We start from the raw sequence: 69,728 nt of genomic DNA, 5'->3' as shown, positions 1-69,728 counted from the left end.
GATCTTGTTGTTGAAAGTATTGTTATTTTGTTATGGAAAACTAGTGGTTTTCATTTCATTGACGTATGTTATGTATTGAAGTACTATTATTAAAGTATACATAAGTATATTGTTTATGACCATAAGATTGTAAGACATTTAGATTAGCAAATTTGAAATCCTTCACTGGCACATACTGACATAAAAGTAGTAATAGAGTCTGTAGTCGAGTCAAATTATGGTCAAAATAATAAATAAAATGAAAATGAAAATAAAATCAGGATATTAATAACGTTTTTTTCTGGACTTTAATGAACGAAGCTTTCCAATATTTGTTCTCTCTTTTCTCTCTCCTCTCAGTTTTTCCATTTCCTTGTTCCTCAAACCAGAGGTCAACACTCGACTCTTGGCCCAAACAGAAGAACTTTTGAAGCGATGAAAACAGGAAAAAATGTGAAGTATGTGAGCAGGACAGTGCACATCGACGCTGCATGCATATGTGTGATTTTTCAGTTGGAGGTCAAGACGTCTGCACCTTCTAAAATCCTCAGACCAAACACGAGTTCAGATGCCCATCCTCCACACACACACACACACACACACACACACACACACACACACAGACGGAGCATGTGAGCTGGGATGGAAGCATGTGGAGGAGGTCAGGGTCAGTTCAGCAGCAGGAGGGTCTGCAGGGAACACTGAGCAGCCTGAAAGGAGCCCAAGCACCAACAGGGGGAAAACCCAGAGGCTTACTTACACATTACACCAAGCTGTTATTGACCTGTAATTTACAGTCAGTAGGTTACATTTTTGATAATACGTGTACAAAAATGTCACTTTTAAAGGTCCAGTGTGTAGGATTCAGGAGGATCCATTATCTATACCGCCTATCCCTTTCGGGGTTGCGGGGGGCTGGAGCCTATCCCAGCTACAATGGGCGGGAGGCGGGGTACACCCTGAACCGGTCGCCAGCCGATTGCAGGGCCACATGTAAGGACAATGTGGCCCTGTGACAAACAACCATTGTCACAGGACAATGTGACAAACAACCATTCACGCTCACACCTACACACACTCACACTCAACCTACGGACAATTTAGAGTCACCAATTAACCTAATGAGCATGTTTTTGGTCTGTGGGAGGAAGCCGGAGTACCCGGAGAGAACCCACACATGCACGGGAAGAACATGCAAACTTCACACAGAAAGGCCCCGCCGGGATCGAACCGGCAACCTTCTTGCTGTGAGGCACGCGCACTACCTGCTGCGCCACCGTGCAGCCCTATTCGCAGAACTCAAACATATTATTCATAGCTGTGTTTTCATTCATGCATAATCACCTAAAAGTAAGAATCATTGTGTTTTCATTATGTTAGAATGAGCTCATTGTATCTCTTTACAAATGATGTTAAACATGAAGTTTACCTTGTTATTTAAGTCCACAATCAAAATAAAACAGCATTAACTCATTAGCCCATTAGCATTCTACATGACCAGCTTTTGCTGTACAGTGCACACTGTGTCACACAGCTGCATACTTGCACTGAACAGCTAGGCAGCAAATTAAAAAAAAAAAAAAAAAGCAAAGAGGGTTCAAGGAAACAAATGAATTGTGTGCACACAATTTAAATTATAGTTTCAGACCAAAAAGACTTAGAAACATTCAATGGTCATTCTGCATGATCAGACCCATAGGGGGAAAAGGTGTATTCCAGGCAGACTGGTGAAAAGTCAAATGCACTTTACTGCACCTATTGCTTATTTTTCTTTTTAGGTGTCATATTAAGCTCCCACGTGACGATGAGCAGTTTTTAACATCAACAATTACATGTTATGAAAAAGACATGTTTTGCACTGTAAAGTTGAATAGTGAAGTGAATAGTTACTGTGACATTCCTAGTTTTAGGATGGAATGTTAATACACCTCTGTTTCACATTCTTTTCACAAAATTCCTGAATTCATGCTGAGGCACATACACAATAACAGGGTTGTGTAATTACATATATACAGTACATCATGTATACAGATTGCTTAACATTACTGTCTTGAGGGTTCTAGTTCAGAAGATTTTGGTTTTAATATTTATACTAGAAGCCCTGTTGTTGGTCTGCTTTCAGTGCACTGCTTGGAAGCAGACTGAGATCCAGCTTTTTCAGCTTGTACAGTTGTTTGGTCTGCACCAGGAGACTGGCAAACTGGCAACTGCATTAAAGGTAGTTTAAACCAAGGCAGGTTAGGTACGAAAGCATCCCTACACCTGACCATGTCGTGAAAGTTTTAGGTAATTACACTGAAGCCAAAAGTAGAACTCATATGTGGAGATGTGAAAGTTCAACCAAAAACAATTTACTGTAAGATTAGTTAGTGGTGGAAAATAAGGAGTGACGGAGCAGGGCTGGCTGGATTGTGTGTTGTGAATCAGAGGCAAACATGTGAGCAGGTCAGGCAGTGGCTGGAATCCTCAGGAAGAACACTGGAGACTGGTGAGGATCAGGGTGTAGCAGGTAAGTCAACAAGGCAGGAGACATTGGACCTGAAGCACAGGTAAAATAGGATTAGCCAGGTTTAAAGACAAGGCAAGAGGACGCTGCAGAGACATGGGAGAGTCTGCAGAAAGAGGCACCACCATGACACACAGAATGATCTGGCGAGGAACAAAGTGAAGGACCAGGGTCTATATACCAGGAGCTACAGGTGTAGATGATGAGTGGATTGACACCAGGTGAGTAGGTGGGAGGAGGAAACTAGGTCGCCATGCCCTGACTGAAACAGACACACCCATGTGTGCAAACGGTGAGAGGCAAACAGGACACACTGGGGAGGGGAAGACAGCAGAAACACTCGGGATGAGAGAGAAATCCTGCAAGACCTAAGAGTCAGTGTCTGCACAGGATGTGCTCAACCACAGCACGGCTGTGGGTTCAGTTTTTACGATGCTCACAGCCAAATATTCACTGTAGTTACATGTTGAAGTCAGAGGAAAATAGCTCTTGAGGTGTAAAAAAACAATTGAGTTGAACAATGGACAACATGTGAAATGGCACACATTTTAAAAAAAGAAGAAAGAAACAGCTCTAATCAGCCACTCTGCTAAGATGTGAAGAGATGGAAGTGTTTTCTCCACACAGAAACAACCAGGCTGTGGCTTGTTGCTCTCTCTGTGGCGGTGGGGAGGCAGCGCTGATTAGCTCTGACTCTGTTTGGGTTCAGAGGAGTGGAGCACAAATTGGAGCAGACCTCTAAAAATAGGACGTATTATTTACCCCTCCCAAATCCAGGTCTTTGTGTATGTGTGCACAGGCATGCTCTGCCAGCATCTCACAACAAGTCATTCATGCACATAATAACAACAACGTATGCACACACACACACACACACACACACACACACACACACAGTCACATACAGAGATGAAGAGAGGATCCATTTCCTGAGAGAAGAGGCCTCAGGGTTCACTTTTGCTCTCTTTCTGAATAAATCTTTAATTTTTCATGCAGAGGCATTAGAGATGGCATTAGTGTTGCTTTTACCTATGTGTACATTTGTGTCTGGATGTGCATGTGTGTGTGTATGTGTGTGTGTGTGTGTGTGTGTGTGTGTGTGTGTGTGTGTGTGTGTGTGTGTGTGTGTGCATTGCCATGTATACAGCTACATGTTAGAGTGAGTATTTAGTATTTAGTGTACTGGGGCACATCATGCTAATGCTTCCTCACTAATGCTTTCACCATCCACAAGCTGAATCTTGTGCACCCTGATCATCATATCTATCCAGTCACTTGCCTTGCCATGCATACAGCAGACGGGATGACCTTTGACCTCTGATTGATGCTTTGACTTCTGGTGGATGGCCTGCGTTTGGTGGTGAAAAGGGCATCTGTCATGCTCTCCTCAGCCACCGTCTGTCTCTTTCAACGCAGCCCACACGGTCTAATGTTGCATATTGACACCGCCCCTCTGACCTCCGACCTCTCACACACAGCCCAGTGCATGTGGGATGTTAGCTGGAGGCTGTGACCTCTTGTTGGGCAGAATGCTAAACAGAGCGCCGAGTGGTGGCCTGAGAGGTTTTTTGCTTTTATATAAGAATAAGAGAAAGAGACACTGATTAAATCACCTGAACAAAATGTTTGTTTAGGAATACCAACTTAATATTTTTATTTAAAATTCTGTTCAAGCAGTGATGTAATTTAATAGAAAAAATGAGTTGCTTTGCTACTTTGAATCTATGCTTGATGACAGAAAGTTGATTCAAACTCTTGGAAAAATTGTGATGGCTGTTGTTGATGAAATTCTTGTGGTGCCCAGAGAGGAGTGACTGAAAAAAATGTCTGGGGGTGGTGTGGCAATTAGTGTTGCTTTTACCTATATGTACATTTATGTCTGGATGTATGAGATGATGACTTGAACTTTTTTGATGATGCTTTTAACCTGTGGGGGATACATGCATGTATCCAATTAGTTGTATTGTAGAAGAATGAACTTTGCTTAACATAAATTGTACCTGACTGTAATTTTGTTGATTGTAGTACTTTTAAAATGCTGTATTTTGCATTTTATGCATGCTATGTAATCTATTTTTAGCGCCATTTTATTATTTTATTGTGTGGTTTTATGCAGTCTTTATTTTTATTTTCATCCTTGTCAACATTATCATGTGGTTTTTATTCTCCATCTCATTTTACATTCAATTTTTGACCGTTTTTATGTCCATTCTGTCTTTTCTATGTGAAACACTCACTTGGTGCAGGTGATTGTAAAGAGATTTGAGCTGTAATTCCTGTTTGAAAAGTGCTATAAAAATAAAATTTATTATCATCATCATTATTATTATGGCTACAACTCTGAATCCCTTCCAAAACATCAGGGAATTAATGCTAACTGCTTCATGTCTGACTTTTTCAGACTGTGGAAGGACATCCATGACAGCACTATTGGAGTCGGTGAGCCAGTGCCCTCGCAAGTGGAAGAAGAGAGGACACCTCCTCCTGGCCATCTGAATGTCAAATGTGTGCTGTCAATGTGGGAAATCAAAGGGACAGGGCATGTGTTTTTACATCAATATAAGCTGGTGCAGGGATGCAGTAAAAACATAGCAACAGCTCAAGTATCCTGGAAATAGTTTCTTGTCTGTCATTTTTGCAGATGTTTACATATCCCTGCAAGCCCCTGGCCAGGAAGCACAACACTTACTAGCCTAGCAAATTTCCTCTGTGGAAAACTCTTGCCAAAACTCAATAAGTCTTGTCATGGGATATTTCAACTTGTGTTGTCTCTCACATGAACTGCCGAGCTAGAAACAGCTGGTGACATGTGCCACATGCAAAGGTAACACACTGGACCACTTTTACTCTAACATAAAACATGCATCCTGCCTCATCCCCCACCCACCCCTTAAACACCCAGATCACTGCGTAATACTGATGGTTCCAACATTCAGACAGTAACTGAAGAGTGCTAAACCATTGCTAAACCAATTAGCAGGCTTCAGGACTACTTGGAGTGCACTGGGACTGGGACTGGGACTGGGAGTCTCTGAGAAGCCCTAGTAAAACATTGGAGATGGTCATGGACTTCCAGAAACACCCACCTTCACCACCCACTACTCATCAACAATGCAGCTGTACAGGTAGTGGAGTCTGTGAAGTTTCTGGGTACCATAATCACCGCCAACTTGAAATAGGAGACACACTCATGTCATGTCAACAAGCAAGCTCACCACAGGATGTTCTTCCTCAGACAGCTCCGCTGATGAACATCTCCCTGAAAGTTTGAGCCACCATTGAGAGTGTCCTCACCTCTTCCATTGTGGTACATCACATGCTCGGCCCACACCAAACACAGACTGGAGGCCATCATGGGGACAGCCAAGCAGCTCACAGCCCTGGGTGTTTGACATGAGGATGGTGGCACCTGGCTTGCTGCCTCTCCACAAAGCTTCCACCTGACCACACCAACACCAGGACGACCACACACCTGAATAGTTTTATTTTTTCCCCAAAGGCCACTTCTCTCCTCAACAACCCATCCTATCTCCCTCCCTCATCCTCTGACCGTCTGCGACCCATTGTAGCCAATGATCCCACACACATGCATGCACACACATGCCCTTAAATACACACGCACAACAGTTTGTGACAGTGCAACCCTCTTTTACTGATCGACTACAATTTACCAGGACTGTGCAATATGTGCAAATGTCGCATATCGCAGCATACTTACTGTTATTCCTAACTTGAATACAAATGCCAAACAGAATATTTAGCAAAATGTACAATAACCCATTATTCTCAACTGTAATACATCTATATAACTTTAACTTTTGAACTTAACCGTTGATTTTTACATTCCTCTTTCACTGCCTGTAAGTCAGATTCCTAACTGAAGCTTCACTGCAAGATTTACCACTGAAATAGTTTGTGTTAAAATTAACCCTGTCTCCTAAGACTTGATGCCTAATATGCTCTCTTTTTGTTATGTTGGTCTCCACCACAAATCTGGTTGTTTAGTTAACCAACTTGTCTTTAACTGTGTAGTCTGCTGTTTGGTTGTGAGCAGATAGTGTACAATGACTTCATCACCAACAAAATCAGCTGGAAGAGACTCAAATGATCCAAAGAGTTGATGGGAACTGCAGATTTCTACTATCAGCACATCAATGTAGTTTGAATATGACTTAAATAAACACTTAAACATTTAACATTTATTTATCCAGAGTAAAGAGTAAGCTAAGCACACCCTGTACCTTTAAATGGTCTTATAATTCTGATGCTTCCTTATTTATCGCCTGCTGTAGTCTGACCGTATCCATTTTCATTGTCTCTATTTCCAGCCAGTATTGCCTGGAAAGCCAACATGTCCACACTTAGTATGTAGTATATGACCCAGGAACATTTTTGGAACATGTAAATAAAGCTGCTAGTAAAGTTACAAGTAATTTGATCCAAAATAGATCCTTAGAGGATTCATGCTTTCAAGAGGGACAAGGGACACATTCCCTCTTCCGCTTTCCTCCCAACATCCCAGGCAAGAATAGCAACTGGAATGAACATGCAGGCTGGGGAGTCAACCCATGAATCAGTGCTACCCACAACAGTGAATACACACACACACACACACACACACACACACACACACACACACACACACATAACCAGTGTTTTCTTTAGGTAACAAACTGGCTTTTAAAATGTCTGTCCTGATATATTAAGGGAGTAATAGCACAAACAAAAAATAACAACAGTCATGAAATCAGTCAGTCATACAATGGTTGTTGCTATGAGTTTGTTGACAAGTATTTATCATACAACTTAAATCAGCTTTTAGTGCTGTACAAATGAATAAAATTAGTGCTGAAAAACAGATAAAATCCAAAATAAAATACATTTATTAAGGTCAAAACTATAAAACAGGCAATAAAATTTACCCACAAAACATTACTAATTAATATCTTTATATTTTTGATGGAGCAAATGACTATGTGTATTGTGAAAATTCAAAAATCAAAGTTTTAAATCATGCGTCATTTAAGTGCTGTGCAGATGAATAAAACATCCAGTAAAGTCCAATAAAGTGTCCAAGACCAGAGGACATAGCTAGTAAAATACACAGATTAAGATCAAAACTAACCAGATGACCGTTAAAAGTCAATCATAACAATAACCCGTAAAAACTGCACTAATCATTGCATCTTATATTATCAATCAATCAATCAATCAATCAATCAATCAATCAATCAATCAATCAATCAATCAATCAATCAATCACATGACTACAGTATTTGTAATGGGAAGCATGCCTCATACTGACAAACTAAGAGTTATCGCCAACTCTGACGTTTCCATCAGGATTTGATCATCTTTCAGCTCGTTGTTTTGGTGCTGCAATTTTACTGTTTTGATTTACTTCACTACTCTCATAAATCTGGATCCCTGCAGCAGCAGGCAGCTCTTTTCTCAGGGGGTGGTGGAGGCTAAACTAAAGCTAAAAGAAGAGAGAATATCAGGCTTATATTCAGCATGTGGACACAAACATGACCCATGTCTGCCGGACATGCAAATAGGTAACTGTTTTGCTGATATGTGAACAAACATGTCACATGAATGTCAAAAGATGATAATGTGTCAGTGTTGTGTTTACAGCTTTTTGTGCTGCCCCCAGGGAAACAAAAGACTGCTTTCAAGCTCAGTCCACAAAAACAAGTCTATAAAGATGAGATTTAGGATTCATCATACAGTTTGGCCAGTTGAAAAATTCCTATAAATTGCTTGCAGTGAAGCACTAAAGGTCTTTGGCCCTGTGTCAGTTGCTTTGCCTGTCATCGTGGTTGTAAGTGTGCATTTGGTATATAAAGTAGATAAAGGAATTGCTCTTCGCAAAGGGGACAATAGGAAACTGCTTCTCAGTTTTGGCAGCAGATGACATGCATTTAAATTAAAACATCATTGGGAATGAGAGTGTTTTAACACTCTAGTGGGGGGGAGGGAGGAAAAATACAGACTGGAAAGTGCATTAGCACTGGCAAAAATCTCAGCAGCTGGCCAAGTAATTGTCAAGTCACTGGCACTTATCAAGAACCAAATCAACCCCCTGCAGATGTATTAGGTTTAAATATTACTGATTTCTCACTGAAAAAAATAAAAAAACAAACATATTTTCCCCTTCGCTCCAGACAGTAAGGGATCAGCAGGAGTAAGATGAGCTGTCTTAAGGGATCCACAGTCAACACATGCAGGATTTTCTTTCCCCTTGCTCTCTGTATCGAGAAGTGCCAGTGGGAGACAGTGCCATGTTTGTGTGCTTGAAGACGCATTGCCAGTGTGAGTCTCAGACTGAGTCTCCAGGGCTGAGTGCTGGCTGTGGCTCTCCAGAATGGCATGTTCCTTACATCACTCAAAACCAATATTTGACTAGCTGCAGTCCCCAAACTCTGTGGCACTCTGGTGTTTTTTTGAAAACAGAGAGAGGCTGCAATTTGAGAGCGTCAGAGGAGCCAGAGCCGTTCCCACTGCAGCTTCCTTCTTTCTCCTTCTTTTCCTCTTTTCTTCCTCTATACTGCTTTTTCTCCTTTTGTTTTTGTGCGCGTTTTTATGCATAGTGCACGCAGATCCCCTGGGCTTAACGTGGTTTTGTTCTGAATGTGGCATGAAAAGCATGAACTTTATAAACCTTTTTCTTTCTCCTCTTTCTTTCTGTGTGTCTGAGTGTGTGTATGTGTTTAATGTGAGGTCTTGATCCAAGTCTGTGGCTGGGAACGCTCTCCAGGATGAAAAAAGCAAGGAAGTGTGGGGAGAGGTAAAACGAAAGATGGAGAGATAGAGGGAGACAGAAAGAGAATGAAAGAGAAAGAGGGAAATCTGAGACCAATCAAACCATGGCTGCTCTCCCCGAATGATTCCAAACACATGCCCTGTGCCTGTCGGCTCTTTTCTTTAAGCCTGTGTTTCCTGTCTGAAGTCAGCTCTGAGCACAGTTTGACTGCATGTGCAAAGACTGCCTTACATACAGTGTCTCCTGCACTGTCTGTTTGTTTTTTGTTTGTTTGTTTGTTTGTTTGTTTGTTTGTTTGTTTGTTTGTTTGTTTGTTTGTTTGTTTGTTTGTTTGTTAAGCTTCCACTTGCAGCTTTAAAGCTCTGGTCATCAATGATATCAGAACATGTGCTCAAGTAATGTACATTTGAGGTTCAGTCTTGAAGTAACTGTTTCTGTATTTCATGCTGCTTCAAACTTCAGAAAGAAATATTGTGCATGCAAAATGCAAATTACAGTGCATTGCTATAGATTTAATTACGCAACAGTTTATATAGTACTTTAGATATGCTCTATCTTGTATAACTACAACTGAACCACTGGTCTAAACCAACTAAGTGTATATAAAGGAGGTAAGTGCATAAACAGGCTCCAGCTCAACAGCTGCAAGAGTAAAATGCTGCTTACACACCGATGCATAAATATGACACTCATACTGACTGGGAGCTTTTTACTCCAGAATGACTACTGTCGCATTGAATATGTTAAGTACACTGTGCTGATCGTACTTAATACTGGCCTTTTACTTAAGTCAGATTCTGAATTTTATTTATAATAGCGAATGTTTACATTATTGAATTTGTGCTGTTACTTGAAGAAAGGATCTAGATGCAGTTTGAATGCAAACCAGACCAACCTCAGTACTGTGTGATTTGCTCATAAGTGAGTCAACAAGCAATCACAGAAATGACATATTATTGTAGAAGTCCTCTTGCTTTGTCCTGTTATGGTATGTGTTTATGGCATATTATGTCAGAGTTTCTCCGATGTCTCAACAAATAATGCTGATAAATACTTATTTCCCCTTGGTGGTGAGCATGAGAAGAGGTAAATAAAGCTAAAATATACATTAAAGGGCTTCACTCCTGATTTCATATTTACAGCTCTTGGTTCATTTATAACAAATCATTGTGAACATAAAACAGACCTGAAGTAAAAAACATCAGTCTATCATTTTCTTTGGTCTGGATCAAGTGAACCAAACAACAGGTGTGACAGTGAGGAATCAGTAAGAATGATCAATGGGATATATAACACTGACAGGGGGGTTTGACCAATATTGTTGCAATGTTATTTGCAAATATGTGAGGGGAACTGTGACACATGGATTGTATCCCAGTCCATAAGTGTGTATAAGAATCTCTCATGAGCACTCAAATTTAAATCTCGCTCATCTCACTCAGGCCATTTTCATTCAGTTTCTGACTACATGTAGTCAGATTCCTTTAGGCATGGACAAATCTTATTCACATTAAGCAATTCTTGCACACATTCATAAACTGTACGGATTGTACAGTTACAGTTTCACAACTCTTCACATATCTGCAATACAGTCCGCATGAGGAACTGATTCTGCCTCATAATGAGTACTTTTCCTTTTGATATTTAAGTAGATTTTGATTGTCATTCTTGATTTTTTTAACATTTAGTTTAAATTCCTGAGAAATAAAATGAACAGTTTATATTGCCATATTTCTACTTTTTACACTGAGTAAAGGATCTCAATATGTGGCAGACAACCAGACGTGTTCAAAGGGGTAACGGTGTGTTTTACTACCCACAAATTCAGCTTTTCATTTTGTAAAAAGAAGTTTGTGTTATTTCTTCTTTCAAAAATGATATCATTTCAACAAAGTAGCAAATAATTAGTAACATGTGAGTTCCTCAACGCAGCATCCTGCCTTGGCCTGTCTTTACACTTGGAGCTACACTGAGAAATGTGCTATTTAAAGAAAGCGGCTCTGCCTTGGCTTTTGAGATGCCTGCTGGTGTGTGTGTGTGTGTGTGTGTGTGTGTGATTCACCATCTTAACATAGTTTAAATATATAACTTGTCTGTTGACATATTAAAGTCTGTTTTCTTTGATAGGCACCATTAAAGACACAGTACATGTGCTTGTGTGTTTATGTGAATGTGTAATCATAGAAGAAGTCTATGGTTTTTTTAAAGGCAGGGGGGCTTTTTCACTGTTTAGGCAGTGGGCTGAAGGAGGAGTGGAGGTATGGACTTGCGAAGGGGGGCGGTCGCCTGTCTGGAGAGACAGATAGGGAGCAAGAGTATAAAGGATCTCATTGTTTTGAATTCCCTCAAAGGGAGAAGAGAGGGGTGGGGGTAGGATGGAGGAGGTATTATGTTTCAAGTGATGTAGAGTGGTCCATTTTGGTTATGGGACACCAGGAGGGTGGAGGTGGGGGGTGGACGGGATGAAAAAGAAAATGAGAGGGAGAAGGAGAGAGAGAGAAACCACGGTTTCCAACCTTCAGTTTCCAAAATAAATATTTCCAATCAAAACTCCTCCTTCTTCTCCCTCCCTCACATGCACATGCACATATACAACCACACACACACACACACACACACACACACACACACACACACACACACAGAGCTCAGAAGGCTATACACAGGAATGCTTATTTATCATGCTTAAATCATCTTTCATTTTCCTTTGTTTCTTTCTGTTCGGCTTGGTTGTCCTGTGAGAAAAGGTCTGCTTGCAGACACACAGGCTCCGTGTCAACAAACAACGGTATATATGTTAAAAACACAAAAGAAAATGCAGTAGAAAGTGTTGTTAACTCAAGTTCCTACACCCAACTTATGATTTATGAGGGCAAACTGAAGTGGAGGGGGTGCACAGGTGAACACTCATGCATGAGAACAGTGTATAGTCAGTGGGAATTGGTGTTGCTGATGCCAGAAGTAGTAAAGTAATGCCAAACGTTTCAATTATATTTTAATAACTTCACTTTAAACACTGTTTATTGTGTGTTTCGGAGGCTATAGTATGTATGGAATGATCAGTAGCGTATATGGTGTGAGTTTTGGTGTGTTCTTATAAACTCTTGATCAGATTCTTCAACAGCAGCTTCACTAACTGCTTTTCCGTCTGGTTTAGCCCATCATCTCAGCTCTCAACAAGAAATAAACTGGCGTGTGTGGACAAACCAATCTTTAACACTACATGAATCATCATTGTCACTGACTGACGGCAGCTTTTAGCATTTGCCCAGTAGTGAATGAAAGCACCACTCTCAACTCAGACTGGATATACAGTATGTTGAAGTGGGCTGTGATTAGTTTCAAAGCTCTGTCAAAGGTTATCTGATGTATCTACTCTAACTTATTAGCTTGTAAGCTATAGTCACCTGTTCAAATTCAAGTGAGGTTTTGACCGACAACTGACATGGAGCAGTTTTTTATGAGTGGGTTCCCATTTTATTTGCCTGGTGTATGCATGCATGAGCACATGTGCATGTGGGTGACCCAACACATAGTCCAGTGGTTTCACACTATTCCACTGATCAGGGGTAGTGCAAACCTTGTCTTGTCTTGATATGCTCTACAAAAATACATTTAAGATAAAGAAAGAAAAAAAAGGTGAATAAAGCAGCTTTGGACTGTTGATGTGTGAATATTTCTCCTTTTTAACAGAATAGGCTTTTTCTCTGCTCAACACTCCTGGATCTATGCTGAACACACAGAGATGGAAATAATGGTTATTTTATAGTCAGGACCCCATTTACATCTAGTATTAAAATGGAATCTTTATTTGGACACATTATCCAGAGATGGAAAAATATATGTTAATGCAAGGTGGAAATGCATCATGATCAGAAAGTGATTGGATCTCCCTGACCACATCTGGAGGTAGTCTGGCTTGCATTATGCTCAGATCTTAAGTGCTGTAAACGCAATCTCTACAGCGGGCTGGCATCTACACACAACATAACACAGAAACAGATATCCCTGTTTAGCTAACATAAAATATAGGTTGTCGTTCATATTTAGAGAGCAAGCAAGAAGGCTGACAGAAACACGGCTCTTATGACTTTATTAGAGATTATATGTCTATTCTGTGGCATGAAAATATCAAAAGATGCACAATTCAACAGAACTGCACGAAAAATTTAAGCAATAAGGGTGGAAAATGAATGATATACAGCAAGAAGTAATTGTGTGTGCGAGGGTATGCATTTCACTCATCTGAGCAACTCAGAGCTCCTCTCTCCTCCTCTCCCTCTCCATTTCCACACATTCATATCCCATTAACGCATGTTCCTAACTTGGCTTCCTCCCCAGAGTCTTTGTGCTGTCTCGTCTCGCAGGTTCCCATGGATCATGACTGCGCCTGGATTGTGAATAATCGTTGTACCTAATGTTGTGGTATTGTGGCCATGCTTGATGCCCACTGCAACTGTTATTATTATTATTAGTTGTATTCTTATTACATACTATATATACTTACACCGTCATATACTCTTTTATTATTAGTCATATAGCTCTCTCTCTCTCTCTCTCTCTCTCTCTCTCTCTCTCTCTCTCTCTCTCTCTCTCTCTCTCTCTCTCTCTCTGTCTTGCTAACCCAACTGGTCGAGGCAGCTGCCCACTCAGTGCCTTGTTCTACTTGAGGTGTCTGCCTGTAAAAAGGAAGTTTCTCCTCTCCACCGTCCACTGTTTAATATCTGGAAAACATATGTGGACATAGATCCTATTTTAATACCATGTGTAAATGGGATGTAGAACTCTAGACATTTCCCAAATGTGTTCAAGTGTAGTCAAGTGAATTTCCCAAAATATTTATTCTTTTGAGTCCCTTTCAGCCATGTTAACTGCGATGATCTGATGTAATGATCTAATGTAAGCCTACAGTATTAACATTTTTAGGCAACATCGGCTCACAGAATTGTTGCCACAATCCATCCACTTAGCAGGGTATCAAGGTGTCCTTATTATCCCCAATGAGGCAATCTGTTCTGCAGCCAGCAGAGAAAACACATTCATACATACATAGACTTAAATATGACATGAAAACTCACCAGACAGTGGACATTAGAATTGTATTGTGAGCGATAGTGCACCTCCCTCCTTAGGCCACATGACAAATACCCACTGTTGCGTGCTCGGACGATACGCACAGCGCAGCAAGACCGACATGGCTAGCAAGTGCAACACTGGCCTTGCTTTCCATGGAGAGAGAACTTGTCAGGAACATGCCTGATTTCAATGAGAGGGTAACTGATCACTTTGCCTGCTTAAAAGAGAGGCGAGCAAAATTTCAGTACAAGTGATGCGTGAATGTGTTATTAAATGGTGAGTTGTGTTATGTTCAGTGTTGGGGCTAGTTACTCAAAAAAGTAATATATTACATATTACATATTACTCTCAAAAAAGTAATGCCTTACTTTACTTTATTACTCTCTGGAGAAAGTAACTAGTTATATTACTAGTTATATTACTAGTTCCATTTTTTTTCTTAATTACTCTATAATTGCCTGAGATGCATCAGATGGAGGGAGAACAGACAAAGGAGGAGTGTTCTTTAGGGTCTTTATTACACCAACAACAGCCTGGCGACAGGCAGACGAGGCAACAAGCTTATTTATCTCGGATTTTGATGTTGGTAGTACTTTATGTTCAAATGAAAGTTTTTGCTGCTTGCGGGGCTGCTCGTTCATGTCACTCCATCGCTTCACAACGAGCTCGATGTGTCTGTGCTGTCGCTCCAGGTGCTTCTTCAAGTTGGAGGTAGAGTTACAAGCGGTGGAGAGCAGTTTTCTCCCCAGCCAGAGTGTGCACTTCACCATCAAGTTATTTTCCTTGTGACTGAATGACTGAATCTCCTCCCGTCGAAACTAGCTTTCTGCTGCTGGGAACCTTCCTCTGAAAAAGAGCTTGCCGTTGTTGACGCTTCCATTTTTTCTCATCTGTCTTTGCGGGTGCCGCTCTGCTGCTGGCTGCTGGGTGTCGACCAATCGGTGATGGTAAATGATACCTCGTGCCAAACCCAAACCAATCACTGTTCCATTCACGCCCCCCTCCCCTTCACTTCTGTTCTCTGTGTTGTGTGCGTTGATGAAGTTCCTACTGGCAAATGTAACACAAGTAACTAGCTCGGGAAAACTGTAATAATATTACCATTTTCAGATGAGTAATGCCTTACTGAAAAAAGTAATGTTATTACAGTAACATGTTACAAAGTAACTGGTTATGTTGTACTCTCCAAATGTTGAATTGTAAATAGTTGTATTGATTGCATATTGCCAGCCAAATACTGTATATACTGAATATGTTGTGGAAAGATTTGATTAATTACAGTTTTGATGATAGTATAATTTGATTTGATTTGATTATTGCTATGGCATCCGTGGTACCTATAATTGTTGACTGTGTTAACAGTGATTTCATGGGCAAACTAGTAGATGACAATGTATCTGTTGATGGCCACAGTGGAAGCGTTTTATTGTGGAACCTAATTTATTGTATTTGAAACATTTAACTTGAAAAAATACTGTACAGTATGTGCAATTCATGTCTGGTGTTGCCATCTAGTGGTTGAACAGGAAAACCAAATTAAACAATACAATGTAACACTGTAAAGTTAGCTATCTGACTTTTATTTATTATTATTTAACTAAAAATATTCTGTCAAACGCAAATAAGATTTACCTGACGTAACCGCGCTGTAAACCACGTGACTAGCGTGCAGCCAATCAGTTGCGAAGCAGATGCCCTCATAGGTAGATGAATGGGGGCTGATGCACAGAGCGGAGCGGCTGCGGGTCAGTAAGGAGTTTTTTTGTTGGTGTGCAATCAATTTAATGTTCAGTGTGAAGGTTAACAGTCACTTTGTTAGTTTAAAAAAAAGCATTATACAATAAAAACAACATAAACAATAAATAGAACTAGTTGAAAACACTCATGTGATAGTGTTTAAAAAGCTAGCAACCACATGGCACCTGGAATGGTCCCTAAACATTGACCATTAATGAAAAACTCTGTGTGTGTGTGTGTGTGTGTGTGTGTGTGTGTGTGTGTGTGTGTGTGTGTGTGTGTGTGTGTGTGTTTGTCCACTGCAGCATTTATTCCACTCCATTTGGCCTCCTCCTCAGCCACATCCCCCAAACTGTCTTTTCAGATTCTGTCACTCGTTTTCTTCTCTTTCCCACTTCCTTAATTTCTTTCTTTCAGTGGCGGACCCCGCCCCTCCCACCAATGGGCTGTCGGCTTGGCAAGAAGCTTCGTGCAGTTGTGGTGTGTGTCTGTGTGGGGTGAGGATTTCAAAGCAAGGCCACCAATACAGAGGCATTCACATTAGACACATGCTAACTAAATGCCCATATGCATGTACACGCAGGCCAACAACTCTCTCTCTCTCTCTCTCACACACACACACACACACACACACACACACACACACACACACACACACACACACACACACACACACACACACACACAGCCACACATAGGCACACAATGACTCAGGGCATACAAACTAGAGCTCCTTGCTTATGGACACACACACACACACACACACACACACACACACACACACACACACACACACACACACACACACACACAACATACACACAAACATAGGAATGTATGCAGATGAAAATGTACCACATCTCAGTCATAACACCATACCACATCAAACGCACACACAAGCGCGTGCACACAGGCACACAGGGACAGCACCCTCCTCTTCTTCTTGAGAAAATCAGTCTCATCTGGAGCCACACAGCTCTGTCTCTCTCTCATTCTCTTTCTCATGTTCTGTTCGCCTGCTTCGTCTTTCTTTTCTCTCTGTCTCTTTCTTCTCTCACACAAAATGCCTCCAACTGCATCTAAACCAGCGAGGAGTCCCAACCAAAACATTTGAGTAGAGGAACTGAATGCCTACATAGATTGTGGTTAATGTTAATAAATATATAAATTCAATCTCACTCACCACCATTACAGACAACACACTAAAAACATTGTGGATTATTGATTTTTTTAGTTTGTAAAATGGAATTTATTACAAATGGCGTGTCGCATTGACAAACCGAGATCATTTCAAGATGGGATCACACCAGCCGCAACGCCTGCCAACATGTTGATGTTCTGACCCATAAGTGCTCAGAAGTCATTAACATGAGCTTTATTTATCCAACCCCAGGGAAATTCACCTGTTACAGCAGCAGACTAAAAAGTACAACAAAGTAGGTGATAGAAAAGATAACTATACATCAACTACAGAAGGAGCTATCACCTGTTTTGATTTCCTCATACACAAACGCACCTCTCTCCTGTCATTCATCTGTTTGCTGCTCTTAAAGGAGATGAGAGGATTGGTCATTACTGAAGCAAGGCCCAACTCCACCTGCTCATTTTGTATTCCTCCCTCTAAATACAATGCCATTTATTCAGCCTCTCTTCCATGTTGCTCCAAATGGTGCCACCACCAGTCTCCAAAATTGCAAAAAGTAGTTTGTGACATCCACATCCTGCTCTTGTGTCCAGTTTCAAGAAAGTGGGTCCCTTAGTGTCCTCCACTGAGGTAGACATGGTGTGACTTAGCCTGTACTATCAGGAAGTTCCATTTAGTACCTCTGAAATGTTTATTTGATAAAGATATTCAAGACTACAAGAAGGCATGTTCAGCTCTATCATGACGTATTGTCACATGTATTTCTATTGCGTCCCTGTGTGGCATACTAAACCCTCAGTTCATAAGAATACCAACTGCATACACAATAGATGACATTAGAGCCATGCATGTGGTAAAACAAAATCTGTATTCGTATGACTGGACTTTATGACTTAACCTGATTAGTATGTGCTAAATTTCTAATAACATAGAAAATTGGCAATGCATTAAATAAGTTTTAATGATTTTACTATTAGATTTTCCTGATGCTTCTTTGAGCTAGGAGGAGAAGGTAAAAAGGAGGTCAGTACTGTTGTTTTTTTGTTTTTTTTCCTGGTTTGATGTAGAGAAAGTAGGGTGATTTCCAAATAGGCTCCACATCAATATTCATCCTGATAAGTCGCCCACTTTCATCTTTTTTACATTTTCGATTCTCTCTCATTTCCACCACTGCCAACCCCCCTCAATACTTTTTGGGCGTTCTGTATAATGTCTTAAAATCCAGGCGATGAGGTGGGCCACAGTGGAATACAAACTACTTGAGTTCCCTGCATATCCTCAAACTTTGAGGTAAAGTTACTTTGCTTCTCAGAAAAGAAAGAATAATACCACCTCATCGTTCGCTTAGAAACTTTAAACTATCCTCTCCTGAGCCTCCCCTTGATAATGCAGAGGTAAGGAAAATGTTGTGGGTTCGGCTATTGACAAAGGTAATGTGTGATCTCCCAGAGGAAACTATTTCAGTGTGATCTCCCCTAGGAAGCTGTTAAAATGTTAATGCTAACGGAGAAATGCAATAATACTGAATTGTGTGTGTGTTATAGGCAGCCTGAATCAGAGAGAGATGGATACGGGCTCATTTGAGACGAAGTTAGGTGAGACATATTCTGCTCCGTAAGCTTTAATGGTTCTAGCAATGTATCTCTCTTTTCTTTCTCCATCTATTATCAATCTATCCCCTGTGTTGCTTCTCTTTCTGTTACTCTTAATTAAGGGAGGATGCTCTCTTAATCTCAGTGCACTGCGTGCTAATGACCTGCAGGAGGCTTACCTCCCACAAAGAGCTCTGAAAGAGAAAGACAGACAGAAGGAGAGGATCAAATCAGAGTCAGCATACAAGTGTCTTTGTCTGGAAGTGTGTCTGCGGGTGGGTGATGCTGCGCACAACTTATGAGAATGTGTGTTTAACTATGTTAAAACCCTGACTCTGGTCCAGTGGAGGAAGGGTGAGGGGTCAGGGGTCACCTGTGGCCTGACAAAAGGGGCCTGAGCCCTCCACAAAAAGTCATGGGTTTGGGAGTGGGGGCTGGGAGGAGAAGACTTATTACCATCAGCTCTTGCCTGGCCTCTAACAATGACGGATCAGCATCTGTACATCCTGACACACTGACACTTATCCCTCAGCGGGGAAGAGACCACGAGGGAACGCACCAGAGAGAGAAGGGGGTTGGTGGGTGGACATCTGTAGATATGTAGCAGCATGTCACGGCACTGAGCAGCGTCTGCTGTCAAGTATCAGCAGATCGGCTGATTTAGTCTGCCATCCATCTGCATCTCATTGCAGCTATTCATTGACTCAAATTGGAAAAAATAACCTTGGAGTGAAGGGCGGGCGCTACACATAGCACCAGATGAACAGGTGCAGAGTGCAGAGCTCAGCCTTTGTCAGACTGGACCTGCGCTTTTGCCTGGTCAACACAATGCCTCTACACACAGTTTGATGTACTGAATCCAAAAAGTTGAATAGTCGCATGTATAATAGTGATTTAACATTGCTTTTTGGGGATTAAAAAATTGTGTAGTTGAATTAGTGGAGTTTTAAGGGTAATTTCATTTTCTTTTGTCTTTCTTGACCATGGAAATAAATAATCTTCTCTCAAGGTTTTCAACTACATCTCATGGTCTTTATCAACAGAGTTTGGCCGAGGTTTTCTTACTTAGTTTCAAGGGATTTTAAGAAAAGACCATGAGATGTGGTTGAAAGCTCTTGAAAAATGAAGTTGAGTATAAATGACTCTAGTCAGACTATGATCTTATTTTAGCAGTTTTACCTTGATTTCTTTCAGTTATGATACCATTGCACACAGTGAAGTAATGGCTGAGATCTGGAAACTCTGGGGAGATCAATTCTTCTTGTTTTTCTTGCTTGTCAACTTAAGTTGAGCAGTTTTATGAGTGACCCCAACGTTATTGTTTCTGATAGAATTAATGGCAAAACTATGGAAAAAAGATCTAACTGGAGGGTTAAAAGCCATCCAGCAATACTGACCAAGTGCATTGCCATGTCCATGGATAAGTTAGCTTGAGACAGATGTCATTTCAAAAAGGCTGTATAACAGAGGACTGACAGTTCTCTCCTTCACTCAGACATCCGCACGAACTCCATTTATGAATCTTCATGTCTGACTTGATGAATGCAGGGCTCTATGGGCGATCATTTGTGTTTACTTCTTATTTTCATAGTGAAAACAAACAAAAAGTCTACACTGTCAAATTTATCCCAAAATATTCAAGGTTCAATCCTTGAAACTGAATGAAGTAAAGGCAAGGTGAGAGACGACTACATGTGTCCCCCTTGTTTTCCCTCACTTAAATTCACAGCACTGTGAACTTTAGAAATCACACATGAAAGCTCTTATGTTTTCTGATGTCCACAGCACCTGGTCCCCTCAGCATTTTATATTATAATTTACATCCTCAAAATGAACTTTGCTTGCAAGTCCCAAAGTATAGGTCAGTTCAAACTTGCAATTATCCAAACGAGGTTTGGGTTGGCATCAAAGACCTAAAACAATGTCCCACTGCTCAATATGTTTGACACGGGCACCGGGGGACTTCATCCCCACAGCCTCCATGAAGCTGTGCATAATGAATGTGGTGGTCCAAGTGAAGTGCAGCTACTCCCTTTATTACACTTCTCCCCATTTCTCACTCTGAAAACACTATGGCTTATTATACTAGGAGGAAAAAGCAATGGAATGAGAAGGAGTAGATTAGAGATGAAAGCACTAGACGACTGGGGGGCGGTGTCCTTTAGGCAAGACTGATAAAAAAGGTGTCGTGACTGATGACTGGGGCTTTCTCATGGAAATCAGTGCTGGCAAAGTAATTAGGAATCTCTTTCAATGGCTTAAACACAGCTAGGCAAAGAGATTCTTCTGGTGCATCTCTCTCTCTTTCACCAGCCTGCCCCACCAGAGAATCCCTCCTGGGAGTATTGGATTTGTTTGAGCCTTAAGTTTTCATTAACAAACCCGCTGGGATGAATGAGGAGGAGTGGCAGGGAGAACTGAGGGGAAAGAGAATGCACCAAATCAGATCATTAAGGTGTTTTCTCAGTTATTTTTATCCTGTACAAGGCTCTGATTCAAATTAACAGTCAATTAGCTTGACTATTAACATGCATGCTGGAACTCACTCCTGTATGCAGAAAAAGAAGCTCAGAGGAAAAATGTTCCTCAGTCGTCTGACATTTCAGCTTTTCCTAATGCAAATCATCTTCCTCTCCTTCCACACCCCCACTTTTCTGTCTTTTTCTGAATGTATGTGTTGAGTTGCTAATGAATGATTTAGAAAGGAGCATGCCGCTAAGTGTTTGCAGCTCTAGCGAATTGGTGGCTGCTTTTAATGTGTCCGTCCTCATCAACACACAGGTACTGGCCCTCGTACTGGCTCTGGCCCACATTTCAGCTATGTGATTTCACACAAAATCTGGAAAAAAAACACACCGACACACACACACACACACACACACACACACACACACACACACACACACACACACACACTGCAGGCCCCTGTCGCTGTGCCCTGCAGCTGCCTCTACACTTCCCTCAGCAGCTGGGAGTGGGTCTGTCTGGAGAACATGAGCTCGGTAGATGCCAGGAGACTCTTTAGCTGTCAGAAAATCTTGTTTACTTTTCATTTTTACACTGTGCCACAGCCCTACTCTGGGGCTTTCTCATCCGTGCTACACTTCCAAAAACTTGTACCGCCTGCACTTTTGCTTTTCCCCTGTCTATTTCTCTTAGCGACTCAAACCAACTGGTGGATTCGAGAGCCGACTCAAACAAATATACATTTACAGTTGTTTCTACAAGCCCAGCTCTGTCACGTTTTAGGGAAGAAATGGTTTTTGCTTGTGTTTGGCTGAGCATGCACCACATGAGACTCACAGTTGGTGTTTGAACTGAGATTCTCTTAGATTATGTGGTTTAGACCTGAATTTCCTTCAAACCCTTGCCTCTACTGGAGGTCAAACAAAGCTGAGGATCATGCCAAGGTCATTAGCTAATTGAAAGCTGAAGTCCTTACGATTCACGATATGAGGGCCTTGCAGTTTCCTCCCCAGGCCCAATCTGGAATGTGTTTAGATAAAGCACACGGGTCTGAGAACCATTAGGACTGGTCTGGTTATGGGCCATGTAATAAGTACACCCTTTAGTACCCCCTTACCCCTGGGCCACCATGATAAACACAACTGCTGTTTTCACTGTCTGGACCTTTTAATTAAGGTCGTAAAACAAGATCCTGCAGTGATAACTAATAGCATTGGATTGCCTGCAATGGCTAGTTACTGTGAAACCCTACAGAGAATGTTGGTGTCTGTGTGGGGCACTGTGGCAGGCAATTATTAATAAAGGTCTGTGGTGCACCCAATTACTCACTTTGTTTGCTTGTAAAGTTTGTAAGGTAATATCTAATAATGTAAAACAAATCTAATGACTAGTGCCCACTTTACAGTTGGTCTTACGATACAACACTTAAAAAAATAATTGAAATAGAAATTTTGATTATTGTATCAGCTTATTAGTTCTGTTGTAATGAATAAGATACTTGCTAATTACATTTGTGTTATAAGTAAACCATTTTTTCAGTTTAATAATTAGTTTTCTGGCACTGCAAGGGCAAGGCCAGGCTGATGAAGTATAAACAATGATGGGGAATTGCATACAAAAGGGTGACTAAGTGAAGGAATTTTAGACAAGAGATTAAACAGGAGGAGAGCATTTCTTAAGCCCTGCTGTGGACAACTCCAAAATCCAAATCACAACAGAGGGAGAACCTCTAGCCTGCTGCGAAAGCTGATCCAGGGATCTAGAGGAGTTTCCACGCAAATGGCCCCAAAATTAAGAACACGTGGCACTTTGGTCAGAAAGATTCTACCCCCACTCCAAAAACAAAAAGAAAAAGAGAGAAAGAAAGGCCAGCGCCTGCCTCACATCTGCCAAGACAAACAGAAAGGAAGAAGTGGGGGCTGGTGGGCGGCTGGGGGTAGTAAATCTTCAGTCTAATGAATGAGCACTCCCGAAAATATGTCACCCATTGGCCCTGCACATGGTAAACATTCAACTCGAGCCACATAGGAGGCCTTTGTTCGCGCTCCTCTCCCCCTCCAGCGCTCAGAAAAACTCCTTACTTGCTGCTGTCCTCCCTCTATTGTCCTGCAAGCATGCGTCACCCATAACTCTCAGTTTGAAAAAGACAGCTTTGTGTCGGAGAGCCTAATGAGTTGATGCTCTCTGAGGTTCTGAGCAAATTATGATTTTAGTGACCCATGCGAGGGGGAGCAAACTGCATAACTTAGAAAGTTTAATGATCGCGGACAAAGCAAATATTTCTACTTCAGGAGGCACTTACTTTGTGTGGGATATATGAGCAGAGAATGCAGGTTTCAAATGTAACCAAACAGACAAAAAGAAGGTACTTAGCATCTGGCAGATAGTCCTTAAACCTACCCTGTTGAGGATAGAGAGAAAGGTAAAAAAGAGGGGTGGGGTAAGACGGATGAAGGTTGAGATGGTAAATGGACTGCATTTATATTGCACTTTTCTCATCTTACTGACCTCTCACAGCACTTTAGAAAACAAGTGAGAATTCATCCATCCACATTGGTGGCAGAGGCTGCCATGCAAGGTGCCACCTGCTCATCAGGAGTGATAACCATTCACGCACATTCACACAGCAATGGCACAGCATTGGGGCCAGTTTGGGGTTCAGTGGACTGGACTGTGCCACGGCTGCCCCTGAGGGGACAAGGATTTAGAGGATATTATACTCGGACAACAACTGGCTGGATGCTGATTTCCCAGTCCTAAGATATGAATAGAGGGCGTAAACCAGGAGAGGCTATTGTACAACTTCAAAAACAAGTGATCAGGTATCAGGGCAGCATATGCCAGACGTGTGTCTGTCAGAGAGGAGGCTTTGGCTCTGTCACAACGTGACTGCAGGGAGGGCCCTGCTGTAAAAGTGCCTGTGATCATTCTAAACAGACCTGCACTGTTTGTACATGAAATGTAAGACTACGCAAAGCAAGTCTTTTGAGGTGAGCCAGAGAAGTCAATTAGCCTTTGTGGCAGAGAAAACCCACTGGCAGAGTCCTCCTCGCAGATGGATACCTTTATGGTGTTTGTCAGCGTTGCTCTAATTTACAGAGAGAGGTCGATGACAACTACCTGCTTGCAGGGAGTATCGACAAGAGATTCCTGATTTTTGAAGATCATGAATATTTTATGAGTTGTGAAACTTCAACAAGAGCCTAGTTTAAAATCTGCACCGTCTGATCTGAGGCTACAAATATATCTTTTTTCCCCTTTTTTTAAAGTCTTTAGAAATGAAGAGAATTTTGTTTTTCTTTTCAGGACAAATCATCCCTGCACATTTGGAGACCTTTTTACACTGTGTGGTTTCTTTGTGATAGCTGCTCTTCAGAGTGAAACAGGACATCTAAAAGCTTCTTTTCAAACCTTGGAGAAATTCAACAAGGTAAATGGTGGTGGCGCATAACACATACCTAACAAGACAAGGGCCTTGTATATACCTCGAAAACCCCATTACCAAGTCAAGGAGCTCCTTCAATACCTCCATATGTGAATGAAGTCCTGGGGGGCAGTTAACAAGACTGCAACCCAGGTAGAAGCAGGGGCTTTATGGATGGGCTGGCAATCCCAGCAAAGACAATCAGAGCTGATCAGAGACAAGAGGAGAGCAAACAAGCTTTTCTGCTGCAGAGAAAGGCTAACAGGCTTTACAGCATTAGAACAGCTCAGCATGAACACTCCCTCTTGTGATGTAAACAATGCGGTAATTACAACTTATACTGAATTTACATGAAGAATCCTTCTCTCGTTCAATGTTTTTCCTTTTTCATGTAACACGAGCCTATAGTATTTATTCGAACAATACACAGATTGCATTCTCTAACATTTAGGGGCATACATGGAAATGATGTTGTTTTTTCTCTTAGTCCTACAATTTATTGATATACTGTTGCATTATTGCTTGTTGGAAACACTTCTTTGTACTACTACCATTTTTCTGTCTCTCCAGTTCTCTTACTTGGTCAAATGTAGCCATACTGTAGAAATTCCCAGTGCTTCTTGAAAATGAAGAAATATCTGATGTCGATAGTTAAATTCTAGATTTAAATACATTCATTAAGCTTATTTAAAGTTTAGGTTCAGATGTAGAAAAATCAAATTACAAAACACTTGTCATAATTCTGAAGCCATCAAATACGATAACTCTTTACACAACAGCGAAGGCTCATGAGGTCTAGGCAGGGTTCCATTCTGCTCTGTGTCAACATGTCTAATATCTAGGTGGATCCAAGCAGCCGATTTCTTTATAGAGCTTGCTTTGTGCACAGGGGACTTGTCATGCTGACACATAAAGGCTAAACACAAACTGTTGACATACAGTTGGAAGTCCACTGTTGTCTAAAATATCATTGCATGCTGCTGCATTTGGATTTCCCTTGATTAGACCTACAGAACCGAGACCAAACCAAGAAACAAAAAGACCCAATAAAAAAGTATGTGAACAGAAATGTCTTTGTGTTGTTGTTGTTCCTGTGGTACCTGAAAATGAAGGCAACATGATATCACGCTGAGCTGGCTTCTGCACAACTACAATGGAGTTTGATTCTAAGGCACTGACACCAGAACGTGACATCTCTCTAATCAAAGCGCAACTGTTTCCACCAAAGTTTAACAATTACCCAAGATTTGCAGCTTGCACGGTTGCATATCTGCCACCATACTCAGTGTCATCTCTCTTTTTGTGTAATTTCGCAACATCTTCTCTTCACTGTCACATCGTAACAAAGAACCGCTTGTCCTCTGAGAGGGAACAACATTTCAGAAATGCAGAAAATCACTATCTGCTGTACTGGTAAACAATGCAGGCTGAGGATGCAGCGAAAAAGTGAAACTTGCAAGATTTCATCAGGAAAAAAACTTAATATACTGAAACACAGTAAACATCACATATTGAGGAGACACAACATTGAAGGGGGGGGGGGGCAGCTACCCTGGGTCTGCTTAAGCTTAGAACATACATCTATCGACACCTCTAAAGATCACAGATTATTATGTCAGTGATGAAAAAGATGGCAAATGACAAAATATGAAGCGTAACATGTTGCAACTATTTCTTGGTGAACAGCATTTGGTGAAAACATGCATCCTTCCCGAAGTCTTCTCTGGTTTGGTAGCATTGTGCCTGTACAGAGAAATTCACATTGAAATCTGGAAAGCTATACTGACCATATCAGAAATACGTTCTGCATGTATCAAAAAACTCAAATACTTGTTTATGAAATTTTTCGCTTAAGAATTTCTGAAAATATTGAACTATGCCATAATATTTTATTGTTAACTATTAATATGTTGTAAGTTGTTGTGTATAAAAGTATATTATGGTTATTTTTATTTTTTTTTAATTACATGACTAACTGATGGACTAAAGACACTACATAACTCAAATTATGTACACATGGTTCAGGCAAATTTGATCTGGGTTTTCTTTTTCCTGGTTGGGGCTCAGTGCCTCAGTCCAAATGACATTAATGTTAATGCTGAAGCAAATTTTTAGACAAGTGTGCGTCCAGCTTTGTGTCAGCAGTTTGTGTCAACAGCAGCATGACAATGCTCCTGTGCACAAAGCCAGTTCCATAAAGAAATGTTTTTCTAGTTTGCTGATGAAGAACTTGACTGGAATGCACAGAGCCCTGACCTCAAGCCCACGTAACACCTTTGGGATGAACTGGAACACTGACTGAGAGCTCGGCCTTATCATCCAACATCAGTGTTGGACCTCATTAAGGCTCTAGTGGCTGAATGGGAGCAGATCCCTAGTGCTAGGTTCCACCATACAGTGAAAAGTTTGAGGTGGGTGCAGTGTTTGGGTGTCCACATACATTTATATTGAATCTTTGTAAGCGGGCCTGCAAGGGTGGAGTTTTGCTTTAATATGCTACCAATGGATATGCTCTTATTTTTTTACTTGTTATCACAGCTTTAATTTAGAGTCACACTTTATATTGTCACAAACAGCACTTCATCTTCATCTTCATCTTCAGCTGGTTACATTTCACACATAAATTTAATCTTTTTGATGTGTTATGTCTGGCCAGGCTTGGTGGGTGGAGGAGAGGATCCTGACTTCCCTGTCTTGGAACCCAAATCCCTTCTGTCTCGTGCGAGCTAACAGCATGGTAATGAGGTGGTGACAGATGCTCGCGTGCCTTTACAATCCACACAAGCCCCCCCGGACACACACCAAGACTCCCCTTCTGCCTGATGAAGACAGAGAGATGCTGAGTGTCTACATACATGGATCCAAATGAATTTCTCAGTATTGATTTTTAACTGGGTTGTTATTGAATATTATCATAATACTGTTATCTTTGTTCTTACTACTTTTTTCTCTTATTACCAATTATTCATTAGTGTTATTCATATTTGCTCAATTCATGTGTGTCTTTCCTGTCATAATATCCGAGTTTGAAAGAAAAAAGAATCAGACAGAGGGATGGAAATGGGGGGGGGCTCATACACATATTCCCATGTTCTAAAAAGTGCACACATGACACAAACCCCACCAAGGCTCCCAGCCTCCACCCCCATCCTTCTGGTGAGCACACTGATTCTCTGGGGGAGGGGGGGTGGTTTGGGAAGGCTGCCCCATGCTGCCCTCTCTCCACCTGCTATGCAGCCTTTGTCATTGGGATCTCCTGCTTCATTTCAATGACAAAGTTGCTGAACCCCTCACCCTGCACCCCCCACACACCCCTCCAAACTCTTTTCAGTAATTTTATGGTCCCCAAGGGCAGAATCTCTGCATCCACCCCATCATCCACCCAGTCATCCTCCCTCCAACTGCCCATATGAGCAGCCTGCAATGACGCAGTGGCCCTTTTGCCTTCTCACTAAAGATGACTAAAGAGTTAAACATAGCTGTTTCTGAATGCTAAATTTACTGAATCTGGGCAATGACATTTGGACTGTGATTGCAGCATCACCAGATTCATCATAAGATCATCATTATCACCACTGGTTCACGGAAAGTTTCTTAGTATTTAGTCTTAAAATCAAATCTACGTATTTAGCAATGATGAGGCTGTATATGCATTCGGTTGTATTAGGCCCCACACCATCATACACAGTACAGTCCAGTGGTGCAGCTCTGCAGCAGTGGCTCTGTTGGGATGAAGGAAAAAACTTGAAAACTTGAAAAAACTGAAATCTGTAGAATATCTTATGCTTTTCTCTGTTCTTTTGCATAGGAAATGTGATTTGAGTGTGTTCCTGACTCCATTAATGCCATTACAGCATCGTCAGCTTCTCAACAGGGGGGTTGTTGTACTATATGTGCAGGGGCAACAGCCTGTGGCTAACTTTGTTATATGTTACAGGACTCTTTCATCCGTGATTTATTCTATTGAAGACATGCCAGAGGTACCATGTCTGCTCCCGTGAGAGGCACCACAGTGTTGTTACTGCACATGGGGAGAGCTTAGCACCACGCATAACGGTTCTGTAAATGCATAATCAGCTGGAGAAAACTATGACATGACCACTTAGGAGTGTTAAATGATACAAAATACATACAGATTTAGTTCAGAAGGGCAACATTTTAGAGAAAAATAAATTGTAGTGAATGTGTCCACATTTGATCTTATTGCATGCACAAATCTAAATTAATTTCAAAGCTTAATGTTAAAATCTGTTTTCTGTCTTCTGTCTGTTTCATACACCATTTTTTAATGTCTCCAGTTTATCAAGCAGGATCATAGCCAGGATTTTAGATATACCGAGGTCACGAGTCCCCCCAACATCCCTCTCTAAAATGTTTTATTTGGGATTTTACATATTTCATTGACTTAGTTGGCTGCTTAATTGGTTTTTTTTTTTTTTTTTTGGTCATTTTTTATTTTTCAAGATGTTTAAAAGTGTTCTCCACTATTCATTTATTATTGTTGGCCAAAAAGTAGTCAAGTGAAAATATTGCTGCTGTCTAGTGAAAAAATGTATCTCATAATTTGGTGATTATGAAAAATACTGAAATCAGTCTTAAAAATGCAGACTGTGTGTTCTTTTTATTTGCAGAAAAATAAACTCAGTGTCTAAAGTGATAGCTCCAGTTCTGAAACGAGTTCAGTTTTGGTGCAGGGAATCTGTCTAACGCTGATATAAAGTTAAAGACATGGCAAGTCTCTGAGTTCATTTTAAATATCCAAATACTGTAAATTGTGGATTGTGATTTATTGACAATTCTGTCACTTGAAGAATTTTGTGCATAATAGGAATGCATACAGTGTGCCAAACTTTATCATATTATTAACAGAAGCCAAAACTCCAGTTAGCCGGTTAAAGCAATATTATGGTCATCAGAATATAAAATTCAGTCAGATGGCTGTTAGGTATCACACACAGTAGCATGTATATGAATATTATAGAGACTTTCAGAGTGGTCACCACAGTCACTAAATCACCACAAGTGATGGACATGGTGAACTAACAACACTAACTGTCCGCAGCTGTTCATAAAAACATGAAATGAGTATCTTTATACTGTGGACTGATTTGGCACTTTCTCCTTGTTTCCCACTCTACTCAGCATCAGTAGAGTGTATATCAGCTCAGGAGCCGATGTCCATGTGTTTGCTCAGAGACAGATGGCGGCGCAGAGAGCCTGTTCCCACGGGTCACGCATAGGCGTTTAAAATGCAGATAAAATCCATCACAAAGACACAACCTCCCAAAGATGCTGGCCCCAGATAATTTCCTCTGTTGAAACCAATCAGCACGCCAGTTATCAGATATGATTCTCACTCCAAATGAAACTTATTGAGAACATAAATCTGTGCAGTGTAACTCATTACTTTCAGAATGATTAGGAGGAAATGCAATCTAGGGAACCTTCAAATTGAGCTTCTGCTGGCTTATTGGAGTCTGTGGCACACTGATGAGGATGTACTATAGAAATGTATGCTGTGATGTGAACTTCTAGCCATTTTAGGAGAGGAGAATGGATTAATACATGTCATAAAAAGACTTATCAGCCTCTTTGATCTTTATGCCCTTTTTTGTTCGTCTGAAACATTTCAGCAACTATGACATATTCAAATAAAGGCAATCCAAAGAGCACAGATTGCCTCTCATTACTACTGAATAGTAAACTCATCCAAGTTCAGAACAGTTTTACAACAGCAAATATAAGGAGGAGATTTTATCTGAGTGTGGCTAATTCTCATTTGGTGTTACTTGGCTGGGGGGCAGCAGGGTCTGCATAGATGGTAATTGTAGGTTCGGGTTGTCTGAGGCCTGGGCCAGATGGCCTGGAGCTGCTCTCATAAAGCTCCGCTTGCCCAGTTGTTTACTCTCTGAGTGACTCTTTGAGTTTGCAGGATGGTAATTTGGTCGGTTCAGGAGTTGTAGGATTCCACAAAACATTATTATGCAGCAAAAGGAGGAGGAGGAGGAGGAGGAGGAGGAGGAGGAGGAGGAGGAGGAGGAGGTTTGCCAAAAGCGCACACGCGGGGTCAGCTTGGTGAATGGCAAAGCACTCACCATACGTTAACCCTTAGTGAGTGTGAGAATGTATTTAATAGCATCGCAATTAAATGTAAATTTTCCAAAACTAGAATATCAATAATATTTCTAAATTCTAAGCATTTCATCAGCAAATCATCATTTATGTGACATTTGCTGTAAAAATGGAAATGTAAGTATTTTTTTTAGCTTGTTAAACTGAGGTGCCAGAAGGAATATGCAAGAAGAAATTGCTTGTTTCAACTGTCTGACACTGATTTCTGAGACATGTTGAGTGCCCACTCTATGTTCAGGGGCCAAATAAACTTTCTTCTTTTGTCAGGGAGGCAAAAAACAAGACATATTAGACAATTCTGAAAATTATTAGAGGTCCTTTCTTTTGGATTAATAGCAATGTTATGAACCACAAAATGAAAATGAGGGGAATAATGTGGTACATTTATTATTCTTATTCTTATTATAAGTTATGTAAACTGGCAAAAAGTGTCCATCTTGGGCATAATAAACAAACACTGTTTAAGCTCTTGTAATAATAATGCAGGAACATTGGACAGGTTTTTTTGTTTGTTTTGTTTTTTGGCTATATTTGGCCTCAGGCATGTCATGTTTCTCACTTAAAGCCAGAAAAACTTGGTTGTAGGTCAGGCAGACAGGTAGATGGGATTTAGTCCCCAAAAGAAAAGTATGCCAATATGAGGGCTAAAGCTAAAAATATACAGCTATAGCTATGAGTTTTCTTTTGGCTATCACAAACAAACAATGGTGAGATTACATAGAAATATTTTATGTCATTTTGATTTTTAAATTCACCCCATCACATTACCACCACTAAGTGATGGCCATGTTTCCTTCCTCTTGGAACCACCTAAAGAGCACTCCTGCAGTGAAAGCTGTTCCCCGGCAGGATGCAGAGGCACTCTGTCTCGACACAGCTGATGTGAGGAGGTCTGTGAGGAGAGTCAACTCAAGGAAGGCTCCAGGCCCTGACAATATACCTGGGCAGGTGCTCAGAGAATGTGCAGATCAGCTGGCTTACATCCTAACACACATTTTTAACACCTCTTTGCATCAAGCCAAAGTCCCTTCATGCTTCAAGTCTGCCACCATCATCCCAATGCCCAAAAACCCCAGATCACATCACTCAATGACTTCCAGCCCGTCGCACTTACTCCCATCATGATGAAGTATTTTGAGAGGCTGGTAAAGGAGCACATCATCTCCAGACTCCCCCCCACATTTGACCTCTTCCAGTTTGCCTACCAGCCTAACCGCTCCATCAAGGAGGCCATCTCCTCCGCTTTCCACCTGAGCCTCGCTCACCTGGAGGAAAAAAACACTCATATGTAGATGCTGTTTCTGGACTTCAGTTCAGCATTCAACACCATCATGCCACAGCATCTGGTAGACAAACTGGGACCCCCTATGTAACTGGCTGCTTGACTTCCTCACTGAAAGACCTCAGGCGGTGCATGTTGGACAGAACACCTCCTGTGTCATCAGCCTCAGCACAGCCTCCCCTCATGGCTGTGTCCTGAGCCCTCTGCTGTTCACCCTGATGACACATGACTGCGTCCCTAAGGCTGCCACCAATCACTTTGTGAAGTTCGACGACACAACAGTGATGGGCCTCATCAGGGACGACAACGACCTGGCCTACAGAGAGGAGGAGGAGCAGCTGGTGGGCTGGTGCAAAGTCAACAACCTGATCCTGAACGTGGATAAAAGAAAGAGGTTCTGCAGCATTCGGTGCAGGACCACCAAGTTCTGCAACAGCTTTTTCCCTCAGACCATCAGACTGCTGAACTCTAAATAAGCATCCTTTGCACCACAGTTGTCACCTCAGGTCATACTTATCATATGCACTTTAAAATGACTTAATTGTATATCTGTGCCGCTTGTTTTCACTGTTTTTCACTTACTGCACATCCCTGCTGCTATTCTTTAACTTAACCTTTATTCTACTACTTACATACTGTTTTACACTGTATATACAAAATTATTCTGCCGTTTATTTTACATTCTTTACGTTAATTGAGAATATTTTCACCATATACTCTTCATTTATACATATACATATATTCTACACACACACACACACACACACACACACACACACATATATATTGTATATACTTTTGAACTATTTTCTACCCTGTGCTGAGCCTGCTGCAATTGAAATGTCGTGTCGTCAGTGTACACCTGCTGTTTTACTGAATGACAATAAAGTTTGTCTAAAGTCTAGAGTCTACAGTGTAATTACTATTCTGTGAGGAACAACTTCGCCTTGTATGCACTCATGACAAAAGAGCCCATTTGTGAATTGCAACAATGTAAGTCTGCCGCAGTGTGTGGTAGTCTTAAATGTGGCTGAGGCCGGAATAATTCCTCCTCGGGCCCATTGTTGTGGCACACTTCTAATACTGGGGTGTCCTCTGCGTTGGGGAGGAAGGTGGGGGGAGACACGGGGCCACTATCAACAGTCCCTCCTGTGCTGCTTGAGGAGGAGGTCGTTCTGATGATTTAGGAGGAGGGGGTGAGGGAATGGAAGAGGGGGAAGTGGGGGTGTTTTTGAGTGGAAAAGATACCCGGTTTGGGTGCGGGGCGGGCAGAGAGAGAGACTAGAGCGGCGACAGAGCAGAGCGCACGCACGCACGCACACACACTCCCTCCCTCCTTCCTTCCCTCCCTCCCTCCCTGCCTCTCTCTCTCGCTCTCACTCTCGCTCTCTCTCTCTCTCTCACTCACTCACTCTCTCATGCACAGACTGTGAGAAAGCTGCGCCTTTTCTTCGCCCAGACATTCACTCTCACTCGTTCACAGGCGCACACACATATTAGGCATATGTCGATACATGCAACAGATCTGTCCACAAGGAGAGCGCTGCAGTTTGCTTTTGTGTGCTGTTCTTTTCTCAAAGAAGGAAACTTTACTTATATATTTATTCATTTATTTATTTTTCAATCTCTTTTGCGGAGTTCTTTGCGGAGACTGAGCAGCAGCCGAAGACTGAACATGCCAGACGTCTGAGAGGACACATCTCCTTTATCCCCCAGTTTTTTCCCTCTGTGGAAGTAATGGCCACAGTGTGCTCGCGGAAGATGAGGGCAAAAATAATCCAAACCAAAGGAAATATATTCTCTTCGGCACTACTCAAACTATTGCTTTTGGTCGCGCTTATGCACGGGGCTACCGGTAAGACTTTGAAATATAAAGTTTACGAGGAGCAGAAAGTGGGCACTGTTATTGCACGGTTAAAGGAGGATGTAGCCGGCGTTTTATCCAAACTACCGAGTACACTGACCTTTCGGTTCCGCGCTATGCAACGGGGGAGTACGTCGTTCCTGTCTGTCCGAGAGGAGGACGGCGAGATAAGCATTGCCACCAAAATCGATCGTGAGAAGCTCTGTGAGAAAAACTTGAACTGCTCGATTGAATTCGACGTAGTCACTCTCCCGACGGAGTACCTGCAGCTGTTCCATGTAGAGGTGGAAGTCTTGGACATTAACGACAACTCCCCGCACTTCTCCCGCGCCATCGTTCCCATTGAGATCTCCGAGAGCGCATCCGTGGGGACGCGCATCCCGCTGGATGGCGCCGTCGATGCGGACGTCGGGGAGAACTCCCTGCACACTTACTCCCTGACACCCAATAACTTCTTTAAGATCGACATCAGGACCAGGACGGACGGGGCCAAGTACGCAGAGCTGGTGGTGATGAGGGAGTTAGACCGGGAGGTGCAGTCCAGCTACCAGCTGCAACTCACGGCCTCAGATAACGGTGTACCCTCAAAGTCTGGCTCCACTTTACTCAAGATCAGCATCTCTGATTCCAACGACAACAGCCCAGCCTTTGATGAGCAGGCTTATATCATCAATTTGCTGGAAAACTCTCCCCTTGGGACGCTCATCATTGATTTAAATGCCACAGATCCAGACGAGGGCACTAATGGGAAAATAGTATACACTTTCAGCAGCCACGTTTCACCAAAGATATTGGAAACATTTAAGATAAACCCAGAAAATGGCCACATTACTCTTATTAAAAAAGTGGACTATGAAACCACTGCTTCCTATGAGCTGGATGTTCAGGCTCAGGATTTAGGTCCTAATTCTATTCCTGGACTTTGCAAAATTGTGGTGAAAGTGGAGGATGTGAATGACAACAAACCAGAGATAAACATCAATCTGATGACGCCTGGGAAGGAGGAAGTGGCCTATATTTCAGAGGGCGCCCCTGTGGACACCTTCATAGCTCTGGTGCGTGTTGACGACAGTGACACTGGCCTCAATGGTGAGGTGGTGTGCAGGCTGCACGGCCATGGCCACTTCAGACTCCAGAAGACCTATGAGAAGAACTACATGATCCTCACCAATGTCTCACTGGACAGGGAGAAGAGGTCAGAGTATAGTCTGACAGTCATAGCTGAGGACAGGGGTTCCCCCAGCCTTTCCACTATCAAACACTTCACTGTTCAAGTGTTGGATGAAAACGACAATCCTCCATGTTTTGAGAAGAGCCGCTACGAGGTCTTTAAATCAGAGAATAACTCTCCTGGAGCCTACCTGATGACTGTGGTGGCCTCAGATCCAGATCTGGGCACAAATGGGCAAGTGACCTACACCATCATAGATGCTCTGGTCCAGGGAAGCCCAATCTCCACCTACGTCACAATTGATCCTTCTAATGGCGCCATCTATGCCTTACGAAGCTTTGACCACGAAGATGTCAGTCGGATTGCCTTCACCATTCAGGCACGTGATGGGGGAAACCCTGCACTATCAACTAACACCACAGTCCTGCTGACTGTTTTGGATGAAAATGATAACCCGCCCATCATCCACTCCCCCTCCCTCCGGAATCACACCGCTGAGCTGCCGGTGTGGAAGTATGCATCACCAGGTCAGCTGATCACAGCACTCAAAGTCACAGACCGCGATGCCGGCGCCAATGGAGAGGTGAGCTGTGCTATTGTTGGTGGCAACGAAGATGGCCTGTTTGTGATGGACGCTCGGCGATGTGAGCTCAGAACAAACTCCAGCCTGGAGCAGGCTCCACGGGACGTGATGGAGATCAGGGTGGAAGTGCAGGACAGAGGTACCAGCCGGTTGTCCACAGGGGCCCTCCTCAGACTCTCTCTCCAGGAGACTATGGACATCCTCCCCCCTCTCTATCCCACTGGCTCCAGCCAAGCCCCATTGGATCTCTCCCTCATCATCATCATCTCTCTGGGCGCCGTTTGTGCTCTGCTGCTTATTGTCATGGTATTGTTTGCCACGGCCCGTTGCAGCCGTGAGAAGAAAGACCCCAGACATAACTACAACTGCAGAGTGGCGGAGAGCAGCTACCAGAACCACCCCAAGAAGCCTGCCAGGCAGATCCACAAGGCAGACATCACCCTGGTCCCGACTGTCAATGGCACCCTGCCTGTCCGTGCCCACCCACGCTCCCCCTCAGCCTCCCCTACACCTGAGAGGGGCACACTGGGGAGCAGGCAGAGCCATCATAGCCGCCAATCCCTCAACAGCCTGGTCACCATCTCCTCCAATCATGTGCCAGAGAACTTTGCCCTGGAGCTGGCCCATGCTACTCCTCCTGTAGAGGTAAGACAATGAGATTTCATGCTATTAGTTCATTTTATTAAAAGATGCTCTGTCATGACTGCCGTTTGTGGTAAAAGTACTATAACCATACAACTTTATGGATCTGTTAAAACCAAAAGATTTTTTATGCGTATTTCTTCACAAAATCACCTACTATGCATGTTTTTTTTGTCTTAAATCAAGTATTTGTTCTGAATTTATCCCTTGCTCCCATATTCTGTTATCTTCAGCCCTTCGTGTCATGTTTTTGTTAACCATCATATTCAGGACGAAGTCACAAAGTCATGCCACCCACACCCCTACCCCTTCCCCAAAATCCCCCCACCCAACATTGTCTTGTGGCCTTGCTTGTTTGACTCCATTCATTTTCCCCTCTTCATTTTTTCCTTTTATTTTTCTTTTTTCTTTCTTTTTTTGTCTTTTTTGTTTCTCTTGGGATTGTAGCAAGTTTCACAGCTTCTGTCCATGCTCCATCAGGGCCAGTACCAGCCACGACCAAGCTTCAGAGGCAACAAATACACCAGGAGCTACAGGTAATGCACGTGCAAAATGATTTGTTTAAAGCCTTTATGGTGTGGCATTGGCAGAAGTAAGGTCAAAATTAAGGAATACTCTTTTGTGCACCTTTAATATAATAATATCATGGTAAAATATTTCCACTCGATTTAGTCTGTTGTCAGCACTTTCACATAGCTCATTGTATCCATATCCAGTAGCTTTTTGGTTTAGAGTCAAACTGTATGCTCAATAACTTTGCATTTGCATAATTTTATGTTAAACCTCTTCTGCAGAGCACTCTCTGCCTCTCTGTGCACCTTATTATCCATCAGTTGCATGGCTTTCCCTGAACAGTTTGATAATATTATTGTCCATGATTAGCCGATGTTCTATGAGAAATTTATCAAATCTTTGTCTGTCTTTGCATACAGATATGCCCTGAATGAGATGGATAAGTTCAGTCTCAAGGACAGTGGTCGTGGTGACAGCGAAGCTGGAGACAGTGACTATGAGCCTGGCAGGGAGTCACCCATGGATAGGCTCCTTGGTGAGAGCTTTACTGAGATATATTCCCCTGATGGCCAGCACAGAACGCATGCAGGTACACCCCTGGCCCCCCATCCACCACACTTCAGAACCCCTCCATCATATCCCATTGTTCCTGTCTTTTCTCCCTAGTGTCTAGTTCTGAATGCAAAGTGCAAAGTGCTGTGTGTGTGTGTGTGTGTGTGTGTGTGTGTGTGTGTGTGTGTGTGTGTGTGTGTCTATATATATATATAGAGAGAGAGAGAGAGATATATATATGCATCAATTCATTAAAATCCTTATGTTGTTCTTTAGGTGTCCAATAAACTGTATACTGTATCCACTAAATTTCGCAGGAAAATTCTGAGCTAAGATTGAAGGATAGACAGTCATTTTAATTATTGTTCTAATCTGCCCCAAATACTTTGTCAAATAATTAACTAATGGTTTACTTTAGAAATATCAAAAGATAGTGAAAAATGCCCAACACAAATTTCCCAATCAAGCTGAAGTCTTCTAAAAATTCTAAACTCCGTTTAGTATCATTTAAGATGGGGAAAAGCAGCAAATCTTGACATTTGAGAGGTGTGAACCAGCAAATGGTTGGGCATTTTGACAAGACCTCAACCTAGGGGTAGTGAACCCGTCACCATATGTCACCTGGTGAGCACTGATTGTGGCAGGTTTCTTAGAATGACATGTGCGTTGTCTGTTTTTATAAAGGTTTGAATCCTAAATCTTACAGGATCTTAATACAACACCTACATGCTACATGTACAATGAAAGAGTTATTGGTTGCTGCAATCATTCGTCCTACCCACACTAGCATTGAAGTGAATCCTTTCTAACACAATTCCAACATAAGTGCTGGGAAATAAAATCCATAGTCCTCATGCTGTGTAGAAATGCATTCCAAGGCTCGGGCAAAGCTAATAAGAAGCTTCAGAAAGCTGAGTTACACAAGTCAAGTGGCTACCTAGACTGAAACTTTCCCAAACAGAGTCCCCAAACATACCGAGGGGGTCTCATGCAAAAATACATTAACTTTTCTAAGATACCCACGTGATATTACTCACATTTGCTACAGCTGACTTAATAAGGTATTTTACACAGAACAAGGGCTGTGGATTTTCTCCCTCATCACTCACAGTGATCGGAAGTGATCATTTCAGGGCCAGTGACCAATGAGTCATTGTACCTATGGGCAAAATATAAATTGTATTAAGACAGACTAGAAAAAATCTGAACTAATCTTTCATTTTAATTTTCTCTAGAATTACTTGTGGCATCCCTCCATGATGAAGTGACAGGTCTATTGCTGGGATCATGAAAATTTTTTTACCCATAAACACACCACAAGAGGTTGAGAAGCCTTGGGTTAAAACATAATAAGCGCCGTAACACACTCTGCCTTCTTTGTTCTGCATTACATGTGACTGCATGTGCATTGGCCTGTGAGGCTTGTGAATGATACTGTACGTTCTCACCCTTCGACTTTCACTTTCCTGTCACCACGTTCTTGAGATATCTCTCTAGATAGCTCAACTGATCTTCCTTTACAGCTACCCATCTCTTCTCCTCACCGTCACACTGCATGGAGTTTCCCTCCTCAGCACAACTGAGTTAACAAGAAGGAGCTTTGAATACTTGTTGAACAGTGATTGACCCTAATGAGTTCGAAATATTCTGTCCACCTAGCATCAAATATCTGGCAGGTTTCACCAACTAGTTGAATTTGCAACACTCAGTCATATGCTCTAAAGTTCCTCTGCCTCTCAGCCTGTCTGAGCTAATGTCACACAGGTTGCAAGCTGCTGCAGCTTCCTTTATCATGAAATCTCTCTCCTCCCAGTGCTCCCACTTCTTTCTAGCCAGCTTCCCACACAGCCATCACTTGACACTGCATTTTAGCTACATCCCAATTAAAGTTGACCCAGACGGGCAGACCGTCTCATCACTAACACCTCCCACCCCCACTTGCTCCCTCCCTTCCTTCGAAGCTTTGTGGAGGAGCTCTGCTCGTTATTCATTCTCCTTTTTCCCACCTTCAAGCCTTCATTTTCAGCCATCCAAACTGAAGCACTAGTGCACCTCTGATGAAAAGGAGGAATTTAATTGCCATGTGACGAATAGTTGCCATGGAGTGAGCACAAAGTTGCGCTCATGATTAAGCCCTGAAGAGCATAATTACATCTCAAAGCTCACCTTTCTCCTTCTGTATGTTCACACTGCCTCCCACCCCCATGTCCACTGGAGCATGGATGATTTCAAGCAGCGTTTAGTCAGTGCCCTGTCATTATGGCTGAATATGGTATTCATCCCTGCTCAAGCGATGATGAGACCATCTAGATGCAGAGGATTTTCTACAGTATATTACACGCATATGTATTATATATTATATATATACTTATAGAAAACAGGAAATTCTCTAAAACAGCAGTATTAAAAGAAATGACTACTATACCATGCTTCTTATTATGCTTTTGTTTTTTAAAAGAACAGTGCTTTGCTTTGTGAAATACACTTATTGCTTTCTCTCTGAGAGTGAAAAGAGAAGATCAACAGCACTCATCTTTGTGTGTTAGGTACAGAGCTGGAGTCTGGATGAGGTTAGCCTCGCTTAACAAAAAGACTGGGAGCAGAATAATACACCTGCTGCAGTAATATCCTGTGGTACCAGCATGCCTATACAGAGACCTAAACTACAACCTGTCCTTTCTGACCAAGCCATAGCATAGGTTGATCAACACTGTTTGGATAGGTAAAATGATCATAAAATGCTAATTAGGAAACTCTACAGCTGTTGGTAGGTATTTAACAGAAGGTCTATTCATAACAGTTTGTGTATGATAAAGCTGGGAAAAAAATGATCATCATATACAGGCAGTGGCCATGGAAAGCTTGGAGTGGACCTGAAGGCTGCTTCTTATTTTCTTTACAAATACGTTATAGGACCACTCCACCAACGTTACATGTGAAAGCCAGTTCACTACATGTGAGGAGAAGGAAAACAATTGTTTAATATCTTGTGTGGATTTGGGGCAGCTTTGTCAACACTGAACTCTGACAATGTCGTAATGATATCATGGGGGTTATCTCAGCTTGGACATGGAGACATTAATAACTAAAAAATGGGTTGAGAGCTTGAAGTTTGAAAGATGTGGGCATTTGCCAGTCAGCAAGTGAAAGATGCTATCTAGTTGCTTCATTGGAAGTGTAGGAGTAATGATTTTGGATCTGAACTCCATACAACAAAAAAATCTTGTTTTAATCCTTTGCCCACAAACACTCAGACTCTGTGGAACTGCAGTACCTAATTGCTGGAATGTCCCTTTGAGTATGTGCTCACATTGCAGTCCTCAGTATAATCTAAATCTCACTGCCAACACTCTGCTCAGTGGATAACAGCACCCTCCAGCTGCTTCTTATCAGGGATAAAAGTAGAATTTGTTTCCTGATAAAATTTGAAAAAGAAAAGCTCTCAAGTAAACAAACACATTATCGGCAGCGAACCATGTGGTCTCGAGTTCTGAATAAAACTGGTCTGATTTACTTGCCAATAAATTATCATTCAGTAAGTCAGATGAATTGACCTTAGTCAGACAGGAAGGCTCTCAGTTAATGTTTGCCCAGCGTGTTCTTTTTTCATTTTTACACACAAATCATTTAGGTTAAATCTTTTATTGTTGCCCTTTCATCAGCAGGGCACCCAATCTGCCTCTGCCCCCGCACTGTTTTTTGCCTTCCTGTGCACCCAAAAGCACTTTTCTGATGTATTATAAATGTTCCTTTCATGTTAATGAGGGAATAATGAAGTCCCTCAATAGCATGACTGAAAAGTGCTGCACTCCTTTAATGAAGGCTTTAAGTTGGCATATTTGATTTGTCTAATTTATTCTTCAGAGATTTTCTGTTTGAAGATTTAATATTGAAAAGAGTGACTTGAAAGGGAAAAATGCAGGGCTTTTAGAGGAGGAGTTATTTTGAATGGGTAATAGGCATTGATCGGCCTTGCTGAATTGTCTCTCCATGGTAAATACACTGGAAGGTACTGTAGCAGGCAGGGCTCCTGCAGAGAGCCTTTCAGACTAATTATTGCAGATTTCCTCTGTGTTTCCAGAGACACTGCAGCAAAAACACCTGAAGAGAGGCAGACAAATATTAGATGGATGGAAAGAGTCTCAACTAACAGGAATCATCCTTACATCTCTTTGGTTTTGTTATTAAATTTACAATTGTTCTGTTAAAGAAAGTATTACCTGCAAGATGCATATAATATAAGCACAATAGCAGCAGGTGAATTTTCTCAGCCCATAAAGTAGAATTTTACTGGAGTTTTATGTCCCTTCAAGTTGAAGCAATGTCTGTTACAGTTCCTCATCACAAGTTGTTACATCCTTTACTTATAAACTTATGAACACTGACATACAATGATACACCTGCATAGGACATGCAATACATTAACAACTGAACCAGCCTGGGCACAGTCTAATTTCTTAATTAATATAGTGTAAATACAGCTGAAACAATTAGGCGATTAATCAATTTGTCGATTGACAGAAAATTAGCTGGCAGCAAATCTGATAATGGATTCATCGTTTCTGTTGTTTAACCAACCATAAACGGCAAATATTCTCTGGTTCTATCTTTGGAGCTGTGAGGATTTTTTGCTTTTGTCTGTATTACATCAGTGCGATTAAATATCTTTGGGTTACTGATTTCTGACTACAGTGACTACATGCGACTGATTGCTTATGAGAGTTTATGTTGTTCTTTTCAGCTATGAGGCTCTGCACAGAGGAGTGTCGAGTCCTGGGTCACTCAGATCAGTGCTGGATGCCCCCCCTGGCCTCCCCAGCCTCCTCCTCCTCTGACTACCGCAGCAACCTCTACATCCCTGGGGAAGAAGCCCGCCAAGCCACCGACCTCTCTCAGGAAAAGACCCCGCAGCCCTGCACTGACACTGGTCCTGCCCGGAACCAGAGCTTCTCCACTTTCGGCAAGGACCTGGGTAGTGAGGACGGTGGAGAAGAGGAGGGGGGAGAGGATGGTGAGGGTGAGGCCAGAGATGAAGACCTGTGTGGAACCACATCGTTGCTGTCAGAGATGAGCAGTGTATTCCAGCGGTTGCTACCCCAGGGTCTGGACTCGTACATCCAGGTCAATGAGAACCAGAAGGGGACTAGCCTGAGTGGGGTAGGTGTGCCCATGACTGGATCCTTAGATCGTAGGAGGGGCCATCTTCCCGGCAAGTCCAACCCCTCTGTCCACCAGCAGGGTGTGGCTGCCTGGGCCGCCAACACTCACTTCCAGAACCCGGGAAGCAGCATTGGCCCATCTGGCCACCACCAGGGTGGCAGCTACCACACCCTGAAGCCCAACACCAAGCTCAGCTGCCAGAGTACCAGCCACAAAGGCTCACAGGTGCCCAAAAACAGCCCCCAGAACAGCAGCCACACCCCCAAACCCCACAGCAGCCCCCTGCTCACAGCACTGGTCAGCCCCACTCTGGTGCAGCCTTCCCCAGTCCCAGCCCCAGTGCCAGTTCCAGTTCCACTCCCCGGACCCTCCTCCAAGTGGCTGCCAGCCATGGAGGAGATCCCAGAAAACTATGAGGAGGACGATTTTGACTCAGTGCTCAGCCACCTTCAGGGCAAACGCAGCGACAGCCGACATGAGCTGGTAGACGCCAGCGAGCTGGTGGCTGAGATCAACAAACTCTTACAGGATGTCCGACAGAGCTAAACTTCCTGTTTCTTATCCACTTTATTTATTTACCACTCACTGACTGCTTCCTTTAGTTCAGAATGAAAATAAGGGACTGTAGGTGACAAACGAAGGACTGAAAAAAGCTGAAATAGAAACAAAGACAAAAAAGAAGACCTGCAATTGTCGTTAAAGTTGCATTTATAATGTAATAATTGTGTTTTGTGAATGCTAAATATCCAAAAAATTGTTTGTATTTGCTGGTTTGGTACACAATGTACACTATGTGACTGTATTTATCTTTGTATTTTAAAAATACATTTGTATACTTATATTTATAAAAAAAAATGTATATAAACTTAATCAGAAGTCTATTTTTATATTTTGAATGCATGTTGAGTACAAAAATGTTGAATCAAGACTTTGACATGCGATCGACATTCTACATATTTAAATTGTCTTTTGTATTGTGATTCTTTTTTATTTGTCACTATGATATGTATACATAAACATATTAATTAATTAATGGAAATTTGTGTTTGTGGATTATTGTGGGGAAGTGGACAGTACACAAATAAAAATAACAATACACAAACATAATTCAGGTGTCTGTGGTTTAAAGTGTTGTTGTGGTGGGAGTTAGCTATAGTTTTTAATGTACTTTGCGAGTGAAAAAATACTGTACCTCTAATAAGATACAACATGTGCATTGTTCCATGTATGGTTACAATTTAGCATTTCATTTCACGGAAACACGTGAAGCGTTTCCTCATTTAATCAGACACTGAAGAGCAAGGCTCTCAGCCACCACGTTCTGGTGCCAAAGAGTGGAAAAGATTTTACCAGTGAACTTCAAACAGCAGGCTCAGGCACAAGTAAGGTTGAGTATCCGTATGACTAGAGCCACAGGCTGCGGCAACCAATCAAAAAGGACCAAAGATACAAACAATGGATAAAATACCATAGAAAAGATGGAATAGAAAATACTGGACCAAAAAAATGCAAAATAAGTGATTTTTATCAACAACAGAAGGTCAAATTTGAGAGGGGCAAGGGAGGGGCAAGCAGTTCAAGTCTTATATCCAAACTGGAGAAGGTTATAAGGAGCTTGATAACAGTAAGTCGAAGTCTTCTCATGACATACATAAACAATAGTGCCAGCTACTATTAAGGACATATGAAGCAAGGAGCTGACATAGTGATTTTATGTCTCTATGACTTTTATGACATGAGTAAGGTCTACTCGAAAGCTGTGAATGGATCACATGATCTTCCTCATCAGGTAAACTTTACCCATGCAGATGTCAGGAAGTTGTGGCTGTTTAAAGACTTCTTGACAAATAAAAGCTCAGAACAGCTTCTAAGTGGACCTCATTGAGAGTGAATAGCCATCAAACATGCAATATTTCAGCATGGTACCATTGAATACAAAATCTTTTTTTTTTTTTTTTGGTACTGAAACATTTGGGCAATTTACTGATTAGCTGATCAACAAGTTGATAATTTCAGTAAATGATCAACAATGAAGACTATTAAGAATGTAACACATTCTCTGGTTTGAGGTTTGAACTGTTGTTCAAAAAAGACATTTGAACACATTGCATTGGCCTTTTAAAAAAACAAAAAAAACAAAAAAACATTTTATAGACTAAACAATTGAACTAATAATGACAGATTACTGAAAGTAGTCGAACAGCAGCCCTACAGTACTACAGTACAGTTAACAGAAAATCATCTGGTCAGTACCACATAATGTGATATCCTCTAAAGATTCATAAAGCCTAAAACGACTGTGAAGTCTCTGAAAACACTGTGAAAGAACAGTACCCTTCACTAAACCCATCAGAGTCCTCGTCTTCACATCAGCAAATTTGGGTTCTTGTCAGTGTTTGCAATTTGTGTGGCATGCGCCTGCTCATATGAAAAAAGCTTTGAAGCATTTCCACAAACACTAAATGCCTTGATACAGCCAAGATTGTAGTCTTAGCCCAGAAAAACACAGAGAGGCTCTGCTCTCTGTCAGCAATCTGAGAGCCACTTCAATTCACAAAACAAAAGAATCAGACTTGGATGTGAGGTGGCTGATGGGAGAAATGTGCTGTGGAAGCAGATGGAAATAGCTGCTGTGAAGAAACACAGAGAGGTGGTGAGAGTTTCATGGAGGGGTTTGGATGTGATGGAGACACCTCCCTTCTCTGTTGCCTTAACAGCTAGATAATTGGTGACACCTAGAGGTTCACCATGTGCACTGTAAACCAATGACTCGAGAACCCAGCTTTTACCACCACATTACTACAATTACTAGCAGCACCAAACCCTGACATGGAACCAGGGAGGAGCGAGAGCAGACAACCAGACAGAGCCCCCTAGAGGAGAAGTCACCACCCTGCAGCTTTTAGGGAATGTGAAAAAAATACATACATAAGGCACCGGCAAGGAAAATGTAGTACACTCTCTCTCTCTCTCTCTCACACACACACACACACACACACACACACACACACACATAAATATAAATATAAATGGTCAATGAACTGCATTTATATAGCACTTTTCTAGTCTGACGACCAGTCAATGTGCATTTTACAACACAAGTCTGCATTAACCCATTCACACACACATTCATACTATGGCGTTTAGGCCACCCACTCAATACGACCATTAACCATTCACACATACACTCACATTTCGATGGCATGCGTTCAGTTTCTTGTCTAAGGATACTTTGACATTTAGATTTCTGAGGCCAGGGATCGAACCACCGACACCGACAGGTGTTCTAGAATGTTGTCCTGACAGCATTATGCTAAATTCTGAGTGAGGGAGTATTCACAGTCATGAACAGTAGATAAACCTTTCCTGGTCGATGTTATACAGAACATCTATTGACTTTTGATGGCAACCTGCAATTTTCCCAGATGTCCCAGCAACACAACTGTTTTTTATGTGCCACAGTCAGGTTACCACAACATATTTAAACACTGGGATGCTCTGTATCAGGCTAGCATGTCTTATTTTCAGAACATTTTGACTGACTCCAAACCCCTTCATTTCCTGATCCAAAATAGTTTCTGACAGGCTTTTATTAGTATATTCCCAGCTACTACAATTTAACCAAATTGATCACACGGTGACAGAGATGGTAATGGACCTATGTGATTTAAAATGTGCTCCTTTGTCTTGAACAGCAGAAAGGTAAATTTACACATTTCTCTCAACTTAGATACTTTAGGCAAGGCAAGGCAAATTTATTTGTATAGCACAATTCATACACTAGGCAATTCAAAGTGCTTTACAGAAGCATAAAAATACATTAAAATCATACATTTCAAAGAAAGAAAGAAAGAAAGAGAGTAGAAGAGAATAGAAAGATAAAAATAAAATACAATTAAAGGAAAATTAAAAACAGAAGCAAGTAAAAGACAATAATTTAGCATTTAGAATGATTAAAACCATTGAGCAAATACATTTACCTTATGTAAAAGCTGTAGCAAATAATAAAAACTTTATTGATAATGTCATTCTTAAGGAACAGACCAACTAAAGCCATGTCATCATGTTCATATATTTGAATAGCCTAACATCTCTCTCCTGCACTTGTATTTCATCAGTATAAATAGAACATAATACTGGCAATTCAACCCACTTCTGGTTGACTCTATAGTCAGTACTCTATCCTAACCTGAGACACCTTAAATGCTTTCATGCTTGACCTTTTGTACTAACAGAAAATCATGCAATATGCATGCCAAAGAATACTGATCAAAGTTTGTCCCAATTTCAAACCAATACTGATTGAAATAAGGTTTGTTGTGGAATGCAGTGCGCTCACTTTAGAAAAGAAATAAAAACAAAAACTTTACTACTGATATTTGAGTGTGGCGTTGATGCATTCTGCTTTCTCACAATGCTATGCACAAAGGAAATATAATGTTATTTATTGGATCTTTTACCCAACCAAATGATGTTTTGTTTGATAGGGTATATACTGTATGTATATGGCTATATAATCTGATAATCATGACAGTGTTTATTCTACACATTCAGCAAAGTCAGACAGACATGCATGTAGACATGACTATGTCTACATGCATGTCTATGGTACATAACCATCCACACCATGTATGAGCATTTAATATTTATTTTTCATTGTTGAATTTGAATTGACAACTTACAGAAACACTTGATGTGCATTTAGACATTTTATTTATGTTGTTGGTCATAGGTGCTTCTCTCTCTCTCTCTCTCTCTCTCTCTCTCTCTCTCTCTCTCTCTCTCTCTCTCTCTCTCTCTCTCTCTCTGTCAATTCTTAACCTTTATTTGTTCAGCTTTGGTGTCCTTGTTCTTAGCTGTTATGTCTATTTCTGTGTAAGCTCATTGAGAGCAATGACAATTGATTGTACATACACTTGGCCAAAATATCATGCATTATTCATGAATATGCAGCAAATCTAGTCACAAGCAGGAATACGAGATGATAGAACAGAATAACTAGACTGTCAGGGATGAACTGTATTTAAACAGATTACATGTAATCTGTTTAAATGTCATTTTAAGAATCCTTTTGTCCCACTTGTTTGCAAAAGTTTTGCATCAGAGGACAAAACAAGTGAACATCAGTGAAAGACAGAGGGACAGAGGTGGAAAGAGAGCATGAGAAAGCTAGAGAAGGAGGACATGTCTGCAGAGAAACACAGAGAGAGATGCTGAGATGATGTGAGAGTGATGTAATGAAACATAACAGAGATTTTACTGCAATTCAGCCTTTTTCTCACACACACCCATCAGTACCTCATGCAGTCACCACACTCTCACTTTTCAGCCAATCACATACAGTTAGGTCCATATATATTTGGACAAAGATAAAGTTTTTCTAAATTTGGTTCTGTACAGTACCACAATGCATTTTAAATGAAACAATTCAGATGCAAGTGAAGTGCAGACTTTCAGCTTTAATTCAGTGGGTTGAACAAAAAGATTGCTTAAAAATGTGAGGAACTAAAGCATTTTTTTAACACAATCCCTTCATTGCAGGGGCTCAAAAGTAATTGGACAAATTAAACAACAGAAAATAAAATGTTTATTTCTAATACTTGGTTGAAAAACTTTTGCTGGCAATAACTGCCTGGAGTCTTGAACTCATGGACATAACTAGACGCTGGGTTTCCTCCTTTTTAATGCTCTGCCAGGCCTTTACTGCAGCAGTTTTCAGTTGCTGTTTGTTGGTGGACCTTTCTTTCTGAAGTTTTGTCTTCAACAGGTGAAATGCATGCTCAATTGGGTTGAGATCAGGTGACTGACTTGGCCATTTAAGAATATTCCATTTCTTTGCCTTAATAAAGTCCTGGGTTGCTTTGGCTGTATGTTTTGGGTCATTGTCTATCTGTATTATGAAACGCCGGCCAATCAATTTGGCTGCATTTGACCTGATTTGAGCCAACAATATGTCTCTGAACACCTCCGAATTCATGCGGCTGGTTCTGTCCTGTGTCACATCATCAACAAACACCAGTGACCCAGTGCCACTGGCAGCCATGCATGCCCAAGCCATCACACTGCCTCTGCCATGTTTTACAGATGATGTGGTATGCTTAGGATCATGAGCTGTACCACGCCTTCGCCATACTTTTTTCTTGCCATCATTCTGGTCCAAAGAATGTTCTTCCAGAACTGTGCTGGCTTTTTAAGATGCTTTTTAGCAAAGTCCAATCTAGCCTTTCTATTCTTCAGGCTTATGAGTGGTTTGCACCATGCAGTGAACCCTCTGTATTTATTCTCATACAGTCTTCTCTTTTTGGTAGACTTGGATAATGACACACCTACCTCCTCAAGAGTGTTTATCACTTGGTTGGCTGTTGTGAAGGGGTTTCTCTTCACCATGGAAAGGATTCTATGATCATCCACCACTGTTGTCTCCCGTGGACGTCCAGGCCTCTTTGCGTTGCTGAGTTCACCAGTGCTTTCTTTCTCTCTGAGGATGTACCAAACTGTAGATTTTGGCACTCCTAATATTGCAGCAATTTTGCAGATGTTTTTTTTCTGTTTTCGCAGCTTGAGGATGGCTTGTTTCACCTGCATGGAGAGCTCCTTTGACCACAGCAAAATCTTCTGAGTGCAAGCACCACACCTCAGATCAACTCCAGGCCTTTTATATGTTCAATTGGTAATGACATAACAAAGAAATTGCCCACACCTGCCCATAAAATGGCCTTTGAGTGAGTTGTCCAATTACTTTTGGTCCCTTTGAAAATAGGGTGGCACACATTAAGGAGCTGAAATTCCTAAACCCTTCATCCAGTTTGAATGTGGATACCCTCAAATGAAAGCTGAGAGTCTGCACTTTATGCCCATGTCAGTTATGTAACTGTAATTGGAATATGTTTCATTGAACAGGTAATAAAACAAAACTTGGGTTATTGTCCAAATATATATGGACCTAACTGTATATGCACCATATTTAGCTAGGTATCACCTATTAGCAAGAGCAACAAGATGAAATTCAGAATTAACTATGTAGCTGCTACTGTAAATAAAAACAGTACACATATTTAGATAATTTCACACAAAAGTAGAAAAAAATGATACAGTGTTTACAACCAGATGAAAATAAAACATTTGATCACATTTAGGGGTGAAAGGAATGATAGAATTAATAATAAAACAACAAACACACCAGAGGCATATACAGTGGGTCTCCTGCACATAAAAGTGACATACATGAAATTAGTCTGACTGTCGGTCTAGTAACAGTTTTAAGGGAGAAGAGTATTTCTCAAAGTAGCTGATAAAGGATCATTTAATACAATTCCTTCTCCCATTCCCTCTACTCATTGGTCATAAAACCAGTTTATCTCCAACAACTGGACAAATTTTGCACAGTTCACTGTGATGAATCCTGGGATATGCTTACTTCTCAATACAGCTCAGAAGTGGTGTTAGGAAAAGTGTGGATCAAGTGTAGGTCTAGTCTATTATGGGGTGGTGATCTGAACAAGTTACCAGTTACTCACAGGACTCATAACACATACAATATAGGAGGAAGAATCCACACATCTCACTGTACAGGCTTTTCATTGGTGCTATTTCTTCAGTATGACCTTTGTATGTGCCCTGCGATTGGCTGGCGACCGGTCCAGGGTGTACCCCGCCTCCCGCCCGTTGACAGCTGAGATAGGCTCCAGCCCCCCCGCGACAGCGAAAGAGATAAGCGGCATAGAAAATGGATGGATGGACCTTTGTATATGGTGCCTTGTTTGGACACAGCATCCACTGCATTAATGCTCCAGATGAGGGTGGTGTCATGATTCACCCATGTGTCATGGCTCCCTCTTGTATCTCCCTCATGCAATTCTTCCTAATGGAGCTTCCAAAACATAGCACTATCCTGAGGAAAACACTCATCACTCATGGGCAGAAAGCCTCAGGCATCCTGCAGAGGAGAAGACCAGGAAGCATGAAGCCTTCAAAGCAGACCCTTTTAAGTTCTCCGAACAGCTGCTAGGACAAAGGAGCAGATTGACAAGCATCTCCATGACACACACACAGATACTGAGAGAGAGAAGGACCTGAGTGAGTGGAAAATCCTGGTGAGGCCGGTGGTACCAATCATAGAGTTTGATTCCAACAAGCAACAAGAACAAGCTCAGCCCCTGGACCCAGTGGAGTACTATGCAAAGTCTATAAAAGATGCTATGGTCTTCTGTGACATTTGTGCAAGATCCTGAGAGTGATATGGAGGAGAGGGAAGGTCACTCAGCAGTGGAGATACACTGACGGTGTCTAGATTCCTAAGGAGGTTACTGCCAGAAACATTGAACCATTTAGTCTGTTTAGGACCATCTCACTGCTCAGTGTTGAGGGAAAAGTGCCCGTCACATGACAGAGTATCTCTTAAAGGACCAGTACTTTGATACAACAGTGTGGAAGGGTGGGATACCTCAGCTATTGAGCACACAGGAGTGGTCACACAGCCGATCTGAGAAGCACAAGATGGGAGAGGAGACTTAGCTGTGCTTTTTTTGTTGGACCTGACCAACGCATATGGCTCCATACCACACAAACTGGTTGACACCGCCCCCGATTGCCACCATGTCCCGAGGAAGATCACAGAACTCATTCTTGATTTATACCGTAATATCAGTTTGAGAGTCACCTCTGGGGCTGTTTCATCAGAGTGGCACAGTTTGGAGAGGGGAGTAATCAGTGGGTGCACTGTATTAGTGAGTCTTTTCGCCCAGGCTATGAACATGCTGGCCAAATCAGGACAGGCAGAAGGCAGAGGTCCCTTGTCCAGACCTGGTGTCTGCTGGCCAACGATAAAGGCACTTATGGATGATCTCATGGTAATTACAACATCATTCCCAGGTCGCAGATGGTTGCTGAGAGGTCTACAGAAACTCATCTCATGGGCACCGATGAATTTCAAACCAGCAAAGTCTAGATTCTTAGTGCTGAGGAAAGGGAAGGTTGCTGACCAGTTCTGCTTTTCCCTGGGACGCACTCCGATTGCATTTATCTCAGAGAAGCCTGGGTAAGGTATTCAACAGTCCACTGAAGGATACTGAATCAATCAAGACAACAGGGCAAGAGCTGGAGAAACATCTGAGTGCAGGAGAGAAGTCTGGCCTTCCAGGGACGTTTGAGGTGTGGATCTACCAGCATGCAATTCTCCCAAGGATCCTGTGGCTCCAGCTAGTGTACAATGTCCCAATGCCAACAGTTGAGGGCTTTGAATGTAAGATCAGCCATTACCTCCACAGGTGGCTTCCCAGGAGTCTTAGCAGCATAGCTCTGTATGGGTGGAAGAACAATCCATTTAGCAGTGTGACAGAGGAATTTATGGTCACCCAGACAAGAGGGGTGCTGAAGTATAAAAATTCCCGGGACCCCAAAGTATCTAGTGCTGCTATTGAGGTCAGGACAGGAAGGAAGTGGTGTTGTGGTGGAGCAGGCAGAGTCTACGCTTCAGGATAGGATGCTTGTGGGCCAGGTGCCATCTGGAGGGGCCGAGTAACCCAACAACTATCTGTGACCAAGCCAGCAACAGGGGTGTAGTGAGTGTGGAGGAGGAACGAACGAACGGACACACACACACACACACACACACACACACACACACACACACACACACACACACACACACACACACACACTCTAGACATCTGTTTTTTGTTATTAGGTGGCACATATGTTTTTTTGTTTGTTTGTTTTTGTTGTCACGTTGGTTTTGGAGCAGTGAGAGCAGAGAGCACAAGCTATTATGTAATTAGCAGTTGAAATTAAGATTTTTTGCCTGACTTGGATCTGAACCTGAAACTGGTTCAATGTAGGAAAAAACTAAAATCAAAAACAAAAGCAGCTTCAGTGTAACACACGCTGATGCTCTGGGGCTGGAATCAGTGGAGCTTCATTCAATGTAAAGTAACTGGCAGCTTAACTCTATACTTTCACACCACTGCGGTCTACTGCTGCCGTATGTAAATGTTCTTAATAGACATGCCCTTTGGGACACTGTCTTTTGTGCTTTTATAATATATACTAGGCTTTCTGCCAAATAAATGTTGTTGAGATGTCTAATCCTAACCCTAACTCTGTGAATGAACCACATTACATTTAATAATCAACCTACATCACCAGAGCCCGGTTCAGCTTGAGGTTTGTGCCTATTAGCAGGAAGTTTTTCCTCACCACTTTTGTCAAGCGCTTGCTCATTAAGGAACTGTTTGGTCTCTGTAGATAAAGAGTATGGTCTGTACCACCTCTATATGAAAAATGTCCTGAGATATGTTTGTTTGTGTGTGTGCTTTGTTTACTTGTTGTACGTTTATACTTTGTTATTGTTAATGTCCAAACAACTGCAAGCCTTGGAAGACAGTCCCTCTTGTGCAATTCTTCCCAAGAGAACTTTCCAACTTCATCTCCTTACTGTTTTTTTTTTTTTTTTGGGGGGGGGGGGGTTCTTTGCCCACTGGAGGGTGGTGATGACATATATGATGACATATATTTGTTACGATAAATTCCACACTCTGACAGAGAAGACAGGAGACCAGAAAAAGTCATTAGGTTTAATGAATATTCAGAAAATCTGCAAACAGATGAATCCAGAAGAATCACAGAGCTCGGAGATCTCTCAGGAGGAAATGACCAGAGGAGTGTTGAATCCAATCCTTTAGGAAAATGTAGACAGGCGGGGCATGAAAGGAGACAGGTGATGAATGGGCAAACAAAGACAAAGACAAAGAAAGAAAAAGAGTCAGGGAGGAGACAGGAAAAACATAGATAAAAAAGTTCTTAGAAGACCTTCAGGTCTCAGTTGTTACTACGCAGATGAACTGACAATTCAACGAATGCTAGTATGGATGAGAGACTGGTGCTTACTGTGGCAGCAGGTGAGTCTTGATTGCTTGATTGAGAGCAGCTGTCCTCAGGAGGAGGCTGGACCCAACCTGTCAGCCACACCCTGCAGTGAAGTGAACTCAAATATGACAGACAAGGGAGAGATGGACAGGGAAGCACAAAGACACAATGGGAAAAAAGGAGGGAAAATGCAGAACCCCACAATTTTTTTTTGTTTCATTCTTTTACTGTGATTCTTTCTGTTATTGCTAATGTCAAGACACTTGGAAGCCTTGGAAGATGGTCCTTCTTGTGCAGTTCTTCCTATGGAAACTGTGTGTAGGTGTGTGTGTGAGTTTGTGTCAGTTACCCAAACCATTCGTGGACATAGTGAAAGATATATGGAGGCCCCTTTATTTGAGTAAAAACAACTCACTCACCCAATAGATAGGTACTAAAACTGGCTGTCCATGGACCACAATTAGTTTCATAATAGCCACAAATCAAAGGTTAAAGTTGATGTATCAATGTGCCCCCGACAGTGTGATTAGATGCAGATGATATCCAGCTAGCCCCTAGAGAAAAGGGTGCAATTAAGAACATGCTCACAAGACAGATCCTGCTTAGAGTGGTTAGGCCTCGCCGTCAAGGTCACAAAATGTGCTGTTCTGTATGAAAGGAATGGAGGGAATCACTGAATCCACTCAAAAGCTGATACATGCCCTGCGTTTACAATAGCAACAAATCCAATACATATACAGCATACACTCCCTGAGTGTCCATGAGATACATTTATCTTGGACCTAAATTCAACATGATAGGAGAATGGGATGAGCAGGTTAACCTCATCTTATCTGAGTTCACATCCAGGTTGGACCTGATTGATAGTTGCCCACTGCCTCTGTTGTCAGACAGGTGGCAATATTGAAAGTGCATCCAAAAGAAGGTGCTCAGTAAAATGAACAACAAAACAGTGAGCTAAGTGCGATACACGCTGCACCTGTGACATTATTTATCATGCCCAGTGGGAGGGAAGACTGGGGTACCAAATGTGTCAAGTTTTTTCAGCATGTGGATTTCCCATCTTCTGACTGTTGTTGTGAACTAGTAGGAGCAGTTTTGGTTATTAGCAAATAGAGTGAGTTATTGATATTAACCAGATTATTAATAGGTATCAATAATTACTGGGCACCATACTGGGATTGGGGATCAATAACTACACCATGAATGCAGCCTCGTGAAATGGGTGTTCACTTAAATTGTCAGTATTTAAAGCATTATTTTGAAGGGTTGAATCCAAGCACTGACCATCAAAACCAACTGCTTAGGTTTAGCAGCACCGATCAACAATCAGTAAACATCCACTCTCCAACTACAAGTGCAATAAGAAACATATAGGCACATGCGACTATGACAACCATGAAGACAGCAAGCAAGCATGTAGCATCTGTGACTCTCTGTGTGCGTGTGTGTGTGTATGTGAAGGAGAGAGGGAAAGGGAGGAGAGAGAGAGAGAGAGAGAGACAGAGAGAGAGAGAGAGAGAGAGACAGAGAGACAGAGAGAGAGAGAGAGAGAGAGAGAGAGAGACAGAGAGAGAGAGAGAGAGAGCGAGAGAGAGAGAGAGACAGAGAGAGAGACAGAGAGAGACAGAGAGAGAGAGAGAGCGAGAGAGAGAGAGAGAGAGAGAGAGAGAGGGCATGATGATCTATCAGTTTCACAATAATACATTTCTTTTTGTGTACATATAGTAAACACTGTAGTGTGACTGAAAGCTTACAGCCACAGTGGGAGGTATGCTGTCCACAAATACACAAGCACAGACACCGATGAGAAGGGCTGGCATGGTTAGATAATGGACCATCAGCTGAACAATAGCTGCTGCTGCTGCTCTCTGTGTGTGTGTGTGTGTGTGTGTGTGTGTGTGTGTGTGTGTGAATGTCTTATTATCTCGGTGCATCTCTATCTTTTAGTGTCCTCCATTTTGAGTGGAAGCACTTTCGATTTTGTGATTGTTTTGTGTAACAAATGTGTTGTGTAATGATGTGTGTGAGTAAATAGACTACACACACAGGAGCATCTGTGTTTGTCTGTGTGTGTGTGTGTGTGTGTGTGTGTGTGTTATCGAGGTAGATATATGAGTAGTATGAATCTCCTTCGATGCACCAGAGTGTTTACGCCCCTGTGTGTGTGTGGTACATGTATTATGAGGACATAAATCTGTTTACATGGTTACAATGTGGGGACTCGCCTTCCTTATGGGGACAAAATGCAAGTCCCCATAAGAGAAATAGAGTGTGTGTGAGTTCATTAAATTTGAGGGTGAAGAATTGGGTAAACATTAGGGTGGGCAAGTCGTGGTTATCATTGTGGTTTGGGTAAGTCTTAGAAATGAATGTACGTCTTGTTAATGTACCCAAAGGTGATGAAAATACAATTCTGTGTGTGTGTGTGTGTGTGTGTGTGTGTGTGTGTGTGTGTGTGTGTGTGTGTGTGTGTGTGTGTGTGTGTGTGTGTCTGTTAGGGTTCAATAAAAGGGTATAATCTCACAGTATACGTGAGTAAACACCTTGCTGAGTTGCTGGTGAGTATCTTTGGACACACCGGGGCTGTACCACATCAGATCAGCCTGATATCACTGTTTGTGTGTGTGTGTGTGTGTGTGTGTGTGTGTGTGTGTGTGTGTGTAGAAGTGTGAGAAAGAGAGTGTGTGTAAGACATACAAAGCTGATGGAAGTCTGTGTTTGCAGGGGTTAATCTTCTTTAACATTAGAAGTACAGTGTGTGTGGGTGTAAGTGTGTGTGTATGTGTGTATGTGAGGTGTGTTAAAAATCTAAGTCTTGAATCACAGTGAAAAAGCCTTGAAAACACATCAGCTTTGTGTGTTGCTTCCCGCAGTGGCCAGCTAAACATGAACAGTAATAATAACAATAATAATAACCCAATAAAAACTGTTTGTATTTGGGTGGGGGAAGAAATCTCATACTAAAATCTAAAACCAAAGTTATCTGCATGGCTCAATAATAATTTTTGTTTGTTCGTCTTTTAAATTTGGTTGAACTTACAGGGCAGGTTCAGTGTATACTCATACAGGCTATTTTCCACATACACCCTATTGAGTGTTCTCCAAGTCACACATAATCTGAGCTCAGTGCTGCTTTTGGCCACTGTGCGACTTCAGCATCAGCAGTGTGTCTGATCTGCTTCACACTTGCCAAGAAGCTCCCTTATAAGACGACACAGTAACACCCAACTTGGCAAACTATAGCACAGCACCGTATAACCTGCCACACAACATACGTTTCTCCATGCAGCGCTGCACCAACAGCACCTCATAAATTACCAAACAAACACTTCTCCCTGCCAGAGAGACAACCAGCGCCACTGATGAATTAATCTGCTAACACAGCTGCCTCCCTTATTAAAGGCGTGTTTGTCATCAGGCAAGCTGAACTCGCCTGACACCGTCTACAGTATATTGCTGTGTGAGAGGGTGGTATGAGTGTGTGTGTGTGTGTGTGTGTGTGTGTGTGTGTGTGTGTGTGTGTGTGTGTGTGTGTGTGTGTGTGTGTGTGTGTGTGCTGGAATGTGTTGAAAGCAGTGACTGATCGTGGTGTGACGATGAGCAATTGGTTGCTATTAAACAGTACAAAGACAAAGGGAAAAAGAGGGTGTAACTAAAAGGTAGTGTGGACATGTTATTCAGCCTCTGGAACAGTGTGTAGGTGTGTGCTTTGTGAGAAAAGGTTTGCGCTTCCACAAGCACAACTTCATTTTTACATTAAAAGGAATTGTTGTGTTTCATGTCTTTGTGCCACAGCCATTATGACAACAGTATGTGGTCACCCTCTTTTCTCTCTCTCTCTCTCTCTCTCTCTCTCTCTCTCTCTCTCTGTCTCTCTCTTTCTCTCTCACTGTGCATTTTCATTATAGTCCCAGATTTTCCGGTCACTAGGTGGAGCTCTTCCTATTCCTCAGGAAGCTTCCCCCTCTCTCAGCTCCCTTCCCTCCCTGTGGATGTGGCTGCCAGCTCTGACTAAAGCAGCAAATGGATCAGCGGTGAAATAACAAAAGGATGGATATGATCCCTTGATATCCCGTCTTTTTCCAACTCTGGCCTCCTCTCCAACTGGCACCAGCATGTGTCTCATGTCTGGCTTGTGTCTCTGCTCTGATTCAGCCGGATTACATTTACACCTGGTGTTAAAATGCATCTCCGGTATACACACTTAAATTGGATTTCTTTTCCCATCTACAAAGCCTCAACAGATTGCTACGCACATCTGTTGTCATTTCCCCTTTTTACACCAACAGCAATGCATAAATGATTAGTTCAATGGTGCGATACAGTTTACACACCTTCTCTGCTCCAGATCTTCTTCAGTCACAGGTGAAGCTGTTCTGGCACAGCACTCAATAACCGTGTAACAGCTACATTAAAAACAAAGGTTATGTGTAATTGCAAATGCTGCCTCTAATATGACTAATCTAAAATAGGTGTTTAAATAGGGATGTTCCCAAATCAGAAATGTCCAAATGGCTCTGAGTTGCTAGTTAGGGCTGATGCTTCGAATACTCTTGGGGTGGTGGGTGGGCCTCACATGAAACTGGTTTTTGTCTCATTTTGTTATGCTTGTGTGCTACGCTGGTATGTTAACCCAGGCTCATGGTAAATCTAAATCTAAGGCTTGCAAGCCTGTAACCTAGTGCTTCTCCCTGTGTGAGCTAACTATGCTATCCACCTGTCTCAGGGGTGTGTGTTTGTGTGGTTTACTGCCAGGTTTCACTTCCTGCTTTCTGCGACCAGCTCAAACAGATCGTACGATCTCTCTTGACGTTCCTGCTCCTCATGTTGTTGTTCACTTTAAAAAAGGTGAATACACAATTTATGGTGGGGAGTGAGACAAACTCTGTTTACTTGGTGTTGCTTGTCCCCAAAATGTCTTGCCTTCAGTGTACTCTTCGTGGTGTTTCTAATATCTCTTCGTCTGGGGTGGCGGCCTGCTTCTTCCAGTCTGTCTAATCACACCTATTGTACTTAAAATGCATCCTCCCAAAATAAACTGCCAAAACTCTATCACGACATTGTGGTTCAAATAGTCAAATTATTATTGATGATTTTTATTAACTCAGATCAACACCACACTCCACCACCATACATGAAACCTGTCAAGTGTCACTGTTACGGCCGGGGCTGAGAAAACTGGACTCAGAGGCGGAGAACAGAGATAACAGTTTATTGAACAAAATCAATAAGGCAAAAAATGATAATCAGCCTGATGGCGATAATCAGAACCAAGGGTGGCAGTCTAGCTGGAGATCCCTCGACAGCTTCTGGAGAAAGAACACAAAACACTGTTAAACGGGAAAGCACTCAGGCTATAGTAATCCGCAGGTGCTGGAGGGAAAACTCAACAGTCACCGGGTGAGTCACTTGTCTTCCTGAGAGCGGCTGAAGCAGGAGTGAGCCGGTCAGCGCAGGACGAAACACAAAACTCCTCTTCGGGAAAAAGCTCTCAGGCAAACCAAAAACGACAAGTACTGGAGAAACTCAACAGACTCTGGTAAGTAACAAAAAACTCCTAATGGGAAAAAGCTCACAGGCTGAAACAGAAACTCACAAGAAAAAACTCAGGAGAACAGCGTGCGGACGCTCGGGCAACAGGACACGTGGCAGAGGCCGAGAGATCGTTTCTGGCGAGACACAATGGCTAGAACAAAGGATCATCTGGCACCAGAGTATGGGAGAAGCCTGCTTAAGAAGGCGGACCCTGATGAGGGAGATTAGAGACAGGTGTGTCGACTCGCTGCTCACCGCGGAGATCAGCTCCGGCCCTAGACGCACATCAGGAAAAAAGGAGATAACAAAACATAGCCAGGAACCACAGCCATAACAGTCACATTTCAAAACTTGCGTCTTAGTATTTTTAACCATCAGCTTTTAAGTGAAAGAAATGATAGGGAAAAGAAATAATAAGTGCACATTGTTATTTATTACATATCTTTCCTGGTGGCATCCTGAGAGCTAGTCTGTTGATCACACTGGGCAGAAACTGAGGAAGTGATGCCTGCATTTGAAACTGTTACTCAGTCTGTCGCAGTTTTAGACTGTTTTACTCCTGTTGACCTTCACCAACTAATTTCAATAATTTCATCATCAAAATCATCTACCTGTATTTTAGATTCTATCCCGACTAAGCTGTTTAAAGAAGTATTACCTCTAATTGACTCCTCAGTATTAGACATGATCAATCTGTCTTTATCAACAGGCTACGTACCACAGTCCTTTAAAGTAGCTGTGATAAAACCGCTACTTAAAAAGCCTACTCTTGATCAAGGGGTTTTAGCCAATTATAGACCGATATCCAACTTTCCCTTTCTCTCAAAAACTCTTGAGAAAGCAGTTGCCAATCAGCTGTGCGACTTTCTAAACAATAATAGTTTATTTGAGGACTTCCAGTCAGGATTTAGAGTACATCATAGCACACAGACAGCACTGGTTAAAGTTACAAATGACCTTCTAATTGCATCTGATAAAGGATTTGTCTCTGTACTAATCTTATTGGATCTTAGTGCTGCATTTGACATCATTGACCATGGCATCCTATTGCAGACACTGGAACATTTCATTGGCATTAAGGGAACTGCGCTAAGCTGGTTTAAATCCTACTTGTCAGATCGCTCTCAGTTTGTACGCGTTAATGACGACTCCTCTGTGCTCACTTAAGTCAGCTATGGAGTTCCGCAGGGTTCTGTGCTTGGACCAATTCTTTTCACCTTATATATGCTTCCTTTAGGTAAAATTATCAGGAAGCACTCAATAAATTTTCATTGCTATGCAGATGATACCCAGCTATATTTATCAATGAAGCCAGAAGAAACCAGTCAGTTAACTAGACTACAAGCATGTCTTCATGGCATAAAGACCTGGATGACCTGCAATTTTCTGATGCTAAACTCGGACAAAACTGAAGTTATAGTAGTAGGCCCTAAACATCTTAGAAACTCACTTTCTGATGACATAGCAGCTATGGATGGCATTGCGCTGGCCTCCAGCACCACTGTAAAGAATCTGGGAGTTATCTTTGACCAGGACATGTCCTTTCACTCCCATGTAAAACAAATTTCAAGGACTGCCTTTTTTCACCTACTGTACGTATTATCGCAAAAATCAGGCATATTTTGTCTCAAAATAAAAGGCACCTTCTTATCTTAAAGAGCTCATAGTACCTTATTGCCCTACTCGAACACTGCGTTCCCAGAATGCAGGTCTACTTATGGTTCCTAAAGTCTCAAAAAGCAGAACAGGAGTCAGAGCATTTAGCTATCAAGCTCCTCTCCTGTGGAACCATCTTCCAGTCTTTGTCCGGGAGGCAGACACTGTCTCTACATTTAAGAGTAGGCTTAAAACTTTCCTTTTTGATAAAGCTTATAGTTAGGGCTGGCTCAGCCTGGTCCTGGACCAGTCCCTAGTTATGCTGCTATAGGATTAGACTGTCGGGGGACATCCAAAGATGCACCGAGCTCCTCTGCCCTTCTGTCCCTCTTCGTCTGCACGCTCTCATGTCCTACCACGGCGTGTTACTAACTTAGCTCCTTCCCCGGAGTCTCTGTGCTTTGTCGTCTTGCAGGTTCCCATGGACAGTGGCTGAATCTGGATTGTGGATTTCAGCTGCATCTCCTGCCTTGGCCCTGCCTGACATCCACTGCAACTGCTACTACTGTTATTACATCCACTGTCACTGTTACTGTGATTGCATGTCTGTCTGTCTGTCTGTCTGTCTGTCTGTCTGTCTGTCTGTCTGTCTGTCTGTCTGTCTGTCTGTCTGTCTGTCTGTCTGTCTGTCTCACTCTCCCTCTCTTGCTCTCCCTCTCTCACCCAACCGGTCGAGGCAGATGGCCGCCCACCCAGAGTCTGGTTCTGCTCGAGGTTTCTGCCTGTTAAAAGGAAGTTTTTCCTCGCCACTGTCGCCAAGTGCTTGCTCATGGGGGAACTGTTGGTTTCTCTGTAGATAAAAGAGCTTGGTCTGTACCAGCTCTATATGGAAAGTGTCCTGAGACAACTTCTGTTGTGATTTGGTGCTATACAAATAAATTGAATTGAATTGAATTGAATTCAGTTTGCTTCACAAGTAGGCCTACTGAAGAAACAGGGCATCTCAGGGGGGCACAATTAGAGTAGGGACTCTTTCACCAGTAAAAAAAAGAAAATAATTGTGAATTTCTCTGCACTTTCACATATATGCTTTGCTGAGGGAGGGGATTATTTTATTATTATATTATTAACTTCACATCAGTTTCTCTAACTTAGTACTACTTAGTAAATACTATATTATTAGACTGTATCTTTTTAGAGATTTTTATGCCAATTATTTGTGCTGTTATAATTATTGAAAATGACACTTGAAGCAACAGATGAAAGGGCGCTGCCAACGAGGTCACAGTGCTATTTTCAAACACAATGCACAGGACACAGCATGAGTACAGTCGAGTCTGTGCTGACATGACATACCAGTTTCTGCTCCATTAGCAATTATTATCATTATTATGAAATGTTCTGAGAATCATCAATCGGTGATCTTAGATCAGCAACTTTAATTGCCTGATCATTGTCATCCCTTCCTTGGTCTGAAATGATCAGATGAAAGAGGGAGCAAATCTCTCAATTAAATCTCTCTGTTAGGATCTGCCTTTCTGTCCATTCTGTGTGTTTTTCATTTCCCCTTTTCCCCCAGTGTTATTTGTCTGTCTATCTGTTCCCCTGTCTGTCTGAGACTGGGCGTGCCTCCTACTCTCTCTCCTGAGTCAGCCTTATCACCTGCGCACCTGCTGCGTATCAGGCAGCAACATTTAAAGGCTAAACCTTAACACTACATACATTTCCATGAAGGAAAAATAGTCTATCACTATAAATCCCCCCTAAGATGAGGACATTGTTGGGGCTTTCTGTTTTTGGCTTTGCATCTTGACCTGGAGATATCAAACTTAATTCAGTGTTTAGCTACCTATAACCTCTCAGTATGTGAAACCGGCAGATGAGCGTTTGGTAAGAGCTATTTAAATCTAAGAGTGCCAAGAAATTGCAAAAACTAGAGGATGCTCAGTCATAGATTTCTAGAAGTCTGACTAAACTTCAAGTATAACTTCCTTCAGCTAATGAGTTTGAACAGCTTTCACTTCTTGATGACTGAATGCAATAAACTGTTGAACATATTCTGAAGTAAAATACTCTAAACATGAGGATCACTGACTAATTTTTAAATGGCCTTTAGCTGTATTTTATAGTTTTCTTTAAGTACTCAGAGAAGGCTGTATACTGTACTTAAGTACAGACAGGGGATTTCTTATATATGTTTTGCCAAAAAATCTGGAAGAAGCTTCTTGAGTATAAAGGAGTTTCTGAGTATTGCTTTCCAACTAGACACCTCTTTTCTCCTCTTTTCTTCTCTTTTATATGTTTTTAATAATAGCATTATTAATGCTTAAGACATCTTTTTTGTTGTTTTTATTATTGCTTGGATACAAATTAGCTACAAGCTTTTAATAAGAATATGTTGCCAGTTATTATAGCTTTTTATACTGATATGATAATTTATTAAATATTTATAAATCTCTTAATAGCAGCTATTAAACCCATACAAAGAGTGACCTATTACAAAATGACACTTTCAACTATATGAAATGCAGACAGTCATAACGGGTCCTTGCCATCGGTTAGATATCCTTTAACGGAACTGTTTTGTGCTGGAAAGGAACACAAAACTGTTCTATGTCCCAGATAAAACACAAATGAGTACAAAATGACACATTCTTTTCATGTTTTCATCATGGAGTGTTGACTGGATATTGGCACGTCTGGGCTTTGGCCGGGCTTAGAAGTATGAGGCTGGTGGAGTTCAGCACAGACTCTGTGACCACGGGCCTCCTCACCTTTCAATCCATGCTTGATGATGATGTCTTGACAAACATACATGTATCAGTTTTAATTCCTCAAGGTTCATGCCTCAAAGATTTACCCTGCCTCATTATGAAGAGATACACCAAATGACATGTACTCATAATCTTCATTAAAAAAAGTACATTTCTCTTAAAATCTTCAGTTTCTGTACATGTTGAGTTAATTTACTGATGACTTAGATGTGATTTTTGTTCTAACCAAAAAGACAAAGAACTACACCTTCTTTATGCCTTGTCTTTTCCACAAAGAGAGTTTACAGTTTTGGTTTTATCTGCTATGGTTTTGAGATATCCAAGTGTGATATTTCTGCCTCCACCACAATATAATACATGTGAATCGAATATTCAATAGTATGTGGTGCTCACAGCACTGGCAAAACTACATTTCAAAAATTTCAGCAGCAACATATCTCTCCTTAACCAGCATCCATATTAGTTAGTCTCGACAGTCCACAGACCTCATTGAGAGCGGATTTTATTAGAACTACTGATAACATTGTATTTGAAGGGGTGCACACAAGACTGATGTGACACATATCAAAGCATGAAGCAGTCTTTATGAATGTTTAGGACTGTTGTCATTAAGTGTCATTTGATTAATTATGCCATTTTGAATGCAAAGTTGACATTGTTTGAAATGTCTTTGTTGTGACAAACTGACATTAGAAGACATCATAGCCTTGCATTACCATGCCATAGCAGGCTTAATTATAAAACTTAGAGAAACTATTTAGCTTTATGTGTTAATGTTACATTAAACTGTCAAATGTGATTGGCTGTCATGAGAATTTGGACTTGTCATAAAGGTGTTATTAATAGTTATTATACTGTCAAATGATGTCATGAATAAGTCCCTTGATTTCAGCTTAAGTGGTACAATTCCTTCAAATCATTCCTAAGTGTATGTGTACGTTATTTGCAGAGTTTAAAATTTTTTTCGTTGTTGTAATCATTTCAACCATCTTCGTTATGGCCTTCCTGCAGTGGCTTGCAAACTGACATCTTCTAATTATATTGTGAATGGAAATGTGAACACTAGCTCAGCAATTACAGCTGTTCTCGCAACTGTGTTCTTCGTAAATGCCTTCTTCATGGATCGAACCTTGGTGAATCTCCAATGGGCATTCTCATAATGGCAGATGATGGTTGTGGCCACTTAATAGAAAATGAGTGTGTCACATTAGATGGAGCTTCTTTCCTATCTGACTGTGAGGCTAGCCATATATGCCCTTACCAGCCTGGAAAGAGGATGCCCTGTGAACCACCAAAGACAATAAAGTCATTCCTTATCTGCTTAAGAGGCTAAATATATCTAACATAACCAGCGTGTGAGAGACATTTCTAACAAGTGCTTATAATTTCCTGTAGTTTTTAAAAAAATCCAATTATTGCTGGCAACCTGTCCAGGGTGTACCCCGCCTCTCGCCCAATGACAGCTGGGATAGGCTCCAGCCCCCCCACAACCCCGAAAGAGATAGTCGGGCATAGACAATGGATGGATGGATGCTAATACTTCGGCAGTACCTAATGGTAGCTTTTTGTGCTACACCAAGTGCAGCATCACCTGACCTTGCATCTCAGAAACCTGCAAGTTGAGGCAGGCATGTGGAAATATGGGGATGAAAGATGCCTCGGGGACACAGTCTTCAACTGCTATTTCTCATTTAGTTTAAAGCTGCAATAAAGACCATCCCATTGATATGACGTGAATCATAAATGAATGGAAAAGAGTGAATGCCAATGTGGTAAGGAAATTAGAATCAACTATGAAATATGAATGACTGTGGAAATAAAAGGACTGAATTTGTGTTGAATAAATTTTTCTGTGAATGATCAAAGTTATGGCTGACTATGGCTGGCACTTAATTTTTGTTACGATCAAGTGAAATGTGTGGAATTTTGAATGGATTATAGTTTATGGATTGTTGGTTATTGTGTTTATCTTTCCTACTTTCAATTGCTTTGCTGCAGTATTTTGGATATATCAAATCAAATCAAATCAACTTTATTTATATGGCACTTTTCATACTTTATAGTAATACAAAGTGCCTCACAGGGGTTAAAAACAACAACATTATAGAACACTGTGACCCCAAACCTCCCACCCCCCCAAATATACACAGAGATACACAATTACATACAGTCACGCACATACATGGACAGACATACATACCCACACACACAAATTTACACACACCCACATACATACACTAACTGTCGCTGAGGAGACATGGCTGGGCACCGAGAACCAAGGTGAGGAAGATGCCACTAAGATGCAAACAGTGTCATAGAAGCCTATTCTTGTCATTCCATCACATTGTTTATTTATTTGTGCAAAGATGAATATTGAAATCAGGCTACAATGACTGAGAAAAAAAGTAATTCCAAAAAATTTAATTGAGCTTCTCAATGAGAATGCAAAGGCAGCCAATGAGAAAAGAGCTGTCAAGGTGACTGAGAGGGTAGTGGATGCCCAACTTACTAAATTGTTAAATGCAAGGAAAAGGAAGCTTGGAAAGTTGACCAGCAAAAGGAATTGGTTTCAAGACATGCCTGAACCTTCCATTGAAATTTGACAGGAGGACTTCTTTTCATTTTCTGATGGAATGATTAGTAGATCCAGAAAAAGTAGTCAGCACTCATCCACTAGCCTATAATCCTCAACAGATTCATATGCCCACAAAAATGAGACTGAGAGGCACTTCTTGCTGCTGCTTTAAAAAAAAATGCTTTGGAAAGAAAAGAGATAAAGCTACAAGCTGAAAAAGAAAAAAAATGCCTTGAAATTGATATGGCCGTAACTACTGCAGAAATACGGACAATGTTGCTCCAACACCAAGGTCATTTGCTGGGCGCAAGTCTTTTCTATTTTTCTTACAAACTGCTGTGAAATCAACAAAAGGCTTCATAAAGAGAAAAATGAATGGCTAAAGTCACAAGCCACTGTGTTGGTTGCCTGACTAAAGTGCATCGGAGTAATGAAATCAGTCAGCACGACTATTCTACTATTCTGACAAGTATGGAAATCAGTAGCATTAATGGATGAACTTTTACACACTGCCAGAAATGGCCACTCAAAATCAAATTCCCGTCACAGAGGAAGACACACCCTCAAAATGTGGAATTGATAAATGCAACTGACTCAGATTGATGAGGAAGTTGGATTGCTGAATGGAAATAACATACAAAATAAAGAAGACAATGAAATCATGCCAAATAATCACCCATTGGTAGAGCAATTCAACAAGAACAGGAAATGTATTGATGGGTACAAGTGATTCTCGGAGGGAGAAATGGAAAGGGGCTATGTTGAGGTTGTACCACCTGAACAAGATAATTCCGAAAAAACTCTGACATGGTTTTTCCATCTCCTAGACATGCTGCTTGTGATGGCAAGAAAAAGAAAAAGATCATTAAAATCCTGCTCAGATATATTTCGAATCAAATCAGACACAGTAGCAGAAAACATGCTACATGGTACAACACTACAAGACTCATGTCCAAAAAGAATGTGTCATTTGTCAGCATGTACATAGTAACTTTTGAGAACAAAAAATGGGGGAATTAGGCAAGGCAAGGCAATTCAAAGTGCTTTACAGAAGCATAAAAATACATTAAAATCATACATTTCAAAGAAAGAAAGAAAGAAATGAGAAGAGAATAGAAAAACAAAAATAAAATACATTTAAAGGAAAATTAAAAACAGAAGCCAGTAAAGGATAATTATTTATCATTTAGAATGATTAAAATCATTGAGCAGATATATTTACTTTAAGTAAAAGCTTTAGCAAATAATAATGTTTTCAACCTTGATTTAAATGAGCTGACAGTTGGTGCAGACCAGACAGGTGTGCAGGGAGAATGTTCCACAGGTGAGGAGCATAATAACTGAAAGCTGGTTCTGATTCTGGGAACACACAATAGACCTGTCCCTGATGACCTGAGAGGTCTGGATACTTCATATGGGGTTAATAGATCTAGAATTTATTTTGGTTCTAGACCATTTAATGCTTTGTAGACCAACAGTAAGATTTTTTATTTTTTTTTAAGTCTATTCTTTGACTCACAGGAAGCCAGTGTAGTGATCTGAGGACTGGTGTGATATGGTCCATTTTTCTGGTGTTTGTAAGGACTCATGCAGCAGCATTTTGAATCAGCTGTAGTTGCCTAATTTTTTGTTTGTTTTTTTGTTTAAGCCAGTAAAGACTCCATTGCAATAGTCCAACCTACTGAAAATGAAAGCATGAACAAGTTTTTCCATGTCTTCTTAGGACAGACATTCCTTAATTCTGGTTATATTTTTCAGGTTGTAGTAGGCTGATTGGGTAATGAGCTTTAAATGGTTGTTAAAATTCAGGTCAGAATCAATAATTACACCAAGATTTCTGGCTTTATCTGTTGTTGTCAGTGACATGGAGTTAAGGGGAGCACTGATCTTTGACCTTTCATTTTTGGGGCCAAATACAATCACTTCTGTCTTATCTGTATTAAGCTGAAGAAAATTCTGGCACATCCACTCAGTGATTTGATGAATACACTCACTCAGTGAAAGTAAGGCACTGTAGTCATGTGATGACACAGAAATATAAAGTTGTGTATCATCTGCGTAAGTATGATAAGAAATATTATGATGCTCCATAATCTGAGCTAGGGGCAACATGTAGATATTGAAAAGAAGTGGTCCGAGAATGGACCCTTGTGGCACCCCACACATCATCTTCTTTCGTTCAGACACATGCTCACCAATTGACACAAAGTAGTCTCTATCCTTCAAATAGGATTTGAACCAGTGTAGTACAGTGCCAGTAAGTCCCACCCACTTTTCCAGTCTGTCAAGAAGTATGTCATGATCAACTGTATCAAAGGCAGCACTGAGATCTAATAATACTAAGACTGAGGTTTTGGAAGCATCATTATTCAGATGTATGTCATTTAAAACTTTGATAAGTACAGTCTCAGTGCTGTGGTGTGGACGAAATCCAGACTGAAATGCATTAAAAATATTGTTCTGCATCATGAAAGCATGCGTTTGTTGAAAAACAACCCTTTCAATAATTTTTCCTAGAAAGGGAAGATTTGATATTGGCCTGTAGTTACTAATTATAGAAGCATCCAGATTAGTTTTTTTTAGCAGAGGTTTTATTACTGCAGTTTTCAAGGCCTGGGGAAAAACGTTTTTTAAAAAGTATAAAGGCAGAATGTTGTGGATTTTAGCTGTGATACAGTTTCTGTCAGCCTTGTATGATCTAGAAGGTTGAAATGTGCTAGATTAACTGGAGAACAAGAAGGCACAGATGGACTTATCATTTTGCCTGAGCTGAAGCTATGCATCCTTGAAATTTTATCTGTAAAAAAGGCTGCAAAATCATTGCATGACTTGTTGGATAGCACCTCAGGAGGGACTGATGCTGTGGGGTGTCAGTCTATCCACAACAGAAAACAAAGTGCGGGCATTATTACAGTTTCTGTTGATAATCTCTGAGAAGAATGCTTGCCTTGCCTTCTTTAGTTCATGGTTATAGGTGTGGAGACTGTTTTTGTAAATCTCATAATGAACCTGGAGTTTGCTTTTTCGCCACCTGCACTCTGCCCGTCTGCAGACTCTCTTCTGGACTTTGACCAGTGTGGTGTTTCTCCAAGGTGCCTTTTTCCTTCCTGACAAAACTTTGGTCTTAATTGGAGCGATGGAGTCAATAATAGTCATTACTTTGGAACTGAAACTATTTACAAGGTCATCAGTTGAAGCTGAGGGCAGTGTTGGTGATGGTGTAAAAGACCGAGTGAAGATTGCACAGGTGTTATCATTAATATAACGCTTTTTGATTACCTCTGTTCCACTTTTGTTAAGAATAGCTGATGTGGCCATTTTAAATGACACACAGTAATGATCAGAAAGAGCAACATCACCGCAATATCTCTGAGGTTGTCACCACAACCTCAGAGATATTAATCCCTTTGGAGATAACCAAATCTAATATATGCCCTTTGTTATGTGTTGAATGTGTTACGTGTTGAGATAGGCCAAAATGATCCAGAATGTTTAAAAGTTCTTTAGCACATCCATCTTTGAGATTATCAACATGAATGTTGAAGTCACCCACTAACACAACACAGTCAAAATCAATACAAACAACAGACAGTAGATTGGCAAACTCATCAGAAAACTTTGCATTGTATTTTGGGGGCTTGTAGATGGTTACAAAGACTGATCGACAGGGAGACTTTGAATGGCAACATATTCAAGAGATTCAAACTGACCATAAGAATCTCTATTGAATTGAATGCTATCATTAAACAAAATGACTACTCCGCCTCCTCTCTTATGCATTCTTACTTTACTT

General features: G+C 41.5%; 1 protein-coding gene across 4 annotated transcripts; it reads left to right on the top strand.

Annotated features, from left to right (window-relative positions):
* Nucleotides 1-33,565: 33,565 nt before the first annotated feature.
* Nucleotides 33,566-43,686, top strand: pcdh18b (protocadherin 18b). Of its 4 annotated transcripts, none has more exons than XM_070963429.1 (4): nt 33,566-36,367; nt 36,845-36,900; nt 37,297-37,466; nt 42,171-43,686. In XM_070963429.1, exons 1-4 carry the CDS (start codon nt 33,842-33,844, stop codon nt 43,133-43,135), a joined length of 3,717 nt encoding a protein of 1,238 aa, XP_070819530.1. In that variant the 5' UTR covers nt 33,566-33,841; the 3' UTR covers nt 43,136-43,686. The 4 variants fall into 4 exon arrangements, with proteins under 4 accessions (XP_070819530.1, XP_070819531.1, XP_070819529.1 ...); XM_070963430.1 differs by having other exon boundaries at nt 33,589-36,367; nt 37,297-37,412; XM_070963428.1 differs by having other exon boundaries at nt 33,589-36,367; nt 36,812-36,900; nt 37,297-37,412.
* Nucleotides 43,687-69,728: the final 26,042 nt, after the last annotated feature.

The sequence above is a fragment of the Chaetodon trifascialis genome, chromosome 5 (genome assembly GCF_039877785.1).
Source record: "Chaetodon trifascialis isolate fChaTrf1 chromosome 5, fChaTrf1.hap1, whole genome shotgun sequence".
NCBI lineage: Eukaryota > Metazoa > Chordata > Actinopteri > Chaetodontiformes > Chaetodontidae > Chaetodon > Chaetodon trifascialis.
This window is presented reverse-complemented; position numbering and strand designations above follow the sequence as displayed.

Excerpts from the sequence above, each read along its gene's own strand:
- pcdh18b (XM_070963427.1), top strand. The coding sequence starts at position 33,842 with ATGGCCACAGTGTGCTCGCGGAAGATGAGGGCAAAAATAATCCAAACC. Across the intron at positions 36,368-36,811 it reads ATGCTACTCCTCCTGTAGAG|CAAGTTTCACAGCTTCTGTC; the intron begins GTAAGACAATGA and ends TTGGGATTGTAG. Across the intron at positions 37,467-42,170 it reads CCAGCACAGAACGCATGCAG|CTATGAGGCTCTGCACAGAG; the intron begins GTACACCCCTGG and ends TGTTCTTTTCAG.